The sequence below is a fragment of the Crassostrea angulata genome, chromosome 3, assembly GCF_025612915.1.
Source record: "Crassostrea angulata isolate pt1a10 chromosome 3, ASM2561291v2, whole genome shotgun sequence".
In the NCBI taxonomy this organism is placed as follows: Eukaryota; Metazoa; Mollusca; class Bivalvia; order Ostreida; family Ostreidae; genus Magallana; species Magallana angulata.
The window spans coordinates 21,073,610-21,145,698 of NC_069113.1; the positions used below are offsets into that span (position 1 = coordinate 21,073,610).

Genomic DNA, 72,089 nt, shown 5'->3' on the forward strand with positions numbered 1-72,089 from the left:
CGAGAAAAAGTGGGAGGGGGCCCTGCTACACTGTTTTGGCAAAGTTAGACACAACCATAACCAAAATCCTTTTTCTTTTTTTTAAGTCTACCCCCCACCTTTTTTCACTTACAATTTGCTTCCGACGCAACCGTGGATTGCAGTTAATTAATTGTCAGTGGTCTCATGTGTATACAGCAAATATAACTCATTAAATTTGTTTCCTTGGATATTCAGAAATTTAATACTAATTAAAATTAACGCAAATAATGGTATCAACTTTACATAAAAATGACGATGCAGTTTGATGAATAAATAAATACACATGCACCACAAAATTGAGAGAAAAAATTATACAAAGTTACTTTGTTCTATACACAAACAAAATAAAAATAAATGTTCTATACCTTAAAAATTACGAAATTTTCTTCCTCAGAATGAAAGTAAAAAATTGTTAACTAAAATATGCACCCTAGACAATATATAATTGTAGGAAAGATAACTCCAAGTACGTTGTCTTTGCTCTTTAAAATAGAAGGTAAAAACAGTCTTTCGTTGTCAACAATGGATAAGGACGCCAAGACAAACCAAGATCTACGATGTGTAGTTTGTGACTCTAAAGAAAACCTGAAGCGGTGTACCCGATGCAAGGGAGTTGTGTATTGCTGTCGCCAGCATCAGATACAAGACTGGCCTTCCCACAAGGTTGCGTGCACACCTACCCAACGTACAGAACCGAAAAAGAAAGTAGGCGAGGTCACGACGGACACGTGCGAGTCAAATAAAAACAACGCTTCCAAATCAGAAATTAGCCCAAATGATGTTACTGGTAATAACACTGATGTTACAGAATTTGATGACCGTCCACTTAGAGATATCATCTTTAAGAAACCGAGATCATATGATGTTGATTCTCTTGCGGAATTTGTGATTCGTTACTTAAACAAGAAGAATTTCTGTGTTGTGGATGGTGTTTTCTCCAATAAAAATTTGCAGAAAGTGTTGAATGAAATAAAAAGCCTGAACTCAAACGGCTATTTGAAATTGGGACGTTTATCAGGGGGCAGAACGAGTGGACAGGACGCACTCAAAATGACCAAGACAGAAGTGAGGAATGACACCATATACTGGGCTGAGGGCACGGAGTCTCGGCACCCAAACGTCAACAAGGTTGTCCAGAAAATGGATTCAGTTTTATCAGCACTCAACAGTCACCTTCAGGGGGAATATTATATCAACGGTAGAACAAAGGTAATGTGATCAAAAATATGTTATATCGGCAAAATACATGTTGTATTTAAAATTATTTTGAGATTTTATAACTTGGTCTCTCCCCTTTCCTGTCCTGATTCTAGAACCAATGACTCATTAGGCAGGTACACATGCGCGGATCCAAAAAAAATCATTGGAAGGGGGGATAGGGGCGGATATTTCAGTATTGGGGGTGTGGCGCACCGAGGCATATTTTTGTAAATTTTTATTAAATAAATTAAAAAAAATTTGAATTTTCCGGGGAGGGGGTTCAACCCCTTTCCCACAAAACCCTACTAGATCCGTGCATGGGTATACATGTATGTATCTAGTATTAACATTTTATCCAAAATTATCACATGAATATCAAAGCACACGCACGGACTGCTGATAGATACCTTGCACGGTGTTGAACAAAGGAGAAATGCATGCAATGATTATATGTCGTGCACACCATTTATAGCTTTAGTATTACTTGTACAATTCAGATTCAGAGAAGATGCTAGACGATTTTTCCAGGTTTTACTTGTACAACCACGTGCACTGCTTCAGAGATGCACGTCTGACTTTACAACTCGAAAAGAAGAGCGCAAAGAAAAAAAATTCATAGTTTAGAAAAAAAATCAATTTTTTAAAATCAAAATTGTGCATAAATATTCAAGACTCTTCCGTTTTTGTGAATTTCTACTCACAGGCCATGGTTGCGTGTTACCCTGGTAACGGTTCTTACTACCGACGTCACGTGGACAATCCCAGCGGCGATGGACGTGTAATCACGTGCATTCTGTATTTAAACAAGGATTGGAATGCAAAGGTTTGTATCACTTTAGAGAATAAGATATAGTAAACCATTGTTATTTTGTACTCAGTCTGATTAGCTTTCATTGTATATTAAATTTACAAATACTATTTTATGTGTAAGTTTGGTTAGTCTGACATACCGGTAATGACATACATTTTGTAGCTCTATTAAATCATTCACAAAAACAAAAGTGCATGCAACTTGATATGGAACTCTAGACTTTTTACGTATAAAGGTAAAAAGTTCATGCATTTTGGATTCATTTATTCTTTCTTTCGCTAGCGAAGAGGCATGCAGTTATCTTTCTTTAGTCAATACTAGAATCCGTTCAGTTTGTTTGAAGAGTAATTGGAATGATTCAGAACAACAGTCAATATATTACTCAGAAACTTTCAGGAAATGGATTTGGGCTACTAGACTTGCTTTTTGTCAATATTTCAAATTATTTATATAAATCATAATTTAGCCTTGTCCCTAGTAAAGAAAATGTTTATAAATATTTTCAGTTGCTGGGTTAGATAAGTGCATAGTTATATACAATTTAGTTTTGTGTGATTTGATCCGTTTAGAATTTTTAATAACTTTTATTAGATGAATGCCAAATGGGTTTTCTGCGTAGATTTAAATCTTTGATTTTTAGATTTTTTTATTAAGGAAATTAGCGCACCCAATTAAAAAAAAAAAAATCATAAGTACAACATTAAGAGAACCGTATAGTTCAGATTAGTGCAGGTATGTAGCTCCCGGTCTGAAAAATTCAGATTCATATTCATATTCAGATAGACGACCTGGGAGCTACAGTGCCTCTCATGGGTAAAAAGTGCAATTTACGGCCAACAAAAATTCGCTAGTTTTGAAATGATTAATCTTATTTCCGAACACATTCTGTATGAATATTTGATTAAAAATAAAATTCTCAGACATTTTACTACAGAAATCGTCAATTAACTTGCCTTTAATATTTTTTAAACACTATTACCAGCCCCATAAAGTAAAGTGATGCAGTTTGTTTATATGCAAAAATGGCCACTTTCAAATTGAGGTGAATTTAACAAAGTGCATTTTCCGAGGTCGGTTAGCGTGCTTTGGAGAAAGTCGGGGCAAGTATTCAGACGAATCCAGTAGTAAATTGCCCGAAGAATTTAGTGGTACTATTTCTTCCACAGGATTTGTGTGTAAATAAGGTTAATCAATTAAAAACTAGCGCAATATTCTGTGCGCCGTATATTGCATTTTTTTAACTATGGGAGGCACTGTTGCTTCCAGGTCGTCCATCCGAATTTTTTACGTATCGCGAGCTACACACCTGCAGCTATATATTAAATAACATATGCAATGTATATATAAAAAACAGATTGGACATGATATTTAGGTAAGTAATCTTACGTCGTAAACTGTCTTGAAGTGGGTTTTTCGTTATCTACATAATTATCAATTCATCTATTGAAAGAGATTTGTATTACTTGTATCCTTCGGTTCTTTAAGGCTTTGAAATCATATTTTATTCTTCAAGTACGGTTTGTAAAGATATACCGTTTCTTTCTTTTCATTTAGAATCCATTCTCTTTATTCTCCACTGAATGCCTAGTCAGATATTCAACATTTTTTATGTGTGTCAGTTTCAATATGCATTTCCGAACCATTTTATTACCTTCTTTCACAATACAGAATATATTAAAAGTCCTTATACTTTTTATGAACTGGGGAAAGAGAAACCCCCATAAATCAAATGCCAATGATAGAATGGTGCATATGTATACATTGTGCAGTCCTTCAAAGGTATGGCTCCTTGGTGGTTAACCATGTCAACCTTTTCTTTTGTTCTCCGTCTTTCTTGTCGCAAAGAAAAACCTCATTTCATCGCAATAGCTTTACCTCCAAAAGAAATATTGAAGGCCCATTTGTTTTTCGTTCTTGAAGGACGTATATATATATTAAAATGTGAGCTTGTTTGATAGAATTTGGGCATTAAATAATCAGTGCCAGATTATGCATGTGTTTCAAGATTTTGATGGGTTGTTGTCCCATTTGTAGAATTTAAACTCTCCAAATACTCTTATAAGCAGACCAACTTACCGATAACATTTCTGCACTCGGCCATTTACTGTTAAATAAATATACATTTGTAAAAGACCCTTGCTTAAATGTCTATATCTTGGTAGTTGCATGTTTAAATTTGGAAATGACATCGTCTGTTTAACATATTTTTTAAATATCCACTGAGTAATTTTTACTCATTTTTTAACAAATTCGACAATTTGTCAATAAAATAAAAAGGATGAGTCTGTTTTATTATAATTTTTTTTGGTGTTTTTTTATTTTTTTTGGTTGGGGTGGGGTTGGTTGATTTTTTTTTTGATTTTTTGTGATGGCGTGTTTAGATATGAAGGTACCCATTCACTGTAGAGTAACCAATCGGACTGTGTTAACAACAAAAAGAAAGGTTTTATTGTTTTAAACATTGTACTCATTTAAAACTAAAATTCAAACGAAAATGCTCCAATAATGCTCCGAAAAAAAAAATCAGATGGAAAAGAAAATTAAATATACAATCTGAATTTAAGGTACTTCTGAATTGTGATGTTACACTTTGACTTTTCAGACATTGGTGGAAAACTCAAAACAGTTGCGCATTCATTGATAAATGGAATATGTTAAATAAGTGTTCAAAATACAAATTTTGACTTAAATACGATGCTAATTTCTTAGTTTTTTGTGACAGTTTTAAATAAACCAAACAATGTTTGTATTGACATATAGATCTAATGCCAAGTATTTTAGTTTCACTGTCAACTATATTAAAAGTTATAGATTATTGATGAAGTCCGAAATTTCATAATAATAGATGCTGCCATAATGGTCATATTGGATTTCCCATGTTTGTGTAGGAGTAGAGATATTTTAACTTTTTTAATCAAAGCTCGGACTGTCATATGGTTACAAGAGTTGCTTCCACACAGTAAAAGCGATTATATGCTGAGCCTTTTTCTTTAAACAATGCGAGTTCTTTAAGTAGAACAAGTGTTTTGAATGTGGACATGCGAAGCGAGTGCAGGGGTTACTAGTATATTAAATCTGATTAATATCCAGATTATGCCTCATTAATTGTGGGTGTGTTTTACACATATACTTAGACCATTGCTCATGGCATATGTTATTTCGTACATTTAGATTTAGCGTGTCCCGATTAAAAGTAAACAAGTAAACATAAATTTACATTCATTTCAATCCCTCCACTCCCTATAGCTTCATTACCATGCATGCCGATTTTGTACACTCATTTGTGACGAATAGATTTGTAGATGAAGAACAATTTAAATGGATTATTCATATATGTTTTTTTATCATATATAAAAAAAAACTGACACACTTGATTTCAGCCTCTCCTTTTTCCCTCCCCCAAACTGTTTTGCAATGACATACTAGATGAAAACAGTATGTCATAATTTATACTCATAATATCATATCTGACCAAGTTGTCCTAACCCTATATCAGATCTCGTGACCATAGTCTTAAGAATATATTTATTAATAGGTCACCTAAAAATGATGAAACTTTTGAAATAATTGAAAAAAGATGATAATTTTGGCAAGGAGAAAATTGGCCATAAATGATGAAGTACCAGATCATTTAGGTTACAGAATCCTCATGAGCCATGAAATATATATACAGTACAGGCAACGCGGATCCCGTATTGACCCGCGTTACCGTCACGGTATTTTTATCGTTCCCGCGATACACCATCGCGGTTCTTGACCGCGGTATGGATTACGATCGTGATGACACCGCGACGGTGTGATTTACCGTTATTCCTGCTGCTGGTTGTTGTTGTTACTTTACCTGTACTGTCAAAAACCGCGATGGTGTATCGCGGGAACGATAAAAATACCGTGACGGTAACGCGGGCCAATACGGGATCCGCGTTGCCTGTACGTACGGTATGAATATTTTGCTAATAAGGGATACATGTACACGCCTTACTTTCAATGAAATAACCGGTATCTTCTTAAGTATTTTCTTTGTAAAGAATAAAAGCATGTTATTTTATTTTCCCTTTATTTGCTGGTTTTTTTAAATTACTGAATGTTGTAATTATTACATATGTAATTATGTAAGTACATGTACCGTAAATTTTATCTATTAGTTTATTTGTGAGCTTTGTTCTCATTATGTTGAAATTTATTTGTAAAAATGTGATTGATTGTTGGAATTTGATAAAATAGATAATGCAAAAATTGAAAATATTTCGAGTTGCAAGAAACTGTATATGGAAGAAACAATCAACCCTCCCCCCCCCCCCCCCCCCCCCAAATGTAATTTTCCAGTTGGCCGTACTCAACAAAATTAACATATTTCAATTTAGATTTTTATCCCTGCTATCCAGTCGGTTGTTTTTTGATATCATTAATGTAAATAAGTTAAGAAAATTAATTCGGACACATATATTAAATGAAAAAATAAAATAAAATGTGGTTCAACCTACAAAAACCATCAGTGTATACTTTAAGCAGACTGAAAGGTTGTGAAGTTCACGTAGATGTATGTCACATATCTTTATTTAGATCTAAGATTAACACTAAAACCTTTATTTCTGGTACACTTTACAAAGATTAGTGTGCCATTAAGGTAGGGTTAATCTAGATTTAACCTACTACACGTATTAAAGCCTTACATGGACAGGTTTCATTATATGTTTGACCAATTAACTAAATGTACTTCTAAATATGTGAATTTAGTATTCTATCTTTTGGAGTTCCATGTGGTATGAGCATAGCCAAAAACAAAAGGCAAAACAAAAAAGAACAAACAAACAAATCCGGCAATGTAGCGATCTTAACGGAATGTGGATACATGTACTTTGAATTTACTTACATTTGACAGAAATACCAAGCTTCATATAATATATATGTAAGACTAACTCGCGCAGAGTCCAAATTTAAACGGTCGCTTAAATTTATAGTGACATTTATTGAAGATGTTACCATATACTAGTAAACTTCTGTTGGAATTTATGCAATTAAAGTATTTCATTCGTTTTATGGTTTGGGTTATATCAAATTTCTATACTTGTCTCCTTTAGAAAGATTAAATTTTAGAAAGAAATGCTGGATATGGTGATATTTACATGTACACTAGTTTCCCTTCTTTTTCACCCTGGTGTATTTATGGCAATGTACGTTATGTTCATGAATATACAGTGCAGTATGCGGTGCCGATCGGGAAGCATGCATTTGTATTATTTCTATATCGGTATAAATTACATGTAAAGTGTTTTATAAAAACCCTACAATAGGTAAAAGTACAAAGATTATTTGTGCTGCTACATTTGTACCTAATTCTTACAAGAAATAAAATATATCAATACTGTGGCATCCATGCAGAATGATTTTATTTTGTAGGAAGACGGTGGAATACTGCGCATCTTCTCAGCGCAAAATGAAAGTTGCTATGTTGACGTCAGTCCTGAGTATAACCGGATGTTGTTCTTCTGGTCCGACAGACGGAATCCCCATGAGGTTCAGCCAGCGTTCAGAACGAGGTTGTCAGGGTCTTTTCATTGATATTAATTATGGGCCACACACTTAACTATATATATATATTTAAAAAACTTGGTTTGATTTATAGATTTATTGATCAATATAGAAGCCATTTTATGACGTTATATCTTACCCCCTCGTAGACTTATTTTATATAAACCCGAGAAGAAGCTTGTTTAGGATCAAATTTATCTTGCATATTTAATAACTTTGTTTTGTAGTTATTTTCTGTGTAATTTATTAAAGTTATTTGAAGATGCTCCTTTATTTTCGGTACACATTACAAGTAACAAATGTGCGTGTGCTTCCAATTATACTAGAAACAGAAATCCCGGCGCATGGTTTAAATGCCACTAAATGTTCCATCTTAGATCTCGATTTTCAAAATTAATCTCGTTTCAGCATGCAAACTTGAAATAAATTTTTCCTTCAAAGTAGATTTATATGACTCCTTAAACGTTTTTCAAAATCTATCTTCAAAATATCTCTTTACAGTGTAATTAAGCACTTGAAAAAATGTGTTATTATTTTATTATTGAACTCATCCCAGACAGGTGCGAACACGGGGAAATTTCTAAGCGTCAAGATTTATGGTCTTGAATTTGTAATAAGTTTTTGAAAACTGTGAAAACAACCGTTTTAGGTATGCGATTACAGTTTGGTTTTTCGACAAAACTGAAAGAGAAAGAGCAAAAGAAGAGTCCGCGTTAGAAGGTAATTCTGTCCGCATAAATTTATCTCCGATGATTGCAGTAATTTTGCTGTCCGGGACAACCATTGTTCTTTAAGTGTCTATTGCAGATAGAGATAAGAAATGCTTAGCAGTGACATATTTGAAAATACTGCGGTTCTATTTTTTTTTTACACTTTAATTTTCCTCTATGTGTGTTGTAAAATCTAATTATATAAACGTCACATATATTTTTTTTTTGAGGAAATATGGAGATTTTTATACAATGATATATAAATAAAATATCTATTTTCATTTTCAACAGGTATCTCAGCAATTAAAAATGAACTGGTGGTTTTAGATTTAGAAAAAATAGAGAATGAAAAGGTAAAAATGAAACCAATAAAAAGGTTTTCATAATATCAGGTTTTATCATATGAAGTTTTACTTATGCTTATATTATCACTTAATATATTTGCTATCCGTATTTTCATCGGAGAAAAATAAATACAGGTTTGTTTTCTCAATTTCCCGATGTAAATAGAGAAATGTAAATGTAAATCACAAGTACGCAATTTTATCTCCCTGTCTTATTAATTACATGCTTTGTACACTGTAGTTTACCTAATATAGTTTATACGTGGTAGGTAATTATTGGACGAGATAGGATAAACTATTTATTACACTCTGTTTTGAATGGCTTTTGTATAACATGCCCGAATCTGGAATTTGTATTGGGGACCGGGAGGGGGTTCTAGATCTGGGCATGGATAATCAAAAAAGGTAATTCCAGTCATGGAAAGAATTGTAATTCTAATACTTGAGTACCTGAAAATACAAAAGACCTTTATTTTACATATTAGTGAGAGCGTAAGCATATCAAATGGTATTTGTATATTGATATACGTAAATATATGCATGCAACACTTATAAAGTATAATTTGAAATATTGAGTTGATTGACATCGAGGTCCCAGCGGCATTATCCGTCAATGTCATTCCAATGTCATCACAGGTCAACGCATCGCTGCCTTCTTATTATCAAACTTGTTCAGGGTTAATCACTTATATTAACCCCTTGGAAGCTAATTAAATGGTTGGGAGAATTCGATCAACTCTCGCACTTTTAAAGAAGGTCTATACAAGAGAGAGGGGGGGGGGGGGGGGTTGTTATCTTCATTACGTGAAGAATAAACAAGTACAGAAGTACAAATAGATAACGATTTATAATCTATCCAAGGTTCCTTCTAAAACATTATCTACATGTATATCAATGCGACCACCTTGGCCTTGAAATCAGTTCAAATCGATGTAGGGCTAAAAAAAAAATGTTTCAGATTTTTTTTTTTGGAAATTGCCAAAGATCAAGTTGTGCTTTGAGTAAGGTAGATTTCGTGATGATTTCAAGGAAAACATCAGAAGTTGATTCTTGTTGCGTACTTTTGCGTACAGACAAACCTCTTTAGAACCACCCTGCTCAGTTATCCGATTTTGTCAACTTAAATAAATCAGAACAGAATTTTCTTGTACTTATTTAAATAAAGTCAAAGATATGCATGCCCAATAATTTAATAAGGATATAGCTAACAACGGCGTGTCTTATAATGACATGTATCACCGTCTCCATTAGTGAGATTCCCATTATCAAATTAATTTAATTGTTTAAAAGTTTGTTCACTTAAGTTTTATTTTTTAAATTTCTATTTAGCATAGATTTATCAATATAAGAAGTATGGATACTTGCAAGTACCCATTTTTCGAGGTTGTAATTGAATTAACCATATGAAAATAGCTATTATAGTTGAATATCTTCACTTAAATCTTGATTGAATAACATGGTTTGTTTTTAAATTCCACACATACACAGGTTAATACAAGATTGCATCGCTGAAGGTCTTTGATTCATTATTTTTTATTGCCTACAAAATCTACTGTATTTGATGTACATTTTATTGTGCATAAATATTTATATTCAATAAGATATAATCTTTAAGGTTTAGCTTACATCAGTCTCTGATTTATGTTATAATAAATTGTGTAATACGCGATTTCCGGTCTTGAAATGTCACGACGCCTACAGAAAAAGGTCAAAAGCATAGATCCCCATTCAACACTTACAACTTGAGTAATTTATCGAACATCTTTGATGTTACAAGTCCTCTAGGAAATGAAGGGTTAGCAAGAACGTTTTTTATTGCAGACCCAATTGGAGAGGAAGATAGAACAAGAAGCGAAGAAGGCCATCGAGTCCTTAACCCAGGGAGAATTGCAGGTAATTGAATTCCTAGTTCGGATGTACCTTTCCCATCATAAAACTTTGGCTTGTCATTAACACCTGGTTTTCCCTGTATTTGATATTCTTCGGTCCTTTCTTGGACCATTAAAAGAATGTAAGCTTAGCATGTGCTTTTTGGTGCGATATTAAAACGCATGGGCAACTTTGGTAAAATAGCTTTAGGAGTATTTATACAGAAAATTGCCTTAAAAATAACAACTTATAAAGAAATTTTATTTAATACTTCATAATGAAAAGTAAAATTGTGATGCATATTACATACATTGTAAGTTAAAAGTAAATTTTGCCTTGCCCTAAGCCCTATATATATATACGATACTCCTTATCCACATGTCAATGGGTGCATCTTCTTTATAGCTAATCAAGTTGGGAAATAAAGAAATATATTCAAGTTACTATACATATGAATACATGTAATAATGGATAATGATGTGTCTATCTATTGCATTTTTTTAAAAGAGTGTTGGTTATTTTTATGGTGAATAACCCCGAGAAATAAATGCTCTTGTTCCAAACTATTTTTTTACCTACTTCAAATTGATTTTAAATACCCACCGTTTACCTCGGGTTATTGTAAGTTTTTTTTTAAAACAAATGATGGGGAATCTTCTGCTCAACTGGTCCGCACACCATAAACTGTTTCTTTCATCAATATGTTATGAATGGGTTATGAATGTGTTGGCTTTTCTTAATGATTATAAGAGTGCAGTTATTCAGTACACATATTGTTAAAGAGTCTGTTCTTCGACGTCTATTGATTTGACACATTCTTTGTACCCTATCGTCTGCATCTGAAGTGTTGATTTTATTATCCGTAACTTGCATTTACTAGATCTTCATACTTAATCATCGATAGCATCACAGACAAACCGGCGATCGTGTATCGCTGTGATATATGAAATGATAAAGTTCACACAAGAAAGTCGCTTTCAAATATTTATATGAAGTACATTTTATATTAAATTTTCAAACCTTTGTCGTCTGATCATAGTTTTTTCGTGCTTACAAGCGCTTTCTTTGACAATCCTTACCCAATTTTTGTCGAAAATATTGTATGGCATGATAATTAGAAATACACAATACTAAATGATATCTTTTTGGGTTCATCGTCCTTGCAAGTCATAGTTTCAAACCCCGTGTGTCTCTGGCTTTTTTTTTTTGAGGGAAAGAATCTCTATAATAATCGGGAAAGGTACATGTGAGCGAGATAAGGCATCTTTCTTTTGTGAAGTTGGTACCATAATATGATGGTTCTCTGCTTCGAAAGTTTACTAAAATAAAATTTCTTCATTCAAATGTCTAAGTAATAAAAAGATTATTTGACATAAATGTACATAGATTTCATTTCAAGATCATCATACCTTAATACATTTAATATTAAATATTGATATACTTTTGTGTTTTTAAAACGTTTTTTAAACAATGACTCAAGAATTGGGGCATCATGCCAATTCAAAGTGAACAAAAAAAGATTATTTCAAAAAGGGTATCGTACTTATTTTAAAAATTTGCTGTGTAAAGAAAAGGAATTGATGCAGTTACCATGTGATAAATTCATACATGTATTCGTCTATTGTTTCTTATGCTGTGCCTATTGAGAACTATTGTTACATTGAACTAGCTCCATTTTCGTAGATTTATCTTTATCTCACCCTATCTTCAGAGAAAGCACTCAGATAGACTATAGTTCATACACATGTCGAACACATTCTGATATATGACCCTTAAGAATTCTAATTAGTGGCTGATTATGAAATACCTGTGCTGTGAATCAACGTGACTCTAGTTCGTCTCTCCATTAATATTATATAGGCTCTGGCTGACTTGGTGAAAGGTCACGAGGAACCAAAAGTGGTGCTGACTCAAATGGGAATATCGCCCTCCATTCAAGACCCCTTACTGAAGGTGCTGGAGGGTTTGTGAATCTATACTGCAGGCTGTGTACTGCCGTGCTTGCTTTGAACTGCAGTGTATGTAATGTACTCAGCAACTACTATCTAGATTTTATACAGACTCTGAGATTTTGCATCATTTGTTTATGTGTGTACTCGATTATTTATGCATTGTTTGTTCGACTTATTTCCATTATTAATAAACAGAATCTCATATTTTATTAATAATGGTTGTTGAATTGTTGCTGATATTCAAATTGTAGTATGAGTTAGTTTACAGGTAAAGTATACCATTTAGGGAGTCAGCAAGATCTTAGGTCCCCGAGAGCAAAACTATTTCCCGAGGTAAAGTCGAGGAAAAAAGGTTTGCTTGAGGGAAACTGAAATCTTGCTGACTCCCTCAATGCTGTACTTTAACTGTTTTGTTATATCAATATAAACAATCAATCATAAAAAACTTCAAATTAAAATAATTGTTCGTATATCTAACGAGTTGTACATGTAACTCAGAGTAAATAAAATTAATTTCGACGCGCGTGGTATTATGAGGTAGCATTACAGATGAATAAGTAGAACGTTGCAACTAGAATTAAATCATGTGGTTATGAATATTCATGACTTTATTCGGAATTTGATACTAAATGTATCGAAAAGGTGTGTATCAGTTCATCGAACTTGACACACTTTTTGCAGGGAACCAGTCTGTTCTTCGGGCAATCAGTCTGTTTTCGACGAGTTTAGGGAATCAACGAAATATATCGAATAACCTTTATATAGTTAAAAATAAGAACAGGTAAATTAATAAATCTTAAAATTGATCCTTCTCGCTGACTTGATTAATTTTTCTCTTTCCATTTTTTTGTATTCTCTCTCTCTATCATTTTCATCCGATTTTCTTGGAACTTTATTTAAAGCCTTTGTGAATGCACGCCAGACATAGGCCTAGGGTTTGATTGTAAAACAATGAATATAATAAAAACGTTGTACTGATCAATGAAACCATTACGGACGTATGAAGATTTTCTATATATCGATCACAAAATGTGACTTCAATATTTTTGTGCACAAAACAAAGAGAAAAACAAAATTCTTGTGAAACAAAGATTCGGTGAAACTCTGTTTACAGTAAGGCCAGAAATAGTTCATGAAAGATCGAAGCTTGCAATATCTGGGTTAATAGAATAAAAAATGAAAGAATAGTGCCAACGGTTGTAGCAAATCCGGCGCTTGTTTTATCACCATAAATGTTTGAAACCAATTTTTATAACGGTAGGTTTATTGGTGTTAATTAGCGAATGTTTTTTGAGGATTTGTTTTATTCAAATAGGTTTGAGCTACTTTCAAAGACAACTAGAAGGAAAACCGGAAATTGTGCCATTAATTGTTAAAAATTTGCATTTCTGTCCGACTCTTATGTATGTTCATTACAAGTTTTCGATCAAGAAATGGAGTTGGTGTAATGGGGACAAAAATTACTTCCTTTTTCATTGAAGAGTTATATTAGAGCCGCCCTGTTTTCAAGTAGTTTGCAGCTCGACATTTATGTTTTTACAGATACACTTGGACTATAAGCTGCATAAACAATATGCATGATATACTTAAAAGTACCTTGATAAAGAGATTTATTTATCCTTGAGCTAATACTCATATTCAAGTAGTTTGCTTTGATTATCTATGAAAATACAGATTTGATCGGATTGTGTACTATGTATATACATGTGTTGTTTCAGAGTACGAAGTCATGTTTTGCATTGGTATTAGTGCTGATTAAAGTCTTTTCAGTGGGTTTTTTTTTCTTATGGTTGTTTTATCACAATTTCCAAGTATTAAAAAAATTAAAGATCTTATTTATTTTGTCTCAGGCATCAATATCTGCTTTAAAGATATAAACTTTGCCAAATAAAACGACACTTGGGGAACGTTGGTTGTTTCTTTAAAAAAAAAAAGCCCTGTCACACCAAGTTGCTTCCTGAAAGAGATCATGCAGCGTCCATTAAAATATACAAAACGACGATGTCCGCGTAGCATAATAAAACGCAAATGTAGCTTCATTTCGACGCGGTTGCGCACTTTCAGTATTCAAAAAAGTACGAACTAGATTTGCGTTCTGATATACACGTAGTAGAAACGTTGTAAGGTCAACATGGTCAATGTCGCAGTGCGGTGAAGTTTCAAACAGAATCGTAAGAGTTTGGTTGGTGCGTTCAAATGACGCCTATTATAGTGTGAACGCAGTGATAGTCGACCGCGCTTGCGTAGAGACCCCTTGATGTCTTTTGGAATGTCACTGTGTCACTACTGCGCTTTAATGGCACGGCTACGTCGTTTGAACGAAAATTATTTTTATTTTCTTAGTTACCACAGCGGCTGAAAAAAACCTTTCTGCCCTTATCACGCTTCAATTGCTTCTATTGCATCCGTTTTGTAACAAGCTTCTGCGATACAACCAATGTTTTCAGTTCTCCTTATGAGTGTCATGATGATGGAAGTAGCAGCCGATAAATAAGAAGGATCGTCGTGTGTTTGCAGTCAGCGCCGCATTGTACGCTTTGAGAACGCGAATTGAAAACCCCAAGCACGTCAAAAGCACTCAGCAAAAGTAGTCAATTGCCTTCTAAAGCTACGTTGGAACGTAGCAGCACACCGCCCTAGTTCGGTAGAACACCCCCCCCCCCCCCCTCCGCCCCAAGTCTTCGTCAGAACGCCGCGTGACACCTTGTGAACTTTCAACTTAAGTGGAATTGCATATTATTAAATTTTCTGATTTTTCTAGCTATCCTACCTTTTAAGGCGATTTTAGAATTATACAACGTCTTGATGACAATGTGAACACAATATGATATCATGGGCTTAGCATGTAGGCTACCGCTATATGATATCGTATCATCTGTACGAATGGTTCTTAAATTTTTTTCTAAAAAGATTATACGAAACATTTAAATGTTTTACATTTTTAAATTTTGTAAATTTTTTTTAATATATATGTACATTTAATTTTATATATGGTCTTTACAAGTGTAAGGTTCTTATGACTATCTACACAAGCATATTGGAAGTAACTTTGATCGGTCTAGATATCCTCTTTCAAATCTATCAAAACACTATCAGCTCGCAAACAAAATAAAGTTTAACGTAAATCGTCAAAAGTTCGTATAACGCGAAACCAATCAATTGTACAATCGCATTGTGCAGTAAACAGGTTGTTTTGAGAGTCGTCATTCGGTCACCATGATTTTGATGATTGAATTATGTTTTGTTGACATAAAAGGTTTGTTTTTATAAGAGGTGAAAGCTAGCTCGTCATTGAAAAACGTTAAAACATCTACTTTCCATTCGGCCGAAGAAAATCACACAGCGCTCCCGAAGTAATTGCGTTGCAATTAAACCTCGCATAGCAATTATTCTCAATGTTGATACTTCATAGTGTAACTGGTACAGCATTCTGTAATCATTGCCGGGTATCCAGCGCTCAGCGAGCGGACGGTTTAAACAAACTCGCTCTGCACCCAGACGGTGAAGTATTCAATTGATAGAAATACAAACAAAACATTTATATTGTACTCTGAAAAGGTTAAAGGCGCGATCGATTACAATTGGTCCGATTTGTTGTGACTGAGGGCGCATGTGCCGGGTGGGTTCGATTTCACGCTTCCATTCAGAAAATATTAAAGGTCTCTGGCTATCGGTACACAGCACAAGGAAATACCCCTCAGGTAAGACCAAGTTTTAAATTTTCATTTTTAAATTGATTTTTGCTTTTTTATATATAAATGTACACTTTTCAATATGCCGTATGTATACATGTAGATGAAAATATTCGATTTCACTGGACACAAGTCAAACTTTCATCCTATTTTATTTTTCATTTATAAGATACATGTATCAGATCGGACCCGTTATGAAACCATTTATAGTATTTGCGAAATACATATGGTGGTATTATATATTGTAGCATTGTTCTAGATTTTTAGAGAATATAAACATCAACACGACCATCGATATCATTGGAGTGCATTTATCAATTTCATTAAATTAATGTTCTAGATATAAATTGAATTTACATATCTATGCCTATTTTAAATGAAATGATGTAAGCGCATCACTTTGCCATTTTATATTATTTACAAAGAAAAGTTTTAACAAAAAAGGGTCTGGATTGTCAGCATTGTTACATGTAGATAAAAAAATTTTTATCTTGACATAAATGAAGAGTGTCATATGTTAGTTATATGCCTATCAATATTAGCACTTGTCGGACATTTCAAGGAATGAAAACTTGATATGGATTTCGGCAAAATACAACTTTTATTAAAAACTGATGAAATTGATGACACGATCTGTTGATTGGTAGATTTTTAAAGTATTTTACATACACCAGGCAATACTTTTCTATCTGTAGCTATCAATAGCTTTCTTGTTTGATTTATCTGGTCATATTGCAGTTCAGTCTTGGGTTACATGTAAAAATAAAATCAATGTCGGTCTAATGTATTGTTCACTCTGCATTCGAAAGATTAATATTTTTTTATCATCTGCGTCGTAACAAAGCTATGTTTTCATATAGATGGCTTTACACATATTCAACAATCCATAGATCGAAGAAGTGGAAATATTGAAATTCAATGATCCACAAAATCAAATACACTTAATTTAAAATTTAAATTAATCCTATAGAGAGTAAGGATTATCACCACTGCATGCAAAGGATTATGCGCTCTATTTAAATGCTGGGATCATTTGGAAGAATCCCGAATTTTGTTTGCTTTCCAAACAAATGTCAATTCAATGATTATAAAAATAGCGCAGCCTTTCAAAAGATTAACATGCAGCTAAAAAAGGGATAGAGTTAATTCGGCTCAGGGTAACTATGGTAGCGCATCTCACAACCGGAAGAGTCTTCGCCAAAATAAAAATTTAAACCATAAAAAGCAAGACCTAACATCTGGTCATTCAAAACTCATTCGTGGAAGTTAATTGACGATAACGGGTAAAAAGGCCATCTCATAATCATCTCATTCCTCAGAGTCTCAGTTTCAATAACCCAAAATTGCTAATATGAGTTCTTGATTAGTATGTACTCGAGACTCAACACCATGTCTGGAGTATTATGAAGTCTGGGAATTGAATTAAGAAACATCATATATAAATGAGAATGCATCGGACAAAAAGCCATGCCGACTTTATTAAAAAAAACCTGTTCAATGCAGGACGGCTGAAATGAGAGAATCTTTTCAAATGCCCGTGTTACATAATAACGCCATGTTAATATCACGTATTCTGGAATTGTTCCTATTTCTGTTCAACACAATCCCGAGATGTCGGTCCACATAAGAAATCTATAGTTGATTATCAAATATAAAATAAAGCGGGAGGGAGAAAAAACCCCGATCAATCAAAGAATAAGGAACAGTAAAATAATATAGCGATAAGCAGCGGCTGGGGCTGTCTTATTGAGTCCTAACCACACGGCGGGTAGTCAGTCCTCATTTGTGCGAAGTCAAAACAAAACAGTGAGTCAGAAGGCAGTATTGACATGAAAAGTTTTGAAATGGCAATTCAAGTTGACATTGGAACGGATTGTTTCACTGCAAGACGGCGCAGTGCGTTTTCGATTCAGACTTGTATGAAACTCTATACTAGTTGATGAAAAAAAGTTGAATTTTTTTTTTTTTTTTTTTTGGGGGGGGGGGGGGCTATGGACATATAATTGGTAGGAATTATTTTTTAATACGTATCAACGAAAAGAAGAAACGGATATCTTTTCCCAGCAAATTTGAAATGTATTTCAATTATGCATATACACAGTCATGTATTCACACTTGGTTTTTTTATCGTGTTCATGGTACATAGATTAATCGCCCTTACCTATGTACTTTATTTCATCAATTTAAAGATACATCATAAGACAGCGAGACTTTACATGATATCTGACAGAATGAAGTACTAGTATATATCGGGAAGGACATTTTTTTGTTTGTTATCAAACTTCCAAAGATTGCGTTCTTACATGCAAGTTTCAAATGTGCAAGAATTTAAACCGTAAATACATGTAGTTACATGTTACTTTGTATACCCTCCCCCGACCGACAGACGAAAAAGTATATGTACCAAACTCAAGATATTAACCTATCATGTTTTATTTTGAAATCCATTTGTTTGTCACCTTTTTTTCTACATTTTTTCAACATTTATGAAAAAAAGATTTCCAATCCTTTCAAGTTAAAGTTAAAAACAATAACAGAGGAGAACATACACAAAAATTAAGAGGACCAATACTTTGTTTGACAATAGATATTTATCGGTTAACCTCAAAGTTTGCAGCTTTTTAGACAAAAATACATGACATGTATTAAACTATCAAACGAGCTTCGAAAGTGTATTTGTTCATCTTCATAATAAATACACGTTCAACTTTGAACCAAGTTTCCTCTTTTTGACAAGGGCTGGATTTTACCTCAAAACTGAACAGTCTTAAGCGTTATCACTTTTTTTTTCATCATTTCTCTGTACACAAGTGCATGTGTTATATTTAATGGTTTCCCGTTACGGACGTATTGATTATACGGAAACCTGAAAGTAATAGCATAAACAATCATGGAGTTTCAATAATAGAAATAGAATTTGTTAAACAAACGATATACATTACATTTTTACATGTTTTGTATGCTGTACATTCCTGCTATTAAGGGGGTGAATGTATTAAAGAGAAAGCAGGCCATTACCGCTATTAAAACACACTTAAAACACACTTTTTGTTCTGGAAGAAATAACCAGATGTGAATGGGTATCAAATGAGTCCATCCTAGCCTTCTACCCTGGCATTGAATTGATTGGAGGGGGTGAACTTAAGGTCGCATATAAATCTTCACCATCCTGCTGCATGTGTTTATAATTATAGTGATCATCATCCATGCCTAATTTATTGGTCATTTCCCTTCCATGAACAGGTAAACATATGAAATATTTACCCGGAGTCAGTGTAGATGACTTCAACAAAAGCCCTGTGAGCTTCCATCTCATCCCCCCGCGAAGCTGTAAATGACCCTCCCGTATTCCCATGTGTGCCCCCCTGATTTAAGATCCTAATCGTGCTTTGCACCAGCGCGAACCTTTTGAAATTAATGAAGGTGATTATAAATTGATTATTTTAACTGCTAGGTTCCCATGACCGATTTTTTTCCGCGATTTTTGCTCGTCATAAAAGAGCGTTTTTTAAAAAATTGCAGTACATAATAAGTAACTTTTGGGGTTGAAATTTGATCCTTTACCTAAACCATGTTTTGGAGTCGCTTTACTTAACATTATTCTCTTGTTTGCCCTTTTAAAAAAAATTTAAACGGTATTTCTCTTTCTGATTTGAAGGTGAAAATCTTGTGACACTCAGTATATAGTAATTGAAAATTGATATGGTTGCCTTAACCCCCAAAAAGAAAAAATACCACGACCGATATTTATGTATTAAGGTTTGAAATATTAGAAACACAGATAAGTTATCTGATAAGCTTTCAATTATAAACTTAATTCAAGTATACTGGTTTACTTAAATGATAAATCCGGCATTTTTCATAGTATATATATATACAAATGTACATGTACTTCTGTAGTTAGTTCGAAATATAAAGGAATTGATATCGACATTTTATGAAAATGAGATGTTTATTCAGCTTTGGATTTATTTTTTCTTTATTACGTCTAAAACACATAATGTGTTCTTGGCAAAGCCCTCCATGAAGTACTTTCGTTGTGGTTGGTATTTACTTAGATAGACAATATGTATAGGCATTCGGGAAACTGCAGACTCATGGCACAATGCATTGTCGCACTTTCATATGAACCTTAAATCAGATGTAGTTTGGTTAAAAAAAAAGATATATTTCATGCAGGAATCTGAAGGGGGTCAAGGGGATTTGGACCCCCTGGAAAATTCAAAACTTTTTTCAGTTCACAAAGTGAAGTTACCAAAAAATAAGGTCTTAGACCCCACCCCCGGGCTAATAAAAGTTCCCCTTAACCCCAACCCACCCCATTCGCGGAAAAAATTTCTGGATTCGCGTGCATATGTGACATGTAAATGAAAAGTATTGATTTATTTACATTTATAATTGTGAGAACTTCAACGGTACCTCAATCTCTAAACTCTTCTCTAATTCTTGACACCTACCATCGACTGATAGTGCAATTTAACCTTAAGTAAGTATTTTGATATACTGACACAAAACAAACTTTGTAGACATGCCTAGGGTGGACATGTATAACAGACAAGTACATGGAAGTGACCTATATTCTATTCAGCCCGTGTGTTTAGCTTATGAATTTTAGAGCATCTGAATTTCATAGTTAGGTGAAAATGTAATGGAAGACGGCTTAACAAATTGTAGCCCTTTTCAATACTTTGCAGGAAGCAAAATATGGTATTTGCAAGGAAACCTCTGCCATACAACATGAAGCCCGAAATAAAAGTATATGATGTTCGCACACGAAGATCTTTGTTAATAATGACTTGTCATTTTATGACAGTTCTGTATAAATTTGTTATCAAGGGTTTTCGAATGCGTGCAAAAGGTGCAATTTTAGACTTAGTCAATAAAATCTGGATGGAATATCGATCTCATTCTAGTAAGAAATATTGACGTCATTCAAACTTTAAGCATATTCAAATAGTTCGCCCACTTTTGTTGTTGCAATGAAAAAGAGAGAAGAAAAAAAACCGAAAAGAAAAAACATCACTTGACGATTTTATTGAGACGATATATAGGTTTCGACCCACATCAAACTAACAATCGGCGATTAAGCGTCGAAGGTGCAAGTTAAACAGCCGTGCAAGATTTATTACTTATCACATGGGGCGGATAATAGGGCTGTGCTATTGTTATAAAAAAGTTACTCTTGATTCTCGAGACCCCCTCTAGGAGAAAAGCTTTACTGCCGTAATCCGTCGGCTGTCTGAATTTAAATCATCGTCCCAAGTGTACACAAGGTATATTTAAATTTCGAGCTTTATTTCTAATTTAATATTTTTTGAAGGGGTAATTGTAAAAACAAAAATTATAGGTTTTTTTTTTCAAGGGTCTCTTTGTTCGTGATTTGGATTTATACTTGTCATCTCGTCGTCAAAAAAGGTTCGTGAAAGAAAAATATCTTTATATTTTAATGCACAGACATATTTCGAGTTCTAAGTAATGATTGACTAAAATTATTTATAAATACTATTTTTGGAGTACACGTACGTTTGTTTTGGGTTATTTAGTTCTGTCATAAACATATACTTGGTATTCATTTCAGTGTAAATATAAATAAATACGCGTATATGGTTGATTAATTCTTTTAAAATGCTTAAGATAGAACAGATTTGCCTTGTTGAGCATGAAATGTAAAAGTTGTACACAACGGCAAGTTTTCTTTATTCAAAAATTTGAGAACGGAAGATTTAGATGGGCTTCTTTGGAATTTGTTGAAATCTATGATCATCAAAATTTTGTTCGGTGGTTTTTTTTGGGGGGGGGGGGGGGGAGGGGGGGTTAAAATTGACTTGAAATTTCAGATATTTTAAGCAAATGATTGAATCTTAAGAATTTTTTGTGTGTTCTTTTTGAGGGATAACCTAAATCAGCAAAGAGTATTACCAGTATTATTTATCTTTTACATTAAATTTGTGACTCTTGCGAGAAAAACCAAACTCCACTTTATGTATTATACATGGCTCTAATATTATTATTTTTTCTTCCATTCATATTTAGATTTTCGACACTCAAGAAAATAACACTTTGTGCTTTGCTGCTGAAAAAATTAATTACAGATTTGTCCGGAAAATTTACCAATAAATAGTTGCACCGACATGCAGGCTCAATGCAATTTGTCTGGAAAAGACTATTAACCGAGAAATACTATATCTGTGTGCTATTTGTGTCCAGCTATTTAAGCCAACTCCATCGCACAATCATTTATTATTAATGTTTGGATTCACATTGGCTTGAATTTGCATAGAAATCCATTTTAAACCCAATTAGTCGCAGCTACTTAATAAAATGAATTTTCTGTAGGTAAACATTTATCGGACATTGGAAGAAGTGTTTCTCGGTACTAGAATTTGATATTCCCAGTTCTCTCTTCTAGATAGTTATCTTAGAATTAATCATTTTAATATATCTCCCCAGTGATTGAAAATCAAATTTCTTGTTCATTTCAATTACTATGAATATGTATTTCTGACGATAAATCTACCATTATATCTGTACATGTAAAATGTAAGGTGGGTTTTTTTATTTCTTCACGCATGCTTAAGTGTTCTAGAATCAATAAACACTTTTATCCTATACAAACAAAATCGGACAATTTTCAATTTCACTAATAGGCATTATTTTACCGTAGTCCAGTCCAAATGATCGAAATGAATTTAATTCCCGGTAAATCAGTAATACCTTCAATGTGGTTCACTGCAAGGTCGCGAAGAAAATTGGTCTGGAAATTTGTTATAGGCAAATCTCACAGCAGACTTATAAATTATCTTCCCGAATACGACTGCATCTTGTTGAAATAAGCCTGCATTAGCCACGCGAGTAACTTGATTTGCGCTGCCCACAAGAGAAATGGTCTAATCGGAATCCCTCGGAAGCGATCGTTTGTTCTAGCGCGTAAATAATTCTCGTCTGCTAGGTAGACCGTCCGTTTTATTTCTTCTTTCATGAAAATTTAATGAAGATTCCTTAAGGCTTTCGTGTTTTGGACAATTAGTTTGTACTTTAGAAATCTAGTCTTAGGTAGATATATCATTTCCCCGGCGTTACGTAATCACATACGGATTAAACAGACTTTGTTACTTATGTAAGGCGGCGGCTTATTTACATTTTATTTCCACAATAGATGATAAAAAGACCCGTTTGATTAGTCTACTCCCCTTGTAAGGCACGGTTAAAGCCCAAGCGATGAACATTTCCTCTTGCATTTAAAGTATTTGATGGGCAAATACAAATCTCTCTTTAATGACTGTTTTCCAATCTTTTTGCAGAACCATTTTGATACCTGACGGGCCATGTAAAACTACGCGTGTGTATTTGGTGTGAACGGCATCAACCTTTAACTGAAAGACAGTGAAAGCCAAAATGCCAAGTAATACAAAACAGACGGAAAAACAAGAACAAATTGGAAAGGGGGATTCCAATGGCCTTTTTCCTCCAATTGCATCTCCAAGGAAACATGTGCTGAGATCGAACAGTAGCAGCAATGATTCTGACACACCGCTAGAGGCAATGGACATGCCTCCTCCGTTGTCTTCACGTGACACGAGTCCGTCCAAGTCGCCGTGTAAGTTACCAAGTCTATCGTCACAACCTAATTCAAATCCACAAACAAAGGAGAGAAAACATCGGCGAAAAAAGTTGTGTCGGTCGCCTAGTTGCCCGACGCGGCCCGCGACGAATGACTTTGAATCCCCTCTTCCGATTGAGAAAACGCTGATTAACTTTAAGGACCCAAATTCTTACGTGCAAGAATACGACGTGAAGTTGCCCAACATATTTAAAAATTCGACTCCCAATGGAACCGACATGTCGCCTGAAACTTCAAGTCTTGGATGGGCGGTGAAGGACAGGTCAAGGACGAAGGCCAATTTGCGGCGAACGGAATCGTCTCGTGAAAACTACGTTGGAAGTCCTACAATGGAATCAAAATACAACAAAAATCAACAGAGGGCGCACACACATGCGGCTCTTCTACTGCCTTTGCGAACACAGGATTCGAGGAAATCCAATCAAGGCAAAAAGAAGAAATCATTTGCCCGTCAAAGTACGTATTCCGAAGGGCAGACTCTGTCCCTGACACTTGACAATGAACATGGTGCTAGTAATGGGTGGGGAACGGACTATGACTCGGATTATTACGACAGTAGCGGGCAACACAGTGGCTCTTCGTTCGATCGAATTATCGAGGAATCCGACTCTCATATGAGTATTCCGAGTGCTGGGGGCTCGCATATAAGTGTTCCAAGTGCTAGCAAGCAATGGCTGAAAAACAAAGAAGGTCAAGTGAAAGCATGACCTCTTATAACATTCGGATCAAAACAGTATCAAAAAGTCATTTTCATCAATATTTTAAAAAACGCATTTGTTACAAATCGGGACGTGTGCAAATTCAATTTGGACGTCTGTGATATATAGGACATTTTTCATACACAATTCCTGCAATATAAAATATTGCTCAATTGATTAATTTCCTCTTTTTTGCTGTCTTTCTTACTGGCACGTTGGAGCAGTATTATTATTTTTTTTGTTTGTTTATATTTATTAATTATTGAATTCACACCTGTCACGTCACGAATTTATCGGTCGCTAAATATGGAAGTGCTGGATTTTCAAACCCTAAGGTGTTTGCTTAGGTGTAATGACGCGATGTTCGACCGATAAATTTTCCCTCTTATCTTTATACAACTTTCAATATTCTTTTTATCTTTTTTCATATATTATATAAAGTTTGATCAAATGTCAGTGTTCTTTTTAATTTGTTCCGCTCAACTTTATCTATCGGTTTCTTAAGTTATATATTTCATAGCTCAGTTGGCAGGCTTGGCCAACATAAAGTCATCTTCATTTTGTGTATACAGCTGTATATTGTAAACTTGTATACGAAGTCGGGCATAACCTTAGGAACGTATGAATTATATTTAGCTGGTTTTAACCTTAGGAAAGTTTTCCAACGTCTTATTAAAAGAGCCTTGGTATTTTCCCTTAGATGAAGAACAAATAATTTTTTAGTATCGTATATTTTGAAGAGTGATTTTTTTGTCCAATATTAATCTTTGGATTTTGATTGGCCATGTCCAATCTCCGCTTTAGCGCCACCTACATGCTGATGTATTTGGCATACCATTAGGGATCCAGTCAATTGATACAGCGTACACTATGCTTCAAATTTAAAAAATCTGTAGTTGTTACTTTATTCAAAAAGTAATCTTAATACATTAAAATGCATGTGACACGTACAGTGGACCATTCTATGGCTTTTAGTCTCTGCAAGCTCATGATAGCCTACAACTACTACCTCACTGAAAACACCCATATCATTTTCATAAAGATAACACCCGACTTGAGAGTGGTATGGGGTATTAATTATTATGGTAGTTGTTGGAAGTACAAAAGATAATGGCTTAATGCGCAGCAAGTTCTCAGCAAGTCGGAGACAAATATAAAGTCACGCGGCTCGTATATTAAGAAACATTGTTTCGTAACCAGCATATTACTGTATCATAGTGACATTCTGGAACATAAGCAATTAAAACAAATACTTATTTTCAATTCCTTATTTTCCGCACATGCTTTCAAATATCTAATAATCATATTTGCCCATTGTCATTTAGCCCGTTCGCTCCAGTTTCCAGATATAGGATCTATTGCCCGCTAAATAAATCAATCCAAGGTCATTAAAAATGATAATTGCTTGAAGTTTTAAATAATTCATAGACCGTTTATTGGAGCCATTTGGTTTGTATCGGATTACAGAACGGCCATTGCCAAAAAAGCCAGTACGTCTCAATTTATGTAAAATCGAAAACAAAGTCTTTGAATCCTCTGACTCGATTCTTTTTATGAAGTTATTATTAGATTTTAATGTCATTTGCTCTAAATTGAAGATCAAAGTATATTCTGAAATGCACATTGATCAAATGAAAGGAAGCGTCTTTTTATTTTTAAATTGTAATTTAATTGTCTGATGACTGCTTTTGGTGCTCAGCATACACGTATATGTATGGTACCAGTTACCTAACTTGGCAGGAGAGCGATCTAAGTCTATAGTAATGTAACATCCACCCATCAATAATTTGAGGTTTTGATGATATATGTTTACTCGTGAAAAATTCTTCACTGATCAAAAGAAATCGGTGAGAGAGGAGCAAGAAAAAAAAATTTGACCAGCCAAAGTGAAACTGACACCGCCTTGAACAAAAGGTTATTAATTCACAAATTGTTGAGAAAAGACGAAGCCTAATTATGTGTGGCAGTATTTATTGTAACTGATACTGCTAATAATACTCATAATTTGCATGTGGGGTTTATTTACTATGTGGGTTGAAGTACAGGCTAAACTAGGGTCTCACCAGAACTATTACTCAGTCAGTTTATAAGAAATCACCGATTGACTCTTTATCATGGACATTCAAGAGAGGAGGCTCAATTTTCATTTTTTGTTAATTTGATTCTTGCCGTCCCTATTTTATGTTGAATATTCTTCTGAAAGAGTCATGTATTGTGAATAACCTTGAAATAAAGCCAGGTTTACTAGTATTGACGTCCTCTTTTTTCGGAAATAAAATTTGCAACGTGCGTTTTTCTTTCTCTTTTTTTTTAATCTGACAATTGCTTACGTAGATTGGGAATTACAATCTTGGATATTTCTTTTGAAAAGAAAGAAGTCTGTCCGTGGTATCAGCAGGGTGATTCACAAGACGTACGGTGTGGACTGGTAATCGGTTTACCAATCGGGATTGGTTTTCATCTTGTTTTCGAGCTATCAGACAAACAAATAAAAAAATTAAACAATGTGGAATTTTTTTTATTGGACATCGTTGGCAAATAATTGTTCTCCATTGGAGAGAAAAGTACTGTTTAAAATGTTATTTTCCTGTTTCCAACTGGATTTCGAAATAACTGTTACGCTCGAATGAATAGAATGATTTAAATGTTATGAATTGTTTGGTTCGCTTTAACAAACAAAACCAGAATATAAAAAAAACAACAACAATAAACAATCGATGACCGATCCCCTTGCTTGAAAATGATGTCGACGCGTAATTCGTTATGTTGAGTTGTTGTTTCCGAAATTGTATCTTTTTAAAATCAGTTTAATCTTATCAATTATCTCTGTTGGAAATCATGTGTACGTGTTAAACCATCAAAAATCGTAAAAAGAGATAACAATGATAGTGTTCTTAGTCGCTGAATTACTGATGCAAAATAGTCTGAATAAAACTAGAACAATTCATTACCCAGAATAGGTTAACAAATAACTCTATTTCCTCAACCACTTGCCATTCTTTATAATTTAAGTTTAATAACGTTTTGCACAAACACTTTCTATCGTCTTTTTTTAAGGGGGCTGAAATAGAAAGTACAAAGTAATGCAAATTGCATTACTTGTATAAGATTGTATTAAAACAATTCTAAACTACACATAAAGGTATTTTAGTGTGTTGATTTCTCCCCTTTTTAATTAAAATAATTGTCTCAAGACAGCTTGTACATACGATGTTGCTTCATTGTCAAATACAAACCCGCACAAATCTTTTATATACACGTAGATATAAAGAAAAAACCACTTGGTTGTAAATGTAATTTGTCGAGACGAAACCTTTGGAATCTGACCATTGAGCACCCTCGTTGAGACCTCGCTGGATTGTCTAACATATGGAGGATGTCGGCCTAGACCATGGTGGGATTTGGACAGGTAGATAGGGTGTTTACGTAACGAGGGTCAACATCAGGAGAAAACCCTAGTGCCGCCCACTTGCTCTGTTTGTCTAGAGTTAAAAGTCTATCGTAAACAAACAATTCTAGCGTTTTAAGCTAATTTCTCAATTGTTTTTCAAGAGATTTTGAGAGGATTTAAAGTGTGACATTTTCAAATACGTCAAAAGTGACGATAGACTGTCTACATTTAGTTGTGTTACCGTGTGGTTGGGGAGGTGGTGGTGGGGGGGGGGGGGGGCTCAGTTAAAAGTACATGACATTGTAAAAAGCATTATCTTTACTTTTTCTTTTTATCTAATCAACAGATGGTCTTTGTTTTTATATGTAAAATCAAAGAATGAGTTGTTTAATAGCGGAGTTCTATAACTATGACATTCCAAGTAAATACTATTATTATTAGTATAACATAAGTTCCCGTGGTCGTATATAATTATCTTTGTTTTATTGTTAGGGTGGATCTTTTTTATTTTTTATTATCAACTGGTTTGTTAGTGTATGTGTGTGGGGGGGGGGGGGGGGTTGTTGGTTTGAACGTACTGCATATTTTGTCAGACCACATATACATGTGCAATAGACACCAGTTCAAAAAAAAATCATTACTGCTTGTTGTTTTGTAAGAAAACTTATTGAAAACGTACATGGAACTTTTATATTTTTGTTTTTAAATGAAATGAATGAAAATTGATAATTTCTAAATGAACTCTTGACAGTTAACAGGATGTTGTATTGTTATATACAATGATTATGATTGACAGCATTGCATGTGTAAAATAACAATCAAACTTGTTTGGGATGTGAAACAAAATTTGAGAGAGATTTATCAATATTTAAGTGTAAACTACACAGGGGGTAAAACTCTTACTCTGCAAATATGATCAATTCATCAAATCCAAATCAGACACGGAATTGTTTAATAGTGTGCACCCATTAAAATTACAGTATATTGTCTGGAAGAGAGACCAATAAACAATTTTTTCCTCGTAGTTTATGTTATCACATTGTTAAAAGTCGCAAGGAAGTGATAATAACGAATAATTAAATATTAAATGCTACATATATTCTGACTTGGGTTTTCTGTTTGAATGTGCACGAGTTTGATTGTCATTAACCGATTTCAAAGTGCCTTATGCAAAACACGCCGTTTTTAAAACGCATTTTAAAAGCAAATGGATTCCAATTAGCATCTAAAGATTAAATACCAATGTTTACATTTTAATATCTGTAAAATGCTTTTCCCCAAAGTTCGTAATCTTAATTTATGTCAAAACATTTGCAGGCATGTACTCCTATTGGTATAATTTGCATTTCAGGTATAAGGGCGGTTTGTCCTCAAGTATAAGGGTCGACGACCCACGCACAGCAAAAAAACGTCCCCTTCTTCATTACTCCAATGAGTCATCGTGTTGTAAACAAAGCTCCCTCGCAGACGACATCTCCTCCTCATACCAATCAAAGAAGAGTGGATTAAATTTTCTAAAACCTGACCCCTATTGTCGTTCGTCCCCTAACGGGAAAGTCGTCCTCTCTAACTTAACCAAGAACCCCCTCTTCTTTGCACGAACGCAGTAACTTGGTATCCGCTCAGTTTTTTTGCTATCGAGTTAATCTTGGCAGCAAGGTGTCGAACAATTGCGATCGTTTCAATTTAAGGAAACAAATGAAATTGTTCGTCCCGTGGGTTTATTGTTTTCCTTTATCCGTCAAATCCCCCCGATAATCTGGAAAATTTACTTAGAGAGCGCTGTGTTGCAATCCTGCATGGCTTCGTAGATACTTTGATCTCATTAATCAAGGTCTGACCACAGATAAGAGAGAGCATCTAGCATAAACAAGGCGATATACTCCATCGAACTGTTTCTAGTCTGTCAAAATATTTCAAAGTAGGACTCTCAAGACTGTCAAACACTGCATTTGGCCCTCTCCAGATTTTTGTACAGTGTAGTTTGGAGCATTCATTGCGGCGGCACATAGCTAAAAATGGTTAGCGTTTATGTTCCAAACAATTTGGAAAGGCAAAGTGCACACAGGTGCATTAAAGTTGCACTAAACAGGTGCATTAAAGTTGTGCTAAACAGATTTGATTTGGCATATAGGTTTTCAAACATTCAATACTCTCAGTAAACAAACAATATTGTTTTTCTTTCTTTTTTTCTTCTTTTTTTATTCTATCAGGAAGGATAAATCAAATAAATAATGAATGTGCGAATATTTTATGGAAAAAATCTCTAGACATTAAAGTAATGAACCCTGCAAGAGTAATACAATAAGATCTATTATAAAGGAAGAATATTCGGTATTTAATTTCATTTAAGGCTAAATGACCGTCTGAATAGAAAGCTTATCATAACTCCTACAGAAATAGTTGACTTTTCGCTCGTTAACATGATCTATTTTAAATAATGTCCAACAAAGCGTGCATTTCATTATTTATTGTAAAAAATAGAAATGAACCATTTCTTTAAGTAAAGCCTGAATGATTGCCTTCTTAGTTTAAGATTGACGCTTGTGAGAAAAATTTTCAATCTGTTTAGTTTATATACATTAGAAACAAGTATCCTGGAAGCATAGTTTCGTTGGCTTTAACTTTCAATATTAATAAACATCACAAGACCATCTTCTATTTTACCAAATAAACTTTGAGAAAAACTGTTATCTTCTCTCTTTTTTCATACGGGCAGAATTTTTTTTTTTCAAAATAGTTTTAAATGTTCAAATGTATTAATCAGCTCCGTGACGCCATATAGTCTTCTGAATTGTTTTATTCGAAATTCTTCAATATTTCTCCGTTAGAAACTGAATAATTTTAAAGTTTAATTTTAAGATACCGGGTATAAGCACACAACATACTACATGTAAATGTAATAAACGGATAAATATCGCTAGATGGGCATCGCCCTTCTTTTAAACCAATTTAAATCGCACCAAATTGTAAGTTAAACATATCACCATGAGGTTTCACTTTCTAATTCCAGTTTTATACAAATAGCGTTATTATATAATACGTGTATTAGTTAAACCAAGATTGATAATGACATGCAGAAAAAAAATAAAATCCAGTGAACTTTTATCATTTTTGATCGTTGAAATTGGTGGTAAAAAAAAAACAAGGTTGGGACCGTTCAGCTTTATTTCCTTTTCAATCCGAAGACAGCAAAAAATGAAAACTGTACTTCTTTAGGAAGTTCGAATTCGATATCGCAATTACCGGTCAGAGATGTCATTAGGATACTAGCTAGTATATGTCTGAATGTGGGATATTATCAAATGGATTTTTAAATTATTACAAGATAAAGTACAAATCTGTATTGTAAGGATGTCAGCTATTTATATTAAATCAAATGTGATGTCGCAGTCACTAAGGTGGGTGTTTTTGGTGAAACGGTTAGATAAAAAATGTATTGTGTTCCCGTTCTTGATATTTCAAAATCAAAAGACGACATAAAGGAAATATTTAATAATGGCAAGCTATTAGGAACATAATATTGATCAATTCCAACGAAGGTATTGTACTGGAAAATGGGGTTTTGTGATAATCATGTCACTGAAAAGAATTCCACCCTGCTTTTGTCGTCCAAAAAAATTAGACCATTATTGCTAAAGCCGGCAGATTTTGGTTAATCTAAACTTCATTAAAACGTATGATTAATTACCTTTCGGACTATCGGTGCATATATACTTGATGACATAAATAAATAAATCAATGTCATATCATAGATTCACAATAATCGTAATTAACAAGATCTTTACAAAGATAAACTGCCGCCAGTTTTCTGTCTAGGCTTAGCACCTAAGTTCTTTCCTCCTGAAACACCGGAAGTTACTGGAAGAGAGAATGTCCGCGCAGAATGTATATTTCCGGTGTCAGTTGATGTAGATTCTTGAAGCGACGGAAGCATAATAGACTCCCGCTCTGTAATCGAGCCATGGCGACTGGACATCGAAGATGTACAACTGAAAACTTGAGAAAGCGTCTTATTGCCCAAGGAAGAGAGAAGCCGTAATTCCTGAAGCTCGGCAGGGACCATGCGTTGGGTTCCCTCCATTAGGATGGACTTTCGCTTCTCCCGCTTCTGTTTCTCTATCAATTCGTTTCGTTTGTCTTCTTTTCTTTCTGCTCTTAAATGGTTTCTGACCCCATTTGCAAGAATGCTGTTGAGAAGAACAGAATGTGATTTTACACAAATACATTTGCCAACAAATCAAGATTGTATGACTGGTATAAATATAATTTTGAAGTTACTCGCCTGTAGCTAATGGTTCCCTGTCCTTTACGCTCTAGTCGCTGGGCAACGATTTTCATGTCATGTTCACTAATGGGAGCTCCAATTTTCTGTAAAGGATTGAAATTCAACAATATACACGTGTACGTATTTCTCTTCAGTCTTTAATTACAAGAGAGTTAACTCGTAGGACCAAATCGAATACTTGAATTTCTTGCCGAGTTCAGTTCCTTAGTTTCCATCGATTTTTATGGTTTAAAAAGTCCCGTTTATTTGATCTTCGTAATTACAAATCAATTAAAATTAATTAGCACCTTTAGCCCGCGGATAAAATTAGCCTTGGACACAGAGGCTCCGTTTTCAGTGTCAAACATCCGGAATAAATCCATAATCCGTATCCCCATCATACTGATGTAACGAATCAACAGTGAAAACGGGTCCTCTCGCTTCTCTGCAATGTAAAACACAAAAAAAATCTATTTTTAATATTATTTTGCAATCGGTTCGTGCTATCAATCAATCTCGAAAAGCTTTTGAATAGGATTGATTGTCAAGATCAAACTTGTAAAAATTGGTTTAACAAAACTATTTAAAAATACAATTTGTAACTATAAAATAGTTTATAGAACAATATTCGAAGTTATTAAAATTTGAGCACTTGTCATTATAATGATTCTTTCTTCTTCTTTTTTTGTCGATCCCATTAGGTTTTGTAACGAACAATAAAATTAGATTATAATATCAATATTATAGTAAGTAACCTCTTTTTATGCCCATCATAAACTGTGAGTCAGTTATACGCCCATGTGCAAAGGTAAACGAACGCTTCTTGGCAATGCTTTCTGCCAGTTTCTCTATCTTTGTGTTAATGGGTATTCCCTAAAATCAAAGTATAAACTTATTGAACTGGAGAATCTCCAAAACTGTATATTCACGAAAGATAAAGTGAATATAAAGTACATGTATAAACACTGACACAGATACGTATTTGAAACTGAAAAGTTGTTTTTTTTTCTTTTGATTTTTACTATCTAGCTATAGGTAAGCTTGGAGCGAAAAAGCACACAAGTAACATTCCTCGTTATTTATCGTACATCTTTAATCGAGATGATGAGAGAGTTCATAGTATACTTTATCATTTAATTACACCAGGAAGAAGACTAAGGTCAAAGATCAATTGGTTTGATAATGATAAAAATGGGGTGTACCTCGAGGTTGACATGAATTACAGAACTGTTATCTTTGTCAACAACCTCCAATATTTTACGACAACCGTCCATGGTGATGGGATTTGTTCCAATCTGTAAAATGCAGAAATTACGACCCGTTTAATAATTACGCATAGTTATTACTGTTTTAAGAGTTATCTTTAATGAATGTTAAATGTAGCAAAAAAGCAAAGGAAAAAGAAGCACATTTGAGGGGAGAAATTAACATGTAACCTTTAAAATCTGTAGGGTTCTGTTGGCCTTTAACCCCCGGATCACGTGTTTAACTCCCTCCCATGTGATTCTGTTGTTTGTAAGGTCAAGAACTTTGAGAGAAGTGTTGTCTTTTAAAACGTCCTCCAGCGCAATACTGCCCTCGTAACCAAACCCGTTCCAAGACACGTTCAAATTGGTGATGGACGTGTTTTCCTGTCACAATAAGGAGTCAAATTATTACAATATATCTATATTTAAGTTAGATACTTTTCGGTTTCTTTACATTGACGGTCAAAATTGAAGAACACTGCGTAATGCATAGAATATGGGGGGTAATTCTTTGAATAACTCACTTGCAGTCCTTTACATAGAGTTACCGCCCCTATCATTCGGATGTGGTTCCAGCTCAAATCAAGGACATGTAACGTGTCATTTATGGCTGGAATAAAAACACGAAAGATGTTTATAAAGCGATGAAAGTCTTACTATTGACATAAACATCACTTTTACATAAAGTTCTACCCACTTAGTGCCTTTCCAATATGTATAGCACCGGATTCCTCTATTTCATTATTACTCAGGTTTAACCACACGATGCTGACGTTTCCCTACAAAAGTAAAGTTATTTCTCTTTTTGTGTGATCTTGTTCAAGAATTTCAAACCTATACAGGTATGTATTTCCTAGTGAAATTGTATTTTCAGTCACTTTGCCCCACCTACACGTATTTTCAGTCACTTTGCCCCACCTACACGTAGAAACACGACACCCCACATAAAGTGTGTGGAGTGTAGCGGCTTGGGGGGGGGGGGGGTGACTGTCAAGGTACCACCAGTATGCTTACCCTCATGCCCGTTGCTATATGCTTGGCTTCTTCGTTTCCAAGACCCATACCTTTGAATGAAAAATCATTTGTCATATATACGATAATTATACTACATGTTTATATAGTGTAGCATTGTTGATGTCTTACCTTTTATCAATCATAAATCAAAAATGTCATCATTTTATGTTCAAAATTAAATTAAATTAACCATAATGTGTTTAAAAAAAAAACCACAACCGTATTTGAAACACCTAAATAAAAAGTAAATTAAAGCTGGCTTATAAGATCTCGGACACAAAAAAATCTCGGTTGCAAAAAAGTAATGCCTCTCCCCTTCCCAATCCCAACACACATTGATATTTATATTTGTATTTGTTAATACTTAAATATGTGACTATAAAGATTCTTGGTATCAAAAATGCATTAATCCAAAGCTTTCATATCAAATAAATATGTTTTTTTGATGTATAAATATTCAATTTTTGCACCTAAGATATAACATAAAATTTAAAACATTACCGGACAGGTTAAGATGGGTTAGCCACGTGGTGTCTTCTATGACGCTTCCTAAGGAAGCTGCGCATATAGGTGTAATCTTGTTTTCCGCCATGTTCTGTTTGAAAACATAATTAGGATTTACATTAAGGCTACGTATATACTAGTAAATCATGACTACTTTTCATTAACCGTATTCTTATTAAATCGTGACAAGACGCTTAATTTTCTATTTAATGAATAAAATAATGTGTATTGTTCATTTTTAAAGGTTAAACTTTTAATTTTTTATATATATAAAGTTGTATTTTGTTTGCTAGCAATTAAACAGACACAACTTTACATTTTGTTGACAGTGTTTATTGGAAATTCCCGTTCTATAAATTGTGTTAAATCAGAACAGTTGAGAAAAATACATCCGGCAAAAAAATATTGATGCAGGTATCGAAGAAATTTTTTGACCAATTAGAAGCGCCAATATCTTATCAAACTAACAAATATTAAAATGATATTGAAATCATAAAATTGGCTTGCTCACAAGACTGGAGATAGCATTGTCATGACGTAACACTTCGATGACATGTAACTGGGCTTCCTCGGACATTCCATTATCTGTCAAATCGAGGCTCTCAACTCTACTGTTGTGCTGCAAGTATTAAACGCATGCCAAGGTAACCAACGAACTGCTTAATTGTTTAAACCAGTAAAACGAGAATGTATCTTCTTTCTTCTAGAAAAAATATTTTAACACTGATTTCGAAACAAATCATTTACTAGTCTTCGTAAACTTGCAGGGCTTCTGGTGCTTGGTAATTAGTTCTTATACTTTTGAACTCATTTAATAGGCATCTTTAAAGTTTGCTCCAATTTTGTTCTCAAAGAAGTTTAAAAGCCGTCCTCAATAATGGATTATAGAAATCAATGTAGTTATAGAGCGTTAAAAAAGTCTTCTTATCTAGATCTAACAGTCTGAGAGATAACGAAACACGCACAAAGGAGAAGACATACCAACAGAGCATACATGATGGCGATGACGTCACGGGTGTTGAGCCCGATGTGTTGGAGACAGACCTCAGTCCCTTTGAGCTGCTCTATGACGAGTCGGATAGGGACCGTGTCCAGCTCTTGACACACGTCTATGTAGGTGATGTGGCCGATGTCCACATTCTCCCGACTTCTCAGCTCCTGTCTTTCACTTGCAAGCTGGTCTGTATTATACGGAAATTTAAACATTCTATGCATACAGACAGCATACATTCAATTTTTCAGAGATTTCTTTTACTTATACTTCCCAATTCTACTCGTATACGCTATGTAAGCAAAACTGTTAATTTTTTATCATGCAGAAATACATAGACAATGCATATGATATGTTGTATAAATTTGCTCGGAGGCTACTAGCACAAGCGCCTGACATTAAAAATATTTCTTTTGATAATATTAAGACTATCCCCTATACTACATGTATAATAATTATTAAAAGAAAACATTTTAACGTCAGGTGCCTGTGTGTTTTAGATAAAACGTGTGGTTTTCTGAATAAAAAGAAACATTAATACTGGAAGTACAATCAAGATCTGGGAAAGGACAGGGGGGTTACAGATCTCCCACTTGAAGCAAAGATGATAAAATATGTATTCCTGGCCTTGTTTATGCTATAAATTCCACGATGCATTTCAATAACGTGTTTTCATTCTATAAACGCAAGAGGTATAGGTTTCCAAATTAAACTGCACGAGGTTTAGTGCCTTAATATTGACCATTTGCTGTGATGAATTGCAAAATTTTGGTATGAATTGGTCTAGACTCCATCCTAAAACTTAAGTACTTTTATAAAAAGGATAAGTTTTCATTCTTTTTCATTCTTGATTTATCTAAGTGGAGTCTAGACCCAAAATGGGTCAAAATTGATGGTTTTCACAAACTTCAAAAATTTATTTATAATTGTAGTTATTCACGACGATTGGTGAGTGTCAACGTACATGTAGCTCAGTGTGATAGGCGGAGGACTATAGAAAGTATCCCCCGGCTGAGTTCGAATCATAGTGGACTTATCTTTTTTTAATTCTGTGCGTTTGCTACCTTTTAAGTAAAACATTACTTTACAAACTTTTAATGTAATAGATCTTGAGTTATTTTGAAAATATTAAAAGCTCTTCAGATAATGAAAAAAAAATACAGGTCACCAAAATACATAATGATCTTGTCCATTTAAAAAAAAAATGTTTAACAAATAAATAAACAATAGCGCTAGCACAGTCAAAGATTTTTGAGATCACGTTGTAATGTTATGAAAATAATAATAATGATTTATAATGGGTAACGTTGATATCTTGTGTACTTTCGGAAGTCACTAGGAATACCTCGCACAATTTTTTAACGTTATCATCCGGGTACCTTCATCTTTTTACCAATGGAATAAAATCGACTTAAAAATAATAGACTTTTTATTTTTAGGCGTGAATTGAGACCTGATATGCCGGGGGGGGGGGGGGGGGGGGGCTTTTCAAAGGGGAAATCTTGGGATGTTATTCAACTTTTGAATAAACATCGTCTGTATAAATATCGAATAATTAAGGAAAATATGCGGCAAAAATATCTGGGACAGACTATAGGTGCGGGGGATTCGACACGCATTGTACGCTCTTCTCCTTTCTGTAAAGATAGAGAAGGAGGTCCAATCCGGAGGCATTCGATTATCTTGGGACTAATTTACTGATACAAATGAATTGATAATAAAAAATATACGTAACTGGATGAGAATTTGAGAAGCTATGGTGATAGTTTTGCATGCATTATTTATTGGGAACCCTCATGTACCACCCCGACACTTTACATCTGGGTGTTGTATAGAGGTCCCTTGCGAGTAACTGACTAATTCTACTCGTTATTGAACAATAAACTATAATTTATGTGAATTACATACTTCCTAAATGCAACAATGTGTTGTTGTTTTTTCACCTGAATCTTCAAGGTCTGTGTCGAAGTCTTCACTGCAAGGAGATGGTACGTCATATATGTACGTCACTTCCGTGATTGGTTCTTCAAGAGAAGCGCAGCTACTTTCTGATGCATCGTCTGTCTCTGTGCTGCTCATTTTGCTAAGAGCAATGCTAATCCTAATTAAAGTTTAATGATGTGTTATTGTACGGTATGAGAAAAAAACATCAGATAAACTATCCTAAGCCACAACTGTATAAAATTACATGCAAGATTTTTAAAAAATATATCTTCTTTTGAAGACAATTTTGTTTCGTTTTTTTTAAATGAAAGTTTAAATCAGACTTGCCTTTTACATGATGTATTAACCAAAGCACTGAACTACATGTAATAAACCAAACTAATTCCCGATACGTTGTCGACATTATATATGACGGAACTGAAAAGTTCGTGCTAAGTTTTCTTTATCAAGATTTTAACAAAATTTTCAAAAAGTAAAGAAAAAATTTTATTTATGGTTTTACAGCTCACTAAAACTCTTTATCTAAAATTGCTTTAAAATTCTGCCATTCGAAAATTTAATCAAGTGGTATACACCCAATTCACACCACATCATAAAGTAATTACTTTGCTCTAAAATTTGAATATGTCAACATTTCTAACTTAGAAGTGCAAGGCACTGTTATTTACCGAAATATTTTATGGACTTTATGTAGGTTTTGAGATCAGCTGTCAAACGCCAAATAAAATCAGAAGGGCTGTGTGACCTTAGTTAACACTGTATGTATATATAGTACAATATGAAATCAGGCAAATAATAAACTGATGCTTAAAGGGATGTAATTGATATCATTAGAACGAGTCTTTGAATATTCATGGAGAATGTGCGATTTTCCAGTTAACGGGTTACGCTGATTGACAAACTGCTAACTAAGTACTGGTTTCACATAAAAATTTAATGTTTTTTTTAAAACAAAACACAATTAAAAACTCCTATCTTCCATACCGACAATGCAAATTCGAAGTCGTGAATAATAATTAGAAATCATGTATTTATTTTATTTTATTTTTTTATTTTATTTTATTTTTTGTAAATACTGTGGCTCGTTAATTTTCACGGGCATCACTTTTCATGGATTTTTGTGGTAAGTGTAATTTCATGGGCCTTGCAATTGTGTCCATCAATAATACTTTAGTAATTTACCTACTTTATACTACATATACAACAAGGATAAAAATTGTGCTCGACGACCTATGACGCCAGTGCAGCATTTTTAAGAATAAAACTAATATTGTATAAAAACTAAAGGAATTCAGTCCATTTTAAAAGACTCATCATGAAAATTTACATTTAATTAAAATCCTTTAAAATTGCTTAAAATTAAATAACCTGGTGAACATGCTTGATATCCCAATCTTCTGGATAAAGGTGAAATATAAGTTCCTTTTACAATGCTACAATGAATATCATATATAAACTAACCTGAATTGGGTCCATTATTTTAATATCCTTCTCGATTTTCACAAATGTCCATCCTCTACAGAAAGATTCAGTCCATGAGGAGAAAAAGAGTGGATGTATTTTTTATTAGCTGGGTAGGAGCAGTCTGCTCTATCCCCGAGGGATGGCCAGGGTTTCTGATGCTTGATGCTCGATAATCAATTTGTGTATACGGCTTGCTTCGATTGTCTTTCGTCACGTTATCACTCAAAAGGAGATACCGGGGAAAGTATATTCATTATTAACGGGTCTGACTTGACATGTTGTTAAAAAGATACATTGATAACCATCGCTCGAGGCGGGACGTTTCTTTATTCAAGACAGTTGTTTGATTTATTCCCTGAAACTGGTTTTTCTTACGTAATAAAAAGTACTTGAAATCAACTTTAAATTTATTTTGTTTTCGGCAATATATTAATTGAAATTTAATATCAATTATCTACATGGACGGGTAACATGTCTATAAATAAACATGTTAGTATGTACATGTATGTAAATAAACATTAATGTTTGAGATATAATGCCTTTTAAAAAAAAATTAATGTGTATCCATTACTCTTTTGTGATTGTCCCAAAACATTTTATTATTATTAAAATTCTTTAAGCAAAGAGCAAATAACTTTTTTTGGAAGGGAATAAATGAGAGAGAGAGAGAGAGAGAGAGAAAGAGAGAGAGAGAGAGATACGAACCTCATAAGTATATAATAGCTATTTATAGAATGCATGTTCAGAAATATCAGCATATTATATGTACATGAACTAGTATCACATCTGGAATGTACCAATATCACATCCATACAGGTAAATTTTGCGCGTCAACAGATAAATTTCACCTGCAGTTATCTGCAGGTGAAATGTAAATTTACCTGAATGGATGGATGATTGTTTCTATGAATAGATTAATCACATGAGTTTATACATGTATATATATATGTATATATGTATTCCAATTGTCCCTTTACATGTGTATTGCCGAATCGCGTTCAGGCTCGCAATTTAAATGAGTTGTCTCAGAATTTCAATATCTGTCAGAGTATGTGTGGAAGATTATAAAATCAGTTATATAAGGTATGTTCTTTTAAATACCAATCTTGTACAGGGTTTTGTCTTAATACATGTATCTTATCGTACTGCATATTAGACTTTAGTCGGGAACTTTTTAAACAAACCAGATTCTATGTCATATTGATACAGTCATTATGTAATGATGAAAAAATGGTTGGATAGAAAGATCTTTATTTCATTTTTAGAATTGAAAATAAAAGTGATTTGTACGTATAACAATGTGGTTTAAAAAATGTTAAAAAAAAGAAAAATGAAAAAAAAAGATATAAAGGAATAGTAAAAATGCCGGTACAGTGTAAATATTTGGGGATGGGGTGGAGGTGATCAAAAGGTATTGAAATATAGAATGAAGGTTGTTGAAAGTTCTATGTGACCTAAAACTTACATTCATTGTTCTGTTTATTAAATAATTGTAAGTTTTATCTGATACAGGTGAGCATGTGACCGCGCCATCATCAGGTGACAACATGGGATAGACGCCATTAAATGGGGAAACCCGGAGGTTTCGACTGCAACAAAAGTGAAAGTAACCCATTGTTTTCTACTGTTCAATTGGAATTACATTTAAATAAAATACATGTATTCACAAATTATCATAAACATTTCTTTTTAAATATCACTCTTTCTTCAATTTGTCTTTTTATACAATTAGACGAACATTTTGGTTTAATATACAATGTAAGAGACATGTTGCCTTATCCATTAATGAGTAAGATTTATTTATGATGTCAGTTGTGTCAATATTAGTAATTATTCTGCGATGTTTAGGAGGTATGAGTTTTTAATTCTGAAAATGGATATTATTATGGCTTTTTATATCAGTTTCTTACATCATCCAGACGCGTTTTAGTTTCAAGTTAACCACCAAGATCACAAGGTGCAAATTCTATTTGGATGAAATCAAAGAAGAAAATTCCTCAATCCCCATTATAGTCACACATTATCGCATATTTTAATGATCTGAAATATTTTTCACGTATTATGAAACAAATGATTTTAGTAGCTATCGTAGGATCTATTTCCTTGTTTAAAAACTTAATAACTCTATGAAAAAGTAGATATAAAATTCTAAATATCTGCAAAAATTCAATTATTTTGTTTTACGTGTTTTATTATATTTTAACCTCAACCCTTTAAAATAAGCTCTTTTGATGCAAAATAAAACCCCTTCTGCTGCATATGATACAATAAACAATTAATTACAATTATTAATATATATTATTAATTGTATATATTATTAATACAATTAAACATTTTCGCATTTGAATGGGACTTTGAAAGGGCTTCCGCTTATTTAGTTTTTACCAATTGTTAAACGTTATTATAACAATCAAGAATTGGTGATACATGTGATCGAGGAACTGCCGGACGATGGTGGGTGATAAATGACGTCACGTGTGTCCACTACTTTCACACAACGCACAGATTCTAATAATACTACATGTATTAACTTGACACTATTGAGTAATAGTCGATTTTTTTTCTCTATAAGTTTCAACAGACATGACAACCCGCAAAGATACTTGGGATCCGCTTATAAGGAGCCTAATAGGTAAATTTGTTTATGATTTTATTTCATGTACAGCACTTTTAATTTAAATTGAAAATATATTCTTTGGATAATTTTCGGAATTATATATCTGAGTGTTTACTAAAAAAACATTCTATCAATAAAAGATTTTTGAAATACAGAAATAATTCTACGATGCAACATATTTCACCTCAATTTTTGCAATCTTTAACAAAACATATTAATTTGTTATTACTAGATCAAACGGAATGGCAATTAAGTCAGAAACTTGGCAACCCTTGCTACACAGAACTTCCGGTGTTGGATGACGTCATCAAACGCGTTCTAGAGACAGGAATTGTCGTAATAACTGGAAAAGCAGGGGATGGTAAAACAACACTCGGTCTCTCTGTGCTTCGTCATTTTCACAACGTCTGTTATTCAACACCAATCAACCTTCTCAACTCAAATCCACTCGAGCTGCATAAAATCCTTATGACCGATAAAAATTGTGTGTTATTAATGGATGATATATTTGGGAAGACCAATTTTGAAATAAAACGTTTTGAAAGATGGCAGCCAATGTTAGAGGAGTTACACTCGTACAAGGGCTTTGGAAACCCGGATATGCGAAGTGTGTTCATTGTTATCACTTTACGGAGCAACATCTATTTTGAAAGCTTACGTTATCTGCGGTCCGTAAAATTCAGTGAACACAATATATTTGCAACTCCCTATCTTGTAGATTTAGCTGATGGATACAGAATGGATAGGCTTTCCAAATTAGAAATGATAGATAATTACTCGAGCTGTTATCATAAAACCCTATCAAATCAACTCAGAAGGGAAATATCGAAAACATAAACTCCGCTAGGATTTCCTCATCTTTGCAAGTTGTTCTTTAAAGATATTTCCTTCTTCCAAAAAGGCTTACACTTTTTTGAATATCCATTTGAGCTCCTCGTCGAACACGTGAAAGAGATGTTTGACCTTCATTACGATAAGTTTGTGGCACTCTGCGCTGTCTTGTTATTTTCAAAAGATTCTTGTCTCCCCTTCCAGTGTGTTCTTAACAAAAATGAAGATCTAGGTGAATTGTTAGCAAAGTTTGGACAGAACGCACCAAATTTCGAAAAATTAAAAATAAACTTGAAACTCTTACAAGGTGCTTTTCTATCTTTTGATCCATCTTCCTCTACATACGAGTTTTCGCACATATCGATTCGAGAGACAGTTTTCATTGTTGCAGGAGAAAAATTCATTGATGTAGTACTGAATAGATGTAAGAATTCTGATCTAGATTTAGTGTGCTGCGACTTCTCTTTGTCGGATACAGATTCCAGCACCAGAGTCAACAAACTTGTTTTGAGAAAAGAACGATATCCAAATCTGTTTGAAAAAATGTATGATGAGATACTTCAGAATCCTTATGAAAGCGCCAATTTAAAAATAATGCATGATAAACGATTTGTAAACAGCCTTGTGCTTTATTACAAACAGAAATCGTGTATGCAATATCTGATAAAGAAAAGATACAGATCTTCGGACGCTTCCAGACTTGTATCACGATATCAGGTAGATATCGGAGACCACTGTCCTTCGTTGGTTCTATTTTGCTACAGAAATCCCATGCTGTTATCTCAAATCATAGATTGGTACGATTCGACCAACTCCTGGTTTCGACGAGAGAGAAAATTCACCTTAGCGTTGGCCATGGGGTCTGACTGTCCGCAAGTTGTCGAGATCATCATTCATTACGGCACAGTTCACGATCTGCCGGAACACCCTTATACTCAGTCCGAACAAATTCGGACGCATCCGAAATATAACCGAAGTCCATCTCAAATTGATGATTCGTCGTTCGAGCTGGTTGACTATTTATCAAGAAAAGCACAACTGTCGTTCACCAAAACCAAAAGACACACAGACACTGTCGACGAAGAACTTCTAGAATACTCGAAAAAACTTCGAATATTCGAACGATGGCCCCGGGAGAAGGTAGAAATCGCGATGGAAGAAGCATGTAAACAAGATAATCTCGGCGTTTTTAAGTTTCTTCTCCAAAATTACAATGTTGATATTAAAGAGTCACATTTTCGTATTTTGATAGAAGCAGACGACGAATGTTCAAGAATTTTGGAATACGCTTTGACAGTGAAGCTATTCACCAATGCACAAAATATTCTCGCTTTAGATACAGCTTGTCGTCATGGCAATTATTCGCTAGCCAAATTACTGGTAGCAGACGGAACTCCGATTGAAGATGACGTTCTGCAATTGGTTGCAGGACTGACCAATGCCAACCAAGATTTGATTGATCTTATCTACAGTTCCCGAGAATGGAGCAGTAGTCTTACCGAATTTGCTTTACAAACTGCGTTCATGAAAGGAAATGTTGAAGTGGCGAGCTTTCTCGTAGAAAAAGGTACGCGAATCACAGAAAACTGCTTACTAGTCTTTGCTGCGTATTCTCCCAAAGCAATTCCGTTGTTTTCTATCCTTGCCCTAGTAAATGACAGCAGTTGGTCCAATGAAGCCGTAAACAAAGCGATTGAAATCGCGTGTATGAAACACGACTTCTTACTTCTGGAGTGTATCTTGAGCATAAAACGAACAGATCAAGCTTTGGCGATAGCTTCGGACTTTCCCGAAAACTATAAATCAGAACAGATTCTTCAAAATCTTTTAGAGCAATATCATTGGACAGTGGAAGAGCGGCGCTTAGCAGTTTCTGCAGCATGTGATAAAATGAACATTGCTATGTTCAAACTCCTTATAAATCATGACACGTGAGATTGTTCTATCCTTGTAAAAAGTGATGAAAATATACACGTTTAACCGAGACAAATTTCAAACATAACTGTTTGCGTTTATTTTGAGATTTTGTTTATATATATTGCTATTGTTATTTATTTGATTTTGCTTTTATATTTTGTTTGCTGTTGTTGTTACTGTTCAATCCGTTATTTATAAATGAAGGTTCTCTCCAAACATAAATAAATCTTCATTCATGTTTCTTGTAATGTTTCTTGGTGTTTTTCTTCATATAAGCAGGATGCTTTAAAAGCACTATTTTTTTTAAATTATCATTTGTTTTCATTGAGATAAATGGTCTGTGTGGATTTTTGTTATTAGTTCCCTACCGGTTTTCACTGGAGGGGACTATAGCTTTCCTCTGCGTCCGTCAGTCCGTCCGTCCGTCCGTCTGTCCCACTTCTGTTTTCCACACTTTTTTTCTTTATGCGTTTGAGGAATAATATGAAATTTGCTGAACAGCTTCAAAATGTCAAACTACAGATCAAGTTTACACTTTTGTAGCGTCTGGTTGACATATTTTCGAGAAAATTAAAATGTTCGGGTTCGATATTCTGCATAACAGTGCATTGTTTTCACAATTTCCACAAACGGTAGGGGACGTGTATTGCTTATGCAATACTCCCAGAATGCTTGTTAGTCCCCTACCGGTTTCACCGGAGGGGACTATAGCTTTCCTCTGCGTCCGTCAGTCCGTCTGTCCGTCCGTCCGTCCGTCTGTCTGTCCGTCCGTCAGTCCGTCTGTCTGTCCCACTTCAGTTTTCCACACTTTTTTTCTTTATGCATTTGAGGAATAATATGAAACTTGCTGAACAGCTTTAAAATGTCAAACTACAGATCAAGTTTACACTTTTGTTGCGTCTGATTGACATATTTTCGAGAAAATTTATTTTTTATATTCCAATTTTTTAATGTTCGGGTTCGTAATCGGGTTCGGTGTGTAACTGAATAAACGAGGTCAGTATGTATAGTCAGTAATAATATCGTGCGTTACTTGTACCATTCCTTTTCCTGTACCCTTTCTAACAAACAAATAAATTCTATTAAACATAATATGTAAACGGTGTGACCGTTGGACCGAGCGCAGATTTAACACAGTGCAGTTTGATTTTTGTATAATAAAATCTATTTAACGAGGCCGGGTCTAATTTGTTCTGCCCTAGATTTTTGGATGAAACTTTTTACATGAATTTCTACTGATATAATTATTATTTTAAGATTAAAAAATAAGACATTTACCACACCGTTTGTTTAGGGGGTCATCTCAAAGTTTGTTCGTCTTTAACATAGGACCCTATGGGATTTTGCTTGAAATGTATCAATTTTGCATATTTTTTACATTTTTTCAAAACTTCTGCCCTAGGGATTTCTTTTTCTGTTCTACATATTAAAGTTATTGCTAAAAGGCATCAAATTGTCAAATAAAAAAAAACTTTTACCTCCTGGTTTGTTCCAGGGGTCTTATCAAAGTTGATTTTTGTATGCCCAATTTCCCAGATTCGTCAGATAATGGCTTTTTTTTATGAGACAAAGGCGAAAATGGTGATCTTCTTAGTATTATTAAAACATTCAGACATATTTAAGTAATAAAAAAATATATAACATCACATATTAAGGGTCATTAATATGAAATACATGGTTACTGTCTTGAAATATATGAATTAAGCTATATTTAGGCGGGTTAAGAAAACGTGACAGAGGGCTAGGCTTGCTGAACCCTCTTCATGTTTTCGACCCGAGCCCTAATATAGCTTATACTTCGAGATATTTATGTTTATTCCACAATATAACATTATTTTTACGCATCAAACGAGACATTTTCTACAATTTTCGCTGAATATCTGCAGTTGAAACTATAACGCCATGGCGTCAACCAAGCAAAAAGATGACGTCACAATACAAATGAAACGCTGCGCGAAAGCGTGCGTACTCGTTCTGTACTCGGCCTCGTTAAAACGCACAAAGTAGGATCCGCCAGCATGGTTGCCTACTCAAATCATTCGTCAAAGTTAAACTAAACGTCGCGTGCTCAGTCTACATTATGACGTCATATTTCAGACGTAAAACGTTCGAGTTTTGTCTTCGGAAATAGCCGAAGAGAGCTACGTGATTCCGAATTTTTTTTAATTTCTTCTTTCATTGTTCATCAATTTAATTCATATAAATGCCAATGTAATAAAATTTAATACTTTATTCAGAATCTAAAAGATCCGTTTCTTGACGTTTAATGTTTTTATTTTCCATCTGATAATTTGATAAGACATACATAGAACAAGTCGTGTTTCTTGATTGAAGCACTATTGGAACTTTTCTGGTATCCTTTTTAATTTTTTTTAATTCAAATTACCTTCTATTGAAGCACAGGACTTATTTAATCGAGTTTAGGGGCAATAAACATCGATAAGTACCATTCAATCAATGATCAAACTAACTTTTAAAAAACAAAATGGCTGCCAATATGGCGGCGCCCATGGCTGGAAGAAATTTTTTTGGGCCTTAGTACCCCTGATTCAACTTTCATTTTTCACTGATTTTCTCATATATACGTGTTACCATTAATCCTCGCTTCGCGAGGCGGGCTTCGCCCGCCTCTCGCTGCGCTCGGTATAAAATAGTGTCAAGCATTGTGTTGTAAATTTAATCGGCAGGGTTTTTTTGTATTATTATTACAATCGGGTTCGTTGTCGGGTTGGGCTGTTTAACTGTTTGGTTTGATTCGGGGTACAGAAGACGGTAAGAAATGATATTGTGCATAACAGTGCATTGTTTTCACAAATTTTTACCAGCGAATACAGAATAGACTTGGCGAAATTACAGGAGATGAAATAAAGAGTATTATTTTACCCATTTCCTATTTAATTTCTATATCAACTATATAGTTTTAATTTCCTCTGTTCTTTTATCTCCGATTAAAGCATGACATCTCGTTTACAATAGCTCTGAAATAGTTGTGTGCTTGGAAGCTTTCATAGAATAATACAAACCGGTAGGGGACGTGTATTGCTTATGCAATACTCTCAGAATGCTTGTTTTATTGGCGTTTGCCTATAATTGCTTCTCATTGCCAATTGCCTATCTATATGTGGCTCAAGGTGTGTTAAGATCTGGTGTGATTTTAGAAAATTCAGTAAGCATGTAAATGAACAAATGTTACATGTAAGTCGCCAAATCTATTAGTCAGTAGACTTCATTTACATAATCATGAACACTCTTTCGTCGACATGCGTAAACTTGTACGTTTTTATATTACCTCAATGTGCACTAACGTTAGAAACACATTCTGCTTTGATGAAGCCATTAAGTGATTAATCTTTCGTAATTGAATAACATATGACTTACACCGTCCGAGACACCTAGGGCGCTAGTGGACACTGATGCCTTGTGGGTAATTTGCATAATCATGACATACTGTCGATCAAAGGACACATACGTGTTAATTTTTTTTCTCAGTTTTATAATCAAAATATTTTGAAATGTGATGTATGAACATTTTTGATATCCGTTATATATACACATACTAGACTATGTTTGAAAACAAATTCCTTGCCAAACGAAATTTCTAATTAAAACGCCTCGCATTTGTTCATAACAATTTAAAATATATTATTGTTATACATCAAGGTAAACAAAGCTCGACCCTTGTTATTGTTCACATATGTGTTTATTGGTATAAGTTTCAATCAAATGTTGCTTTCTTCTATTGATAATATATTTTATAAACACATTGAGCAAGTTTGCCTTTTTTATTATTTTGAGTTATTTTGTCAAAGAAATGGTAACTGCACACTTTATATTATTTGTAAACAAATGTAAAACTCGAGCCTTGTTTACATAACAAAGATTTTTACCTCTTTAGCTCTCTTATAACTTAAATTCTAACATTCAAATTTTAGTCGATCATTAAAAATTTGCAAGTAAACCATTTTATAAAATAAAATAAATATGAAATAATAAATTACAAAAAAATAAGAAATAAAATTTTGATCTAAAATCGTGTCTAAGTCCCTAAAACTACTAGTACATATATACATGTAGAATCGTCGATGAAATTAGAATTTATGTTATATTTGGGGGTGGTAAATTTTCATGAATGGTCCTTATAGTTTTATTTCTTTTCTAAAATTGCGAAAGTGAAACACATTTACTAATACTAGCGCCATTGACTTTTTCTGAAACCCTAGTTCCTCTTCTGAATAAGTTAACCTAGATAAGATTGCCTCACACCCAATGGAACATTCTCTCTTCCTTATTGCTTGGGGGCACCCGGTAATGTCCACCATCAGACCCTGTGATTGGTGAATGAATAAGGGGTGAGAAATCACGATGTGTGTGTCAATTAACATAATATTTGATTGATGGGGATTCGGCCAGACAACCTCCTCTGTACCGCTGCATAAATAACCTGGACCGGTCATTGAGAGTCATTTTTAACCTGGGTACTATACACTGAACATGGTAAGAAGGACACACTTTTTTAATTCTATAATACATGTAAAAAAATATTATTTTCTGGTGTATTTTTTTTTTATTTTGAATGACAATCAACTTTATTTGATTTATTTTCCTTGTAAAAACTGTTGAACTTAAATTAAATTTTAGAAACAAATCTTAGACTGGTTGCTTTATTTATCTATTTATCTGCAGATGCGGTTTTCATTTGCTGTGTGCGTTTCCTTGGCGCTTTGCGGAACTATTTTCGCACAAATTAACCCCCAGCTAACCGGACAATTCCGACCCGGGCAAGTAGCCGGAGTTCCCGGACAGATCGGTATCCCTGGACAGATGGGGACAATTCCTGGCCAGCAGTTTAATCAAATGGGGATGCTTCCAGGCCAGATGGGAGTTAACCAGTTTGGATCAACGTTCCCTGGTCAATTTAACCAGTTCGGAATGGGCATCAACAATCAGCTTGGCCGCGGCCCATCTCTTGTACCAAGCGGGCAGTTTGGTGGGTTCACTGGAAGCACCATGGGCTTCAATCAATTTGGATCGACGGGATTTAATACTCCGTTTACAAATCAGTTTGGTACTGGATTTAATCAGTTTGGAACAGGAATGAACCAGTTTGGAACAACCGGTTTTAACAACGGATTAAATGGTTTGAATAATTTCAACAGACTTGGTCAGCCAAATATGATGGGACAATTTCCCGGACAAATGAACCAGTTCAACAGTCTAAACCCCGGACTCCGACAACCAGTTGGTAAGATCGCTGTTTATTAAAGACACTGCAACGAGTTTTTCACAATTTTAAATTCAATTTCTTGCTTTGATTAGATAATTAATATGTTTCTCATTTTTTATTTGCAGGAAAATAAATATAGGACTTAGCAAGAAAAAAAGCAGGAAAACGAAAGTCGTCTGCTCCGAGATTTGCGGATGAATACGACATTGTGATGTGCGTCACGTGATTTGTGTAACATGGCACAAATATGTTAATCCACTTTGCGCAGTGGAATATATTCCCCCAAAGACTTCAAACTTAACCGTCTTTGACTTTATGTACATTAAATGTACACTCTGTATCATAGTATTGTCTACTTTATTACTTGTCGTCCTTTTGTAAATTACAACATGTCTTTTTCTAATAAACAAAAAAAAACCAACCAAGATAGTTATATTTCGTTTTTTCGTATGTTTGTATAATAGTATTGGTTGTCTATATAACCAGTCAAAAATCACTGGATTTTCCTGACATATTGCATTAATTTCTGCGCACCTGCACAGAGCAATTGAAGACATAAGTCGCCCAGGCGATTTGTAACATTTACGGCTTGATGACTAAAATAAATCATTGTGAGAGAAAGCTCGTGAAATACGAACACTCTCCCTTTTTGCAAGTATCTGGACTGTCATAAATTTTAGTGTTTTTCAATCTTACATTTTCCAAATGCAAACCCGTCAATCATTTTATTTTATAAACAGCCTAAGCCAATTTCGGATCTCATATCATTCATGTTATCTTTTCAATCAGAGTCAGAAAAGAAATAAATAGGAAAGGCTTAGCCTTAGCAATAATAATAAGTCTTACCAATAAGTCTTCCCACTTTGAAATAATGTTTCAGTTTGTCCTGTTACATGTAGTCACAAATAATTTTATTCGATTATGATTAAAAGATGTGTATTGATTAAGGTTTGAATTCCATTTCGTTGTCAACCTCTTGATAGAAAAAGGCAAATACGGTGCTTACGTGTAAAAATACCGGGCATTGCAGTGTTTGAAAAACAGCGCTTGTGATATCAGTATTCGTCATAATTGTTTAAAGCATAGAATCAGGTACAATGGTATGATGGGGTTTCGTATGTTTGCTCAGGGACGCATCCAGAATTTTGTTCCGGAAGTGGAGGGGGTTCCAAGGGATATTTAAGTTTGCAAGGAGGATTCCGAGGTATATTTTCCGTAATTTTACTGGGTAAATTCGAGATATTTAAATTCTCCTCCACCTTCCCCCTCTAGATCCGTGCATAGTGCTTGGACTTTGAATCATCTTCCTCATTCATGTGAAAGCGTTTGTCTCGATCAAAGCGTGTTTGAGATTGAAAAGTGCTCATACCCATTTTTCTCCGTTTTATTTTTGTCCATCATAGTTAGGACATCATGAACAATAAGGTTTTCCTCTTCTTCTTCTTCTTTCCGCCAACTAACATTTTAAATAAGTAATTTAAATATTTTGAAGATTGCCATATATTTTTTTTCTCTTTGTACACATAAGTCAATTTTGAAAAAAAAATGTTCTGAATTATGTAGAAAGACTTCATTCAGTGGTACCAACCGTGCCATGAGATGAAACCCTGTCAACCAATAAAATGCGATACGATTTCTTGTTCACCAGCATAAAACTCCCCCACTATAAAAGACTCCTCCAGTATAGGTTGGTTATGATAGATCAGTTATATGTACATAGAAATGAATGAACGCGATGGTCGGCATCCAACAAACTCATAAAAAACGTCCACTAGTATCGACGCTCTGTCTTAATGTCCGTTAATGCCCCTGATTTTCTTCGCTCTGGACATAAGGTGAGGTTCCTACAGACCTACGAGCACCTGCCTTTTGACGCCTTTTACGATCATAATTAATATATCATCATCTGTCGGCCGTTTTACACTTTTTTATTTTATTTACACGCACACAGCGTGCTGATCTCTGTAAAAATTTACATCACATCGAATTATATCACGGAGTGGATTGGAGTGTTATGCAGGTAGGTGAAACAATTCTGGCAAATTTTTTTGATAAAAACTTGATTTTATTCATCTATGAAACTATAAATTAACAGTTTGAACCGTTATTCTAAGGCATTTTATTCTACCTTTTTCATTATTTTCTAAAATATTTTGAACACGTAAATTTGTGTTTTGACGAAATTATTACATACAATCTTAGTTGTATTATAAGTAAGGATTTTTTAATATTTATAGCTATCTGGAAAGACAATTTTAAATCAAAATGGAGGATAGATTAATAATCATAGTTCTGCTCCTGTCAAGCAACATTTTTGCACAAGTAATCAACCAACCGCAACAAGTCTTTCAAACGAATCCCCCAATGCAGACATTTCAAGCGCAGGGAGTTCCGTTTCAAGGGGTCCAGGCTTCGCCAAACCAAATTTCATATACGCCATTTCAAACTGTTCCATTTCCTTCGACATTTAATAACGCACAGCAACAATCGCAGGTTGCGACGCAGCCTCAGTTATCGCTTGGAGGCCAGTTGCAGCCACTGGAGCAGTTGACGGGAAACAATCTTCTTCAACCAAATAACCCCCAACAAATCCAGCTTCAGGGAACAACCTTCCAAGCAGCCCCAGGCACGTCTCTTCAACCCTTCGTATCTGCTCAACCAACGCCACCCGCAACTATTGATTCAAACGTACAAAAAACAATTCAAAACACCGTCGAAGAAGCTCAAAAAATTACACAAAATGCCGCCAATCAAAACTCTGGAACCGATTCAAATGGTGTTGTTTCAAAGGACACTTCTTTAAATGGAAGCATCATAAGATACAATGGGAAAGTGTTCATCGCAGAACTTAACGGCCAAATGGTAGAAGCGCCAGCCCTGGCTCATTTAGTCGGTCGGCAGATAGTAAACGGGCAAATTATTACTCAAGATGATTCAAGTATGGCGGGTGTCCGACAAAACAACGTTGCCGCCACAAATGGATTAATGCCACCCGCAATGCCACCAATGAATGGTCCGAATCCCATGAATAATATGATATTTCCCAACCAACAATTCCTTCCTCCAGGTCAGGCGCCAATGCAACAGCAACTTCCGTTTCCGGGACAGATGAGACCAAACCCAATGCAAAATATGCTATTTCCGAATAGACAATTCATGCTTCAAAATAGACAAATGCCTGTGCAACAAAACATGATTGGACAGTTTTCTATGCAGCGTCCGCCGATGCCTTTTCAACAAAACCCTATGCTTCGGAGGCCGCCATTTATGAGGCCACCCATGCCGTTTCCTAGGCAACCTGGAGGATTCCGCCCGGGACCGCCGATGAGACGATTTGGTTAGTACAGCATAACTTAAATTCAGCATTAAAAAGTCTATGCTTTTCAATAAAATCAAAATCTTACACAATGTAACAATTCTAGGCTTTATAGAAAATGAAATAAACCAATTTAAGTCCTAAAGATGTAAATGAGATTTCAGAGGTCTGATTGGCAAACAAATGCAGTCAATGGCAAAAATTTTAAAATTCGAACTCTCACTTTAAAATCAATATTGAAAAGCAATGAATCACGCAAAAGTTTCAATTTTCAAAGCACTCTCACTCCATAATCATTATTGAAAAGCAATGAATCACGCAAAAGTTTCAATTTTAAAAGCACGCAACTATGTTTCCCACATTAATTCCACTCATATGTCATGAAATAAAATAGTTAAAACTGGTCAATCACCAATTTTTATTTCAATTTATTTTTTCACGATCCGAATAAAAACAATGACGACATAAATTATATAGGACACTATTGCTATAGAAACATCTGTTTGTGTAATTATCAAACAATTATCCGTGGACATGAAGAAATAGAGCAAATAATACCAGTAATGGACAATAACAACGCCTTTTGTGAGGTGATCGACTTCGCCATAAGTGACAATTATTGTGATGCATTAGTGTTACTCACTGCTGAAGGTGTCCCCAGTCTACTTGTTTGTAGGGTGTCCTTTGCGCTCTGTTACTCTTTGGTATTTCATCAACAAAGTACTAAACATCAACCATCTAACCATTCCACTTCTTAATGTCAGATAACCATTCTATATAAAATCGGTGCTATGGTTATAATTACGTAAATAGCTTGACAAATTCGATACATGTGAACCAACCATCTCTGTGCAACATGTATACTACATGTACTGGTATATGCCTGTATAAATCGTTATTATGTAAAACGCCATTAAGCTGCAGATCTCACAGTATTAAAGAACGAAATCAAATGAAATGTAGTTATAACATGTAGAAACCAAGAAAACTAGATGGGAAAAGCTGTAAAGTATTGGATCGCAGAGAATAATAGAAATAGGGAGGCTCAGTGTGGTCAATCGGTGTCTCCAAAACGTACTTAGTGCTCCGTGCATTTCTTACCAATAGATAATAAAAGGCAGAAAAAAGCAAATGTGGTTGATTTCGGAGATGAAACACCTCCATACTGAAGGGTGAACCTTCATATACATGTACATGTTAATACTTACTGCGTTTTATTTGCCCTATTCTAAAGACCACATTGACATGAAATATATCATCTCTCCGCTTTCCGTAGGTAGGTAGATTTGTTTTTGCAGTATTTTTTAGCCGAACACCTAGAAGTGTATAACATCATTCGTCTATGTCCATTATTTGGTGAATTTTTTTTATATTAGTGGTCTTTTAATTCAATATGGAGACCGGTAATTGAGGAGTAAATACTGTTTTATGAACAACCCTTTTTGATTAAAAAAATCAATTGAGCGAGTTGATGTTTAATACCATAAGATAGTAATCGTTGACAATATCAAACTTCTACATAAATTTGAAGAAATGCGAAAAATATATGAACGTGTTGTTTTTGTAGGCTGAAGTTCAAGTCTGACTTTAAGGCGCGAGATCTTCGGGAAACGTCAGGGTGCGGTTCCAGTTGCAAAGAGTCCCTTATCTTCTCACATATTACAACGGCCAGCATGTATATCATAAAAGGATGGAAGAACCTTTCAGCATGTAAAATAGAAACAATATTTTACGTACAGAAGACGATTCTCTTATACTTACATGTACATTGTAGTGGATTAAATTGGGTCAAAATAAATGATAAATTAAGATGTGGTTTTGACCATGCTAATGAAATGTTTTGTTTTGATGTATAAGTTTCGTTTGTGTTGTTTTTGCTTTGTTTTTGCCTTTGTGTGTTTTGTTTTGATTTTTTTTTTTAAGGGGCGGGGATTTTGTGTTCCTTTTTTTTCTAATAGACCAATCCACACTTTACAAAAGTTTTGTCCCTTGGTCGCCATCTTAGGGGGGGGGGTATATTTCTCACAGTAGCCTTTGTAGTTAAGAGGTTTGTAACTTTTTTCACTTGACATTAAAAATGGGGCAACACACATATCGAAGAAATACCGGTAAATCTAATTCCGAAAGATTTCATCACAAGACGCCCAAATACTGGGTTGCATAAAGAAGGAAAAAGTTGGTTTTTACCTTTTGACCTTTGGGTTGACCCCCCAAATTTGGTGCGGCCTCAATTTTACATAAAACAGAACAGAAGGAAAGGCATGAAAATTGGTCCTTTTTTCTATCCGCTAGAGTTTATGCTCGCTCAGATCAGATCTACTTTCATTTTAAAAATATGATTCGTTATGCTTTGAAGTGTTTAAATGTTTTTTCTTTATCTTTATATAAAGCTCTTCTTCTTTAGGAGATTTATATGGTCTACAAATGGCAACGACCATCCAGACCTCTTAAAATTAAAAGAGAATTATATACATGTACTAGTACATGTATATATCTCCTTTATAGAAAACTTTTCAACGTTTTGACAGCTTACTACTGCCTTATTGTTTAAAATGTTTAAACGTCTTGTTTACCCATGAAGATTAAAAGAAAACGATCTACAATGAACTTCTTCCGTTCCTCTAACGCAAACTCCTCATTGGCGTTGGAACCGACTTAGCCCCCAAACTTTTTTGCAAATGTAGACATCATATGAACCGGGGGATTGCAAAGAAAATACACAATCATAATGAATCAATCAATCAATATCATAATCAATGTCATTTAATTTTTTAAATCTTAACAATAAGTGTTTCATGTTTTAGTACCCCCCCCCCAAAAAAAAATAGCCTAATGAGTATCGTGCTCAAACTTTTTTACATTGCACCATTGTAACCCCCCCCCCCCCCCTTTGTTTTTTTAACGGATTAGGATTTTGAGGATTGACGGAAATGCAGGGAGGGGGGTGTTTTTTTGTTTGTTTGTTGTTGTTGTTTTTTTGGTGGTTTTTTTTTTGTTTGTTATCGACGCCTGTACTCCTCGTATACTGTTTCTTTACCAGTGTCCTGTGACATGTAAAATAGATGTAGATGTACGTTTCAAATAAGTGATCTTTTACTCTTCAGTGAATGAATTTAGCGCATGGACCCATACGTACATATAGAATTATTAAATATCGAACAGCTTGTAAGATGCAGGAAAGATTCGAGAAATGGGTGAATTATCTCATACGCATAGCTTTGATTTTCTTAACTAACGGTCGACGACAAAGAGTGACCCCTGGGATAAAAAGGAAAAATGCATGCCGATACACGAATATGTGTACATTCTCCTAGACACAATAATACGCTAATTATATTTCTATCCGCGTTAAAATTAAATTAAATACTAAACAACAATGAAAATATGGCTTGTACCAAATTGATTTATAATTTGTTTGAGTATAAAGTCTATAAAACATATTAGTTAACATGTTCTGTTGCCATGTCCATATTCCTGAGCGTACTAAAATTAGCAGTAACATAATGTTATAAATGTTTGTTTTTGTGTCTAAAATACATATGCGGTAGGTGATTTTGGCCATTAGTTTTCTGTTTGGTTCATGATGAATGCAGGGTTTTTATTTTGTGGTAGAGGGCAATAAACATTTTATTGCACGATTTTACATCACTCAGACTTCACATCGGCGATGAATGAAATGATGGATTATTTTTGTATGAGACCACGTGATCAAACGAGAAATTTATTGGTTAAAACATTCCGTAACTCTGATTGGTCGACATCAGCGCATTCATCAAATAAGCGATTAAATCGTGTATTGAAAAATACTCAATTAAAATGCAACAAACTCAGAAAAATATAATTTAAGTATTTTTCCTCGCCTCATTCAACAAAATAAAAACACCACTAAGAGATACAATTGAGAGTGTTAATCCATGATAAAGTGTTAAGATTGTTTCGGTTAAAGCAATCAAACATGTTATTCCACACTTCCGGCATGTTCAACACTGGTCGGTGACACATGCATGCGATTGAACTGACTGACCACTAGAATTTTGACCCTCTGGTCAATACTTCAGTCTTGACTAGCAATAGAAACATTGTACATGTAACATGCCGTTTTTATACGGTTGGTTACCTTCATTTGAAGGGTTTTAGTTTATGGTTATGTGCATGTTTGTTTACAAATGCCTAATTTCCTTTACGAGGGCAACATTAAATATTCTCAGTCAAATTGATTTGAGAGAGAGAGAGAGAGAGAGAGAGAGAGAGAGAGAGAGAGAGAAGAGAGAGAGAGAGAGAGAGATTATAAGTAAAAAAAAGTAACACTGGTAATGCACTCAAAAAAATATTATATATTAATAGATATTAAATTATATTTAAAAATGATAAGAAAGAAAATGCTCCCACTTCACATGATAAAGTTGCATTAAATGTAAGTACATGCATCAAATACAACAAGTAATCAAACACCAGATGAAATGAGCTAACTCCAAGAAAACTATCAAATCGAAATTTCCTGGGAGAATAGACACCTACAAAAGTACTAGAATGATGTCTATGTACATGTATATATACAAAGTTTTGTTTTGAAATTCTGTTCAGTCACCTAAAGTTGAGCTAGTTCAGGAAACGTTCTAAAAGTGCAAAATTTCCGGAAAATAATCTGAAATGCTGGGTTTATTTTTGTAGGCATGTCATATTGTTGTGAAGAAGAAATTAACAATGATATTAAATTAAGATGATTTTATATACATTTATATTCCTAAATGTCTGTAAAGAGCCCAGCTTTTAAATTTTCATGACGGTTTAGTAGTTTTGAAATGGTCACGATCACGCATCCAGCCCTCTTTGACGTCATGTTGTAAATTTTGAATTTACCGGGTGGCAGTAAATACAAAATTTACAGCATGACAACTGTGGCAGTAAACACAAAATTTACAACATGACAATACTTAGGTTTTTGCAGGCCTATGTTCGATAACTCCATTTGTTGTGTTACAAAACATTGTTTCACAAAGTTCACCAAATTTTATTCTCTATAAACTACTGGTAGCTACCCGCCGGCCTTCATAAATAGGATCACTAGTAATTAGTCCAAAACTAGCACAAAACTCTGCTCCGTAAATTGTAACTTTTTCACATGTATGAAACTAACTCCCAGATCGTCCATCCGATTTTTTTTAGAGCGGGAGCTACAGCTAGACCTGCTTAATTAATTTAAATATATGTCCCGGATAATTAATTAAATATCTTTTACTTATCCTTCCAATGCAGTCGTGACTATGTTTGACCAAATTTTTTTCAGATTGCACACCTTCATGTTACATCCTAAGGTGCATGACGTCTCCACAGCATGGACATGACAGCTTAACATCAGGTTAGACAACTTACACGTAATCTGGCAAATTAGAACAGCTTCACTGACCATCGTTCATGAATGACGCACCAAGCGGAAAGAAAAAATATCCGAAGGCCCATCGCTTTCTCATTGTAAATGATTTGACCCAGTGTTCGGATTTCTTCATTTTATTGACCAATCTGCTGACCAAATTACGTAGTCAGTTTAATGACGTAACAAGCAATCATAATTAATGAAAGAAAAACGTGAAGGGGAAATCCCAAAATAAAACCTATGCATCCTATATAAATCCCGATATCCTAATACCTTAGCATCAGTTCACACCGGCAAGACACTATGAAGACATCTCTCGCAATCGTTCTTGTTCTGTCATTTTTGGGACTTAGCAACGTTTCTGCTCAGAGCAGCAACTCGAATATCCTCGGATCCTTGCTCGTCGGCGGGCTGGCTGGATGGGGGATCAACAATGTCATCCAGAGAAACAGACGACAGGATGCCATCAATGATGCTTTCCTGGCCCGGTCTGTAGGACTTCCGGACCCAAGATTCGGTGCCGGTCTGTCTGGCGGTTTCGGTAGACCATCTTTTGGGCACCAAAGACGATTCGGCTACGGCAGATAGGATTGTAGGAACTTTGTAAGTTGACTTCTCCATTTGCTGAAATAGTAATTTCTTAATTTCTTAGATTACTGTCAATACAGTTAGGAACCCCCCCCCCCCCCACCAAAAAAAATATTAAATTAAAATTTATTCAATTTATGTAAAGTTATCGAAAAACAAGATTCGGACCCCCTCCCCCCGGCAAATCTAAACTTAACATAGAAACTTCCTTTTCTGGGACTCTTTAGAAATCAATATATTCGTGTTATAATTACTTGTTATATTTTTTTGTACTAATAATTTATTTTTAAAACTGTTTTGCAGGATAGCAGTGATCAAAAGGATTTATCTTCCAATTATTATTCCAAATGCCATGGGAAGTAAAAAAAAAAAACGAGAATAAAAGTGTGGAGTAATGAATTATAATGTGCCAAGAGTTGACATACTAAAGAAACTCAAAGCTGTGATATCATGCGTCGTTCTCAAAGAAGAATAGATATACGTGTAGTGTGACGTAATATCAATAGTTTCAGTGCTTATAACATGAAGTATTGTAGTTCGTAGACCATATAGATTACTGCTTGTGATAAACAGTATATAGTTTACATAGTTATATAGTTTGTATATATTATGCATATACATGTATATATATATAATGAATCGTAACATATACCATATCATGTATCACTATAACATGTACTTATTTGTCATTAGTTTACATGTACAATGTACATATCAAACATATGTCCCTTATCTTTGTTCATATATAAATTTGAATTACTCATCAGTTGTGAAACATATATACTACGCTGTGCTAGAAAGAAAGTATTAAAAACAGAAAACTCATTTCATGGTTTAAGTGTTTCTCTTCATTGTTCATCTACTAGTATCTAGATTGAGATGATATTCTTGAAAACTTAACTAATAGTATGCAGTCGATCGCATTACAAAGATGTGAAAAACACAAATGTAACAGACTCTACCAAAAAAGTAACAGCCGATTAAGAAATTCGGGAAAGCCATATATTGAATTCTAAAATCAAAATGCAGAAAATATGATGAAAAAGTAAAGAAGGATTTTTTTCTAAACTTGAGCACACCGTGTACGAAAGACGAATAGGGCCACATAAAAAATATTTTTATCTCGTAATTACGAGAAAAGATCTCGTTATTACGAGTTCATAATCTCGTTATGACGAGAAATGATCTCGTTTTAATCATTTTATAATTACGAGAAAATATCTTGTTATAATAAAATTATAATAATGTTTAAATTTGATATAAATTGTTATGATAAAACACATAGTAGTTATTTAATTTTTTATTCTTAAAAAATACATATATACATTGTATATTGGGTGTTCCTCGTTTATCAGATCTAGATCTCCAATGCAAGTTGATTTGTTCACCCTTTTATTCTATTTTTTTACTTTCCAGAAACGTTAATTCAATTTTGATTATTTTTAAATTACAACGATAATTTTTTATTGATTTCTAAAGACATGATCGGATATGAATTTTATCTTTTATGAATGAGTGGAAAGAACTACATATACATATACATTTGTATATATACTGTAATTCTATTTTTCAATACTTATTACAGTCCCACTCTGAAGTAAACACTAGGTAGTCCAAGTAATAAAAACAAAATTCTATTAGTTACAGATAACTACAAAGTTTCAATCACGGACATACGGGATTTACGTCGAATTATGTTTTATATACATATAATTTAATTTTTGTTGTAACGTGCTTTCTGATTGGCTAAAAATTATTTTATATCGTATAAAGAATGTTGCCTACGTCATAGTGAGACTAACGTCAAAACGTATCAATACGCCTGACGTTACGTCTGAATTTGGTACAATTTTACGTCATTTTAAAGGTCAAAAGACCGCTTTTATCTACAATGAAGAGTAAAAAAAATTAAATTATAAGCAATGAATTCAATATTTATTAGTTTTTTATACGATATAAAATGGTTTGAAACAGTTTACGCTTTTCTATAAACCGCTTCGCGGTTTATAAAGCGTAAACTGTCCCAAATCATTTTATATCGTATAAAACAAATGAATATTGAATTCATTCCTTAAGTATTTATACACAACCTACATGTATATTGAAAATAATTGTTTTTGTATATTAACATTTTTGAGTCTGAAAACAAGTTTTATTTATATATCCATCAATAAATTGGTCAAATAATTTATTAATCGACCTGCTTTGCTTCTAAAACTTCTTTTACTAATAATTTAATAAACTTTGAACTGGGGCGTACAAGGCGTTGTATATCCCCCACTCGGAACAATGAAGACGAAAGAATTTCAATTTAAGTTAGAATATTGATTTTTGGCTTGTATGTATTGTTTTCAGTATAAATTTCACGATTGAAGTCAATATTGTGCTTCCATTCTTTAAACACGACAGGTATAGGTTTCCAAACTAAGCTGCACAGCGTTTAATACCGAAATCCGGATCATGCACTGTTCTAAATTCCAAAATTTAGGTATGAATGGGTCTCGACTCGATCCTTAAAGTACTTTTAGTTAAAGAATAAGTTGATATTGATTTTTTTTATTGATTTATTAAAATGGAGTCTAGACCCATAATGGGTCAATTTCGTAGTTTTCAGCAAAAATATTTTACTTTATCAATTATTGTCAAACAGTTTAATTTATTCACACGTACTCTAATGTGTCAACGTAGCTCACTGTGATAGGCGGAGACTCCTAGTCCATCCTTCTCGATGTAGAGGGTGTTTGCATTGTATAGACGGCGTTTTTCACTCATTTGCTATAAACTAAAAAAAAAGTTGCATTTTCATTGGATTATTATGAAATAAAAATCTAATATAATCTATATAATGACAACAATTACGTAATGTTCATGTTCTGTACACACAATGTCGGATAAAAATAGCGCTAGCACAGATATGAGATCATGCTGTAATGTTTAGAAAGCAACAAATAAAACAAAGGATATAACTACATGTACCAAGTGCATGTATTAATGTATATTATTTATTTGACAGAGAATGCAGTTCTATATTATACATGTACATGTACTGATGCACACTTTCAAATATAAAGATTTTTTATATGTTCATATGCCATTTCAAAATCCTGGGTACGGGGGATTTGTCAGGCCTTGTACGCTCTTGTCCTTTCTTAACATAAAGAGAGTACATGTAGAACAGTGAAACGCACCATTTTATATAGATCATTTCTCATATTTACGACATCTTTTCTCACAATAACGAGATAATTAACTCGTAATAACTTGATCTTTTCTCGTAATTACGAGATAATTTTTTGTGTGGCTATATTCGTCTATCGTACACCGTGACACGTGTACATATTAAATTTTGCTTATTTTTCCCCCATTCGTATATTAGTGTGTTAAAATAAAAATTATCTCAATTCAGATTTCTCTCAATTAGAAAATGTAACCAACAAATGTGTGCCAAAAAACTTCTTTTTTTCTTTTTTTTTATTGTCTTGTTAATTAAAATAACTTTAACTGCTAATTGATTTCTCACCCATGCTCCAGTTGCAAAGAAATGTCATCACATGTACATTTATTATGAATTAATGGGTTATCTGCACGAGATAAGATAACCTACAATATCGTGTCATCCATTTTACTTCCCTTTACACCTTGCTGCACCAATGGATTCACTGCCTCAAAACAGTAGATATTCACCGCTGAACCATAAAAACATTCCAACAGGAAGCAAGAGCAGGGCATTCAGTTTCCTTTACACACAAAAACTGAGAAGTTACATGTAATGCTAGCTGTTAATGCTACCTTTGAGTTTGAAAACCATTCATGTATGAGAATAAATAAATGCTTCGCCTTATGTCGAAGAAGTATCACAATAATATTTGCCTCATAATTCTTAAATGCAAAACAATCTTATTGTTTACCTTATGGGTGTTCATAAAATCTGTTCGTTACGTTACAATTATAGAGTATATAATGCTTGGAATCAATGTATGTATGTTCAGTTGTTTTTTTGCAAATTGGTCATAGATTTGAGTTTATTTTACCCTAATGTGATGTAATAGTTTAATGATTTAATTTTCTTGAAGGACAGTAATAAAAAGAAATAATCAAGAAATTAGAATAAATTAATTGGTGTCCTTGACCAGATTTTCGAACGCATCCATAAGCATACGAGGAATTTCCATATGCTTTCATTCAAATATATTCAGGGTATTTAAGGTTGGCACCAAAATACATTTGAGTAAAAAAAATTATATACAAACGATATCGTCCAATTGCATAATGGACCATGCATTTAAATTGGCATACTGTTGTTCAGATTAACCATGTGATTTAAAGTGACATAGTAACTAAAAAAAAATATTTTACTTTTTGAAAATTATTACAACGGATATCAGCTGTGTCGTGGGTTTGTGGGTCACCATGTTCCTTTAAGTACCATATATGAACACGTTCAATAATATCAATATTTTAATACCCGCAAAATTCTTACGCATACAACAAAACTGGCACTTTAAATTTATCAAAAAGATTTAGATTGTTGTGTTGTTCACACCAGGCACGTAGCATCGTTTTTTGAAAGGGGGGGGGGGGGGGGGGCAGACTCATCCAAAAAATCTTGACAAGCAAAAAAAAAGAAATCTTCAAAATCCTAATCCGGGGGGGGGGGGGGGGGGGGGGGCTGGCGTGGTATATTACTTCAATTTCACTGCTTATTTCCTTATTTTCATATCAATTTTTTACATACTCCCAAAAAAGTGGGGGGGGGGGGGGCAACTCCATGATTATTCAATTTTTTATATGTAAATTTTACAAAATTTGTTGCTGCGAGAAAAAGTGGGGGGTGGGCAGGCCCCACCCTGCCCCCCCCCCCCTGATGCTACGTGCCTGGTTCACACAACCTTTTTAGAGTCACAAAATGAGCTTTTCGAGAGAAAAGACCGCAAGATAATGAAAATCCTTAATTATGTGAACTGATCAACCACATTGTGAGTGTAAAACCTATCTGGGTTTATCTACCTTTACAAAATATTACAAATGCTGTTTTATCAAAACTCACAGTGAATTTCTATTTTTCACAGTATATATTAAATTCGTTCAAAGCAAAATGTAGATCGTTTGCAGACGTTGCTTAAATAACATCAAGATAAAGATTTTTATGCACAAATAAAGTTTTTCTTTCATTCCCAATCAATTGTACATATAGAAAGACATTTCTTTCGAATAGAAAATCTCTCTATGCCGTTAATATATCCTAACAGTGAAAACAGAAATGGATATAAATGTTCTCCTTGTCGTTTACCAATATAACAGTTAACAAGAAAGTATGAAACCATTTACACGTATTTTTAAAAATTTTATCTTTGACATATTTTGTATGCATGGTTAATAAAATTTACTCTTTTTTCAACTCCTGAATAGTTTATACCAAGCCTTATCCTTCACATCGTATTTATACTTAAATAAATGATTAAAATCTACAAATGCCCAAAATAAATTCCCTTCACTGACCAGAAGCTATTACAGAATGATGATTTTAAGGTAGACAAAGGTTTAAAATATACATTTTTTCAATTGATTTTTTGCCTGTGTCGCATAACGACCTGCATGGTTGCTGTCAAATTCAAGTGTCTGTGATGAAAATTAATGAACACAATACGATTGTTTGAATACTAGTAATTATTATTTTCTCCGGGCATTTAACAACTAATCAGTAAGATAACAAATTAAATAATTTCCACACATTAATGCATCACTACAAAATTAAATACATTAGTTTCTGCTTACAACGCTAATACCCTCCTGTTTTATCAAATCTATGTAAGTAAACTCGGCATCAAAAATCATTCAATTTTCAGGCTCACATGCATCGTGAATGTTCCAGTTTGCATAAACTCCTATGTTACATAAAAAGGTGCATGACGTCCATAGGCCATAATGAACGTGACAGTTTTACACCATGTTTAATAACTTGCACGTAACCTGACAAATTATAACTGTTTTGACCACTCTAATCAATGAATGACGCACCAACCGGAAAGGAAAAATATCCAAAGGCTCATGGCTCTATCAGTGTCAAATTTTGACTCAGTGGCCGGTGTTAGGTTTTTTTATTGACCAATCAAGCTGAGTAAATTACGTAGTCCTTTTAATGACGTAACAAGCAATCATAATTAATGAAAGAAAAACGTGCAGGGGAAAATCCCATATCAATGTGAAATACCCTATATAAAGTCAGTGATCCTTATTTTAAGCACCAGTTCTATTAATTCTTTAAGACAAGATGAAGACATCTCTTGCAATAGTCCTTGTTCTGTCCCTCTTGGGACTTAGCAATGTTTCTGCTCAGAACAGTAACTCGAATATCCTCGGATCCTTGCTCATCGGCGGGCTGGCTGGATGGGGGATCAACAACGTGATCCAGAGAAACAGACGACAGGACGCCATCAATGATGCTTTCCTGGCCCGGTCTGTAGGACTTCCGGACCCAAGATTCGGTGTCGGTCTGTCTGGCGGTTTTGGTAGACCATCTTTTGGGCACCAAAGACAATTCGGCTACGGGAGATCACATGATTGTAAGTTGATTTCTCTATATACTAAAACAACAAAATCAGTTCTAAACAAACTATAAGTTCACAAATTTTACAGTAACATTTTAATAAAATAAATAAGAATAAAAAATTGAGTTTTTTCTGGATTTCATGTTAATATGTTTTTCTGTTTTTCAGGGTAGACGACAATCCGAAAGGACTTCACTTCCTATGCATTACCAAACGCATCAAATCATGGAAATTTTTTAGATTTTATAAAAGGGTGACTCTTTTCTTATTAGAAGTGTGAGAGAATATACTCTTACGTGCCAACAGCTGCCATACTTTAGAAGTCCTGTGATGGACTAGTTTCAAAAAAACTGATCTGCAATTTAGTTTATTTAATATATGAATAGTGTTAGTCTTAGTTATAGTGCTCAAAATACTAGTATGTATATTGTACATTAATAGTTGCGTAGAATTATAAAGTAAGACGGTCGTTTATGTAGTCTGATCGGTAAAAAGAATAAACTTATTTAGAGGGAAAGTATTACTATAGTTTCAACCGTCACTTTATTTGTGTACTGTACATACATTGTCTATATCTGTTATTATATTATATGATGTATCATGACCCATAACATATTTGTGTTATAATATATCGTAGTTATAAAAATATGTGTATATATTGTGTCCATATCTATCATTATATTATAGCAGGTATCATGACCTATAATATATTTATTTGTGTTCATATAGTTTTAAAAATGTGTGTGTATGTTGTGTCGATTTCTGTTATTATAAGATATCATGTATCATGAAGTTGTGTGAATATCCTACATACCCAATGCTTATTCGTTATCAGATTCATCTGAATTTTTCACTACCAGCATATGTTTCTTTGATTACTTGTTACAATAAAATTTATAAATTTCCCCGTTTGAAAAAATATCTTTCTTGTGTGTGTGTGTGTGTGTGTGTGTGTGTGTGTGTGTGTGTGTGTGTGTGTGTGTGTGTGTGTGTGTGTGTGTGTGTGTGTGTGTGTGTGTGTGTGTGCAAGCAAATATCAAAACACGCTAAAAGTTAATTATATTTTAAAGAATACTGCAGATAGAAATATACTTGTATTTCAAGTCCGTCCTGCAAACGTGCTTGAATGCGATTCAGGTGCATGAAAGTTTAGTTTTCTTTTGGGTTTTTTTTTCTCTATGAAATTAATTATATACAACATTTGAATATTTTCAATGTTTTAAGACAATGCATGTCTCAAAAAGCATTAAATTCTCAAAACTGATTATTTCAACCAATTTTGCCAAATAAATAACAATCAAATAAATGACTAAAAACGTGATATATCGACTTCTTGAGATACTCATCATTTAGTTCTCCAAATGAGATTGCAATAAAAACTAATTATTTAACGGTCTCGTTTATATGGTGGATTAATTGTCGACAAATTAAACTGCTCAGGCCATGTTCGTGTATGTGAATGTTACAAATTATTGTCTTAATAATTTAAGTACGTGACCATGGTGACTATGCATCTAAAAACTACAGCAACAAATGATACAAATGTTCATTGTATATTTTATTTTATTTCTTTTAAGAATATCTATGAAAACCATTATTTATTATTTCCATAGGGTACGTTTTCTCTTTATTTTCAGCACGTGATTTAAAGTGACATATTGACTCAAAGAGGATATTAAATCATATATATAAGGAATAAGGAATCATTCTTTGAGTATTATGAGGTGATAATTTCGGTCGGGGCGTGGTCAAATCAAATAAAGCCCGAAGGGCTTTATGATAGATTTGACCACGCTCCGACCGAAATTATCACCTCATAATATTCAAAGAATGATTCCTTATTACTTATATTTATATTATTTCTAATGTGCACGATTAAAGATCTAATAATTATAACATTTTTACCGTTGTTTTAATTCGTATAATTATGCAAACCCCACTGGCGCCCCAGGAATACGTCATTTGACACTTGCATCACACGTGTGTTGTACATGAAAACTCACAGACATGTATTGAAGAGTCAAATTTGCAAATTTATTAAGTCGATACAACAAAATATCAAATCAAATATCATTTGATTTTTTAAAAAATGTGTGTAGTTGCAAAATAGTAAATAACTAGAGTGTTTATTTCGTGATAGCGGAAGGTACTTTCCTCCTGCGCGGTAAGGCGGTCGATCTACACCTCAGTCGAGATTGTACTTGATGGTAATGGAACAATTCTCAAAGCGGGAGTTATTCAAAACTCCAGATTTAATGCTCGAGTCGGACATGGTGGAACAATTAAGTTCATTTTTGACAGGTAAGTTGGAATTTTCAGAATTATAGGGAACGATTTGAAGATTCTGTGATTGTTGGCCGGAAATTACACATGAATCTTCAGATGGATCATTTATTTTTGACCCTTGCGGTGGTTAAAGTTGCACTCGCACTTTTTTTGGGGTAGAAGACAGTTCACGATTATAGCTACGTATGGAAGCTTCGTTGCGATGCCCGGAAAAGTACATGATGTGTCTTGCTTCAAATCCAGCGTCGTTCATGGCCTGAATTGCTGTCGCTCTTAGACAGTGAGCTGTGTAACGTTTGCACCCGGCGGCCTTGCAAATATCCGGAAGGAAATTAACATATGATCGCTTTTTCATGGGATCGGCTGTGTACCATATGTTGCAATCTTTCGGGTAAGAAATGGCATCTTTAACGCATTTATTGAAAAGATGAGACGCATTTGGGTCCGTTTTAGACAAGAAGAACTTCAACATCTTCACAGGACAAGTTTCGTTTCCAGTTTCATACATTCTTTTGTCGTTCAGTGCTTCAAGTTTGTGAATGCCACCTTGATAGTTTTTTTGTTTTGTTTCATGCTTCAAACAAGCATATATGGAGCCTTCTTCGTCAACTTTGAAATCGAAGGAATCTACCCGAAGCTGATGATGGAATTCAAGACCACGAGACACAAAATGTATCGCGATGATGTACCACATTGCAAGTCGCAGATTGACTGGAGAAGAATAATTATGCACTCTCCAGGTAAGCAGAAATTTTCTGTAAATCTGATTTGTGAATGATCTCCTTATGAGTTGTAGGGCGAGAAGTTCCAGTGACCATTCTATGCTTCATGAGACCGGTCAAACTTTTATTTGCAGTTTTGAATGCTTTATCGTTTACAATGTCTATATTTCGACCGATGTCGGATAAATGCCTGTTTATGGCGGCTCTGATTGCTTTCATGGTATTTTTATGATATTCGGAGGTATGCTCCTTTTTCGGGTTTTGGGGTTTTGCTTCACAGTAAAAGCGACTGAGTTTTTTCGCCAGATCCTCCTCGCAAATCTCAGCCAGATCTAGAGGGACTCCAAACGTTTCAATATGCCAATCTGTAATAGAAAACGCACAATGATATCCATGTTTTGACAGTTATTTGAGAAAAAACTGTAACTGCATAATATGGGCTGTTTTTGTTTGCGTTTAATTGCTGCTTACTAATATTCACTTTTTAAAAAAAAAAAGAAGCGTACCTGTAAGAATCTTTAAACCCCATTTGGTGCTTTGTTGTGTAGCCTTTGATTGTGTGAGTTCCTGAAATCCTTTAATTTCGTCGTCGGAAAGCTTGGCAAAACGAGTACTTGTTGGCGTTTCTGGGGCTGGCAACCCGGGATCATCGGATTTTTTCAAATCGGCAAATGCCTGTTGGGTTAATGTTATATCGAAGTCCGAAACGACCGTTTCGGATAGAAAATTGTCAAAATCAGAATCAAAACCTTCTAATTTTAATTCTGGCAGGAGGGCTTCATAATTATCCCCACTAAATACTTCAAAATCGCCATATTTTACCGCATCTGATATATCGTCGTTCATGGTGGCTGCATTCGATCGAAATAAAAAATGAAGTGATCAGCAGACGATCATTATAAGAAATCTATTCATCAGCAGACGAGCCGTTTATATAAAATATTCAAATTGCATATTAAGATATTTTTCTATAAATTTTATTTTAAATGGTAACCTTTACATGCTCATTTTAATTTTCATTCATTTTGTGTGCGAAAAGAAAACATTTCAAAACCACTACTTTTTTTATTTAGCACATGCAATGTATTACTACGCGCGCCGTGCAGCCAATACCGTTTTTCGGTTTTGCTATAAGACACGCCCATTTTGTGTCACTCATATTTTTTGATGTTATTCGGTTTTAGGGTTCAAAATTGATTTGTAATGTTATCACAGACAAAGACAGTTGAAAATGTAAATATAAGAAAATAATTACGGGTTCGTACTGGTTAAGCACCATATATGCACTCGTTCAATAATATCAATCTTTCCATAACCCAAAATTCTCTGGTTTTTATGGAAAAAATATAAAACACCCATCCATTCAAGATTGATTAACGAAATGTATTGAACGATTAGACGATTTCCCATTAGCTATCTATTAGGTATTTGGATTGAGGATGTGAATTTTGAAACTTGACAAGAAGATTCCCAGTCAGTTATTGTACTTGTCCATAGGCACGTGGAAATCTTTTTTTTTTCATTTGAACACTCAACACAATTTAGAAACTTACTAAAACGGCCGAAATATTTATACTTTGGAGCGTTTGTTTTCCTACAGTGAGCTTCAGCTCACGTGGTCAAATTTTAACACAACAAAGAATGGTCACATGATTTATTAAATAATGAACCAAAAAACACCATGTTAGGATATAATCAAAATGATAATCATGAAATCAAAATGGGTTATAATAGTTAGTTATCTACAGAAAATATTTTTTTAAAAGATTCGCACAATCCTCCCCAAAAATCTCAAAATTGCATGGGAAATTTCTCAAAAATTATACTGTTTATATAGTATTTTTTACATATGTAAAGGAGTTTTATTTTTTATAAACAAGAAACACAGTTTATAAAAACTGACCAGCTGGTTTTGCATAGCAGTCTTTTGAACATGTATATACCCCCATATTGTTGAAATAAAGTTTTACTAGCTGTTTTTCCAAACTTTAGAAACAAATAAATTGTACCAAAATAGACACAGTCTAACAGTAGAATACAATTAAATACTCAACCAATTGTATTATATACATATTGAGAGTTTGTTCCTAACTGGTAAATCATATAGAAATGAGTGCAGTAGCAACCTCCCGTCTTTTTATACCGTTTAGTACCCCCCTCCCAGTTTTTATATATATTTCTGGCTTTCTTCTCCTTTTAAAAAATGAACTATATGTGTACCGAAGGCACCAAACCATTCTTGTATAGTCCATCAAATCAAATACATGTACATGTCATCTTAAATAATTGATTGTCCGATCAATATCATCGATGTGTGCCAAAACCATAACCGATGTCAGTGAGCATCAGACCATATAATTTTTTCTATGAATGAAATTACGTAAAAAATAATTTTTGCATTTAAAATATCAAACGAAATTATAATGGAAGATTACATGTATTCAAAAGAATCTGTATACAAATTTATCTACTTTTTTTTATTCCCGCTATTTACAGTCTACATCTGTACATATATGAAAACAAAACTTGTAACTCTATTGTAGAAAAGAAAAAAGAACAGCAGTAGAACTATATAGTTTTCAGAAAATAAAATAGGGCCATTGCAAGTTTTTTTCTTTGTTTAGCGTCCACTCAAAACTCAAAAACCTATCTTTCTATCAGGAAAAAAACCACAAAATTTAGAAAAAAAAACACAACTTTAAAAGTTCAACAAAATAAAATTTGTAATATATTTTGAAGTATTTTCTTCACTTTGTAACAAAAATAACAAATACCTACTATATGATTGCCATTTTGAATGTTGTTATATTTGATTTCTGATCTGGATTTAAAAATGCGATCATGAGCCCGACATATGAAAAAGCGATCTAATTTTATGAACAAAAATTGTGGGTTTTTTTTAATTTTTACATCTTAAAACCATTCCGTCCGCGGACGCTAAACATAGAAAAAACTTGGCATGGCCTAGACAATCAATGACAAACAGATGGTTAAAACAAAAAAAACGTGCATACAAACAGAAGGAAAATTTGACGATAAAATTAAAAATTTAAAAGATTTACCGAATACAGACAGTGTGTACATTTTTACATTTTACAGTCAGCTGATCATGGTTTAATATTCATTGTCATTTTCTTTCACTGTACCCTTTTAATTTTAATATAAATATCCAATACCCTCACTATCATAACAGATTGATAAATAAAAACTTGTGTCTTCATTCTTCTAGGTATTTGATTCTTTTGGCGATTCCGGTCACACACTCTCCCACCATCATTTCACCGTCACCAAGGATACACACGCCGCGTGGATTTTTTATTCCTCCTTTAGGAATGATGTACCTCAGAAATCGTCCGTCTCTGTCCAGCAGGTGAATCTTGTTTCGTGAAAACTC

General features: G+C 34.1%; 8 protein-coding genes across 11 annotated transcripts in view; 6 read left to right on the top strand and 2 right to left on the bottom strand.

The window, feature by feature from the left end:
- Positions 1 to 508: 508 nt before the first annotated feature.
- LOC128178275 (prolyl hydroxylase EGLN3-like) lies at positions 509 to 12,648 on the top strand. The gene is made up of 7 exons (XM_052845374.1): positions 509 to 1,230; positions 1,925 to 2,044; positions 7,433 to 7,572; positions 8,214 to 8,284; positions 8,566 to 8,627; positions 10,440 to 10,511; positions 12,348 to 12,648. The coding sequence occupies exons 1-7, from the start codon at positions 544 to 546 to the stop codon at positions 12,456 to 12,458; spliced, it is 1,263 nt and encodes a 420-aa protein (XP_052701334.1). The 5' UTR covers positions 509 to 543; the 3' UTR covers positions 12,459 to 12,648.
- A 3,118-nt stretch (positions 12,649 to 15,766) lies between these two features.
- On the top strand, positions 15,767 to 24,906 carry LOC128178097 (uncharacterized). Of its 2 annotated transcripts, none has more exons than XM_052845107.1 (2): positions 15,767 to 16,140; positions 23,433 to 24,906. In XM_052845107.1, exon 2 carries the CDS (start codon positions 23,527 to 23,529, stop codon positions 24,457 to 24,459), a length of 933 nt encoding a protein of 310 aa, XP_052701067.1. In that variant the 5' UTR covers positions 15,767 to 16,140; positions 23,433 to 23,526; the 3' UTR covers positions 24,460 to 24,906. The 2 variants fall into 2 exon arrangements, with proteins under 2 accessions (XP_052701067.1, XP_052701068.1); XM_052845108.1 differs by lacking the exon at positions 15,767 to 16,140 and adding an exon at positions 21,266 to 21,404.
- A 5,158-nt stretch (positions 24,907 to 30,064) lies between these two features.
- Positions 30,065 to 37,956, bottom strand: LOC128177028 (leucine-rich repeat-containing protein 74B-like). The gene is made up of 13 exons (XM_052843536.1): positions 37,808 to 37,956; positions 35,855 to 36,054; positions 35,385 to 35,492; positions 34,871 to 34,964; positions 34,370 to 34,419; positions 34,053 to 34,134; positions 33,880 to 33,965; positions 33,545 to 33,739; positions 33,311 to 33,403; positions 32,864 to 32,981; positions 32,417 to 32,553; positions 32,127 to 32,212; positions 30,065 to 32,031 (listed from the first exon to the last, which is right to left on the bottom strand). Exons 1-13 carry the CDS (start codon positions 37,941 to 37,943, stop codon positions 31,626 to 31,628), a joined length of 1,791 nt encoding a protein of 596 aa, XP_052699496.1. The 5' UTR covers positions 37,944 to 37,956; the 3' UTR covers positions 30,065 to 31,625.
- Positions 37,957 to 40,235: 2,279 nt separating this feature from the next.
- On the top strand, positions 40,236 to 42,726 carry LOC128178757 (uncharacterized). Its single transcript, XM_052846073.1, has 4 exons — positions 40,236 to 40,355; positions 40,785 to 40,878; positions 41,845 to 41,904; positions 42,122 to 42,726. The coding sequence occupies exons 2-4, from the start codon at positions 40,839 to 40,841 to the stop codon at positions 42,724 to 42,726; spliced, it is 705 nt and encodes a 234-aa protein (XP_052702033.1). The 5' UTR covers positions 40,236 to 40,355; positions 40,785 to 40,838.
- A 117-nt stretch (positions 42,727 to 42,843) lies between these two features.
- On the top strand, positions 42,844 to 44,885 carry LOC128178756 (uncharacterized). The gene has a single exon (XM_052846072.1). The coding sequence runs from the start codon at positions 42,844 to 42,846 to the stop codon at positions 44,653 to 44,655; it is 1,812 nt and encodes a 603-aa protein (XP_052702032.1). The 3' UTR covers positions 44,656 to 44,885.
- A 4,123-nt stretch (positions 44,886 to 49,008) lies between these two features.
- Positions 49,009 to 50,286, top strand: LOC128177735 (uncharacterized). The gene is made up of 3 exons (XM_052844568.1): positions 49,009 to 49,131; positions 49,321 to 49,879; positions 49,987 to 50,286. The coding sequence occupies exons 1-3, from the start codon at positions 49,129 to 49,131 to the stop codon at positions 49,992 to 49,994; spliced, it is 570 nt and encodes a 189-aa protein (XP_052700528.1). The 5' UTR covers positions 49,009 to 49,128; the 3' UTR covers positions 49,995 to 50,286.
- A 1,317-nt stretch (positions 50,287 to 51,603) lies between these two features.
- On the top strand, positions 51,604 to 54,988 carry LOC128177220 (uncharacterized). Its single transcript, XM_052843849.1, has 3 exons — positions 51,604 to 51,881; positions 52,099 to 53,198; positions 54,745 to 54,988. Exons 2-3 carry the CDS (start codon positions 52,127 to 52,129, stop codon positions 54,747 to 54,749), a joined length of 1,077 nt encoding a protein of 358 aa, XP_052699809.1. The 5' UTR covers positions 51,604 to 51,881; positions 52,099 to 52,126; the 3' UTR covers positions 54,750 to 54,988.
- Positions 54,989 to 70,335: 15,347 nt separating this feature from the next.
- Positions 70,336 to 72,089, bottom strand: part of LOC128175519 (E3 ubiquitin-protein ligase TRIM36-like) — a 4,271-nt gene continuing 2,517 nt past the window's right edge. For all 3 annotated transcript variants that reach the window (XM_052841209.1, XM_052841210.1, XM_052841212.1), the window contains exon 2: positions 70,336 to 72,089. This exon is cut by the window's right edge and continues 1,436 nt beyond it. In XM_052841209.1, coding sequence (XP_052697169.1) covers positions 71,913 to 72,089 — 177 coding nt within the window. In that variant the 3' untranslated portion in view covers positions 70,336 to 71,912.

Excerpts from the sequence above, each read along its gene's own strand:
- LOC128178757 (XM_052846073.1), top strand. The coding sequence starts at position 40,839 with ATGGGGAAACCCGGAGGTTTCGACTGCAACAAAAGTGAAA. Across the intron at positions 40,879-41,844 it reads CGACTGCAACAAAAGTGAAA|TTTCAACAGACATGACAACC; the intron begins GTAACCCATTGT and ends TTTCTCTATAAG. Across the intron at positions 41,905-42,121 it reads GCTTATAAGGAGCCTAATAG|ATCAAACGGAATGGCAATTA; the intron begins GTAAATTTGTTT and ends TGTTATTACTAG.
- LOC128178275 (XM_052845374.1), top strand. The coding sequence starts at position 544 with ATGGATAAGGACGCCAAGACAAACCAAGATCTACGATGTGTAGTTTGT. Across the intron at positions 7,573-8,213 it reads CAGCCAGCGTTCAGAACGAG|GTATGCGATTACAGTTTGGT; the intron begins GTTGTCAGGGTC and ends CAACCGTTTTAG. Across the intron at positions 8,628-10,439 it reads AAAAAATAGAGAATGAAAAG|ACCCAATTGGAGAGGAAGAT; the intron begins GTAAAAATGAAA and ends TTTTTATTGCAG.
- LOC128178097 (XM_052845107.1), top strand. The coding sequence starts at position 23,527 with ATGCCAAGTAATACAAAACAGACGGAAAAACAAGAACAAATTGGAAAG.
- LOC128178756 (XM_052846072.1), top strand. The coding sequence starts at position 42,844 with ATGTTTGACCTTCATTACGATAAGTTTGTGGCACTCTGCGCTGTCTTG.
- LOC128177220 (XM_052843849.1), top strand. The coding sequence starts at position 52,127 with ATGGAGGATAGATTAATAATCATAGTTCTGCTCCTGTCAAGCAACATT.
- LOC128177028 (XM_052843536.1), bottom strand. The coding sequence starts at position 37,943 with ATGAGCAGCACAGAGACAGACGATGCATCAGAAAGTAGCTGCGCTTCT. Across the intron at positions 34,965-35,384 it reads ACAATGCTATCTCCAGTCTT|AACATGGCGGAAAACAAGAT; the intron begins GTGAGCAAGCCA and ends GTTTTCAAACAG. Across the intron at positions 32,213-32,416 it reads ATTTTATCCGCGGGCTAAAG|AAAATTGGAGCTCCCATTAG; the intron begins GTGCTAATTAAT and ends AATCCTTTACAG.